The sequence below is a fragment of the Acomys russatus genome, chromosome 7 (genome assembly GCF_903995435.1).
Source record: "Acomys russatus chromosome 7, mAcoRus1.1, whole genome shotgun sequence".
Taxonomy (NCBI): domain Eukaryota; kingdom Metazoa; phylum Chordata; class Mammalia; order Rodentia; family Muridae; genus Acomys; species Acomys russatus.
Genome location: NC_067143.1, coordinates 56,156,842 through 56,228,930, shown reverse-complemented (window position 1 = coordinate 56,228,930; position 72,089 = coordinate 56,156,842). Strand labels below are relative to the sequence as shown.

The 72,089-nt window shown below is 37.6% G+C and overlaps 6 protein-coding genes across 6 annotated transcripts in view; 2 read left to right on the top strand and 4 right to left on the bottom strand.

The window, feature by feature from the left end:
* Window positions 1–966: 966 nt before the first annotated feature.
* LOC127192261 (olfactory receptor 52E4-like) lies at window positions 967–1,905 on the bottom strand. Its single transcript, XM_051149588.1, has one exon. The coding sequence runs from the start codon at window positions 1,903–1,905 to the stop codon at window positions 967–969; it is 939 nt and encodes a 312-aa protein (XP_051005545.1).
* Window positions 1,906–10,026: 8,121 nt separating this feature from the next.
* Window positions 10,027–10,998, bottom strand: LOC127192001 (olfactory receptor 52N5-like). Its single transcript, XM_051149352.1, has one exon. The coding sequence runs from the start codon at window positions 10,996–10,998 to the stop codon at window positions 10,027–10,029; it is 972 nt and encodes a 323-aa protein (XP_051005309.1).
* Window positions 10,999–28,807: 17,809 nt separating this feature from the next.
* On the top strand, window positions 28,808–29,759 carry LOC127192260 (olfactory receptor 52N2-like). The gene is given in 2 exon segments (XM_051149586.1): window positions 28,808–29,551; window positions 29,553–29,759. Coding segments are annotated over 2 exon segments (951 nt in total).
* Window positions 29,760–38,603: 8,844 nt separating this feature from the next.
* Window positions 38,604–39,560, top strand: LOC127192259 (olfactory receptor 52N2). The gene has a single exon (XM_051149585.1). The coding sequence runs from the start codon at window positions 38,604–38,606 to the stop codon at window positions 39,558–39,560; it is 957 nt and encodes a 318-aa protein (XP_051005542.1).
* Window positions 39,561–50,477: 10,917 nt separating this feature from the next.
* LOC127192258 (olfactory receptor 52N2-like) lies at window positions 50,478–51,428 on the bottom strand. Its single transcript, XM_051149584.1, has one exon. It carries the CDS (start codon window positions 51,426–51,428, stop codon window positions 50,478–50,480), a length of 951 nt encoding a protein of 316 aa, XP_051005541.1.
* A 19,558-nt stretch (window positions 51,429–70,986) lies between these two features.
* LOC127192000 (ubiquitin carboxyl-terminal hydrolase 17-like protein D) overlaps window positions 70,987–72,089 on the bottom strand; it is a 1,515-nt gene continuing 412 nt past the window's right edge. The window contains exon 1 of the mRNA XM_051149351.1: window positions 70,987–72,089. This exon is cut by the window's right edge and continues 412 nt beyond it. Coding sequence (XP_051005308.1) covers window positions 70,987–72,089 — 1,103 coding nt within the window.

The window sequence follows — 72,089 nt, the reverse complement described above, 5'->3', positions numbered from 1 at the left end:
ACTTAGCTTCCATTATGGGAAGTCATCAACTCCTGAGAACCTTAAGTTCTCTGTCATATTGATGTGTCTATGAAGTTATCAGTCTTCCTGACCCTTATTTTCTCTCCCTGACACCTCTCCTGTTCTCCTTTATCCTCATCATCTCTACCTCCCTCTGCCCTCTACATACCATATTTATGACTTTATTTATCAGTAATAAACACACACACACACACATGCATGTACATGCATATATATGCACTCTTCTACAAAGAGTGGATTTGTTTATTTTGAACAGTATTTCAAACTGGTGAAGAACTTATGATGGAATAGGCATGGAAAATGGAAAGAAAACCTCTAGAAATGTTAGACACTTTGTAGGTATTATATTTTCAGAATCAAGTTTGTGATAATAAAATATCAATAAAATTATCGATTAAAAACAAGAAATTAAGAAATACTGGAAGACTATTAAAACTACTAAAATCTCATAATAACATATATATGCATATATATATACATATGCAAATGTCAACAGAATTGACTACATACTGTGCACCAGCTCAGTTAGAGCCAAATTGGAAAGTAATGAAACTCTTTAAGTAAATTGTGTTAAGACTTGGGCATTCCACATGTTCTTTCTTAATTAATTAATTAATTAATTAATTAATTAGTTGTGAATCAGAAGACAGTTTGTAAGAGTTGATTCTCTGCTTTCATGAAGCAGGCTCTTGGCATTGAACTCAGGTTGTCAGGCTTAGTGGCAAGTATCTTTACTCATTGGCCCGTCCTCCTGGCCAGCACTTCATACATTTTCACAATGATTATTTATATATTCATATAGTATATGTTCTGTATTATGTATGTGGTGAAATAATAAATGTAATAATACTAATGTTGCAGATTTTTTCTGTTACAATATTATATAGCTGACAAATACAATCCTTTCTTCCCAGAGAAAGATGCATCTCTCTGAGATAGCTTATGTCAACTTTTCTTCCAAAAGATGCTTAAAACCTGTTCCCGAATCTGCTTAGTCCTAACTCCATAGATGACAGGATTCAGAGCAGGAGGAACAACAACATACAGATTAGCCAGGAGAATATGAATGTATGAAGGAACATTCCTGCCAAACCTGTGGGTCATGAAGGAGAAAAAGGCAGGAGTGAAGAAGACCAGGATGACACAGATATGGGAGCCACATGTGTTAAGTGCCTTGAGCCTGGCATCTCGGGATGGAAGGCAAAAGACAGCTCGTAGGATCAGCATGTAGGAGATGGCAATTAGAAACACATCGGCAAACACCATTGATATAAGAATCAACCCAAATATCATGTTTGCTTTTATATTGGCACAGGCCAGACGAGCAATCCCCATGTGTTCACAGTATGTATGAGGAATTATATGGTGTCCACAGAAAGGAAGCCTCAAAATGAGAAACACTAGAGGGATGACCAAAATGAAATTTACTCCAAACACCACCGCTAGGATAAGACTGATCATCCTGTTTGTGAGAATTAGGCTGTACCGCAGAGGATTGCAGATGGCAACATAGCGGTCAAAGGCCATGGCAACCAGCACTACAGTCTCCATTGCAGTGAACATGTGAATGAAGAACATCTGGGTCACACATCCTCCAAAACTAATCCCCTGTAAATTAAACCAGAAGATGCCCAGCATCTTGGGAATTGTAGACGTAGATAGGCCCAAATCAATGGAGCCCAACATTGCCAAGAAGTAAAACATGGGCTGATGAAGACTGTGCTCATTCTTGATCACAAACAAGATAATGATGTTCCCAACCAGGGCGATCAAATATACAAAGCCAAAAGGAAAACCGATCCACACATGCATCCTTTCAAGGCCTGGAACTCCCAGCAAGAGGAAGAAAGAGGGGTGGAATTCAGTGTCATTTGAACGAGACATTCCCTCTCTGTCTTTGAAATCTGAGTGGAAACAACAAAATTCAACCATTTAAAATGTATGTATCCATGTGTTAGCCATATATGTGAACACACACACACACACACACACACACACACACATCTATTATGATGAAGGCCTTTCTTTAAATGGTGATATTTAGGTAGACAAACAACGGGAAAGATTTAGCTTAAATTAATAATTAACATTGAATGTCTAAGTCATGAGATAGCAATGATTTGCATTCATGAAAAATATTTACACTGAGAATTAAACCTAGGTCTTACATATGCTAGACAAAGGTCTACCACTGAGCTACTGTCCCAGTCTATGTAAAGAATGTACTTTGCGCTGGGCATGGAGGCACATGCCTTTAATCCCAGCACTTGGGAGGCAGAGGCAGGGGGATCTCTGTAAATTTGAGGCCAGCCTGGTCTACAAAGCAAGTTCCAGGACAGCCAAGGCTACACAGAGAGACCATGTGCTTTGCGAACACTAGCTGTGCTGCAGCCAGTTGGAACCAGTGTCCTACTCCTCTCCAGAGATATGTGGCTGATGCAAGCTAGCAGCATCATGATCAGTAAGACCTCACAGTGATATCACCACCTCAAACAGTCAAGAAGTAGCTCAGAAATCTCCATAAGATTCCCCACACCCCTAGAAAAGTAATCAACACTGTCACCTCTAACCTCATTTTCATTATTTTAATTATTTTGTGGTGTTGGGGATCAAACCTAGAGTGTGATAGATACTAGGTAGCTATTTTAGCTTTAGATAAATGGAACAACATAGATGAAGAAAGACAGGAAGGGAAGGGAAAGAAAGAAGGAAGAAAGAAAGAGAACAATGGGGAAGGGACTTTTGTATACATATGAAACACAGAACGACAGCGATGCCAATCATTTTTAGAGATAAGGATTTAGGACACTCAATACCCTTCTAGTTGGGGGACTGGAAGGTGGATTGTGAGGAAGTGTAAAGGAGTTTTGTTTTTATTTTCCTTGTTGTGCAGGAAAGTTAAGAGAGGTTTTTCTTTTTTCCTCTTTTTCTCTCCCCTTCTCTCCCTTCTCTCTCTCTCTCTCTTTCTCTCTCTCCTTCTTTCTTTTTTGAGATAAGTAAAACTTAGATTCAAATATACAGAGGAGGTAAGTGTATATTAATAATATTAATTATTTTATTATTAAGTATATAATATACAAATACATTAACAATTAATGGTGTTGATAATAATAATATATTATACAAATAAATATATGTATATATCTCCAAGAAAAATTTTAAACTTTCTATTGAAATGTCTATAGATATTTAATTATTTAAAAAAATCTACTTTTACCTTTTTTTTTCCCAAAAGAAGACACAACGTTGGGTGAGTGGGTAATGATTGGTGTTCCTGAGAAGAGGGAGCTAGATGATCAAAATGCATTCTATGAAATTCTCAAAGAACTAATGGGTCGGGGGTGGTGGTGCACGCCTTTAATCCCCGCACTTGGGAGGCAGAGGCAGGTGGATCACTGTGAGTTCAAGGCCAGCCTGGTCTACAAAGCGAGTCTAGGACAGCCAGGGATACACAGAGAAACCCTGTCTCAAAAAAACCAAAAAAAAAAAAAAAAAAAAAAAAAAAAAAAAAAAAAAAAAAAAAAAGAACTAATGAAAAAACTTATATTGATATAAAATAATGCCCCTTATATTAAAACTTTGTTTAATTTAATCTATGCTTTTAGATAATCTGAAACATGAAAAATGAAGAAACGTAAAAGACATTACTACTTCTGCTCCAATGTTCAAGCATCTGCAATGTCTACGATACATATTCTGAAACATTCTTCTTTTCCACAGCTCAATAGCATCGTAGAAGTGCCATTTATCCCTGTTTGTTAGATTTCACCTCTTTTGTTTCAGGACCTTACTATAGAGCCTAGACCAGTGAGGAGGCAGCAGCCTTGGCCATGATCTGTGGCCTCCTAGGGCAGACGGTGAAGGACCCCCTTTCTGGAATCATTCTTGTGTTGTCCCTGAAAGGCAAACTGTATCCTTCTGTTGCAGCTTACTTTTCACTGCCAAACTATCACCCACAGGACCATAATTCCCTAAGGATTTAAACCTCCATCTTACTCAAAGAAAATAATTAATGTTCTGTGACTACATTTCTGAACCCTGGAATAGATGACAATCACCTTCCATTAATAGTCTGTACTCTGATGATCCCTAGAGAGTCTATCACTAAACTTTGTTTTCAAGGGGTAGGATTAAACCTTCAAAGATGATTTGGGTTTACAATCACAGAGCAGGATTATGTCATTTAAAATGAATAATATACTGTGGAAAGACAGAAAATATAGAACAGTGCTTAAGCTACAGAATGGAGCATGGATCTTAACATGAAGTGAGAAGGAAGGCTTCAATCTCTTCTGTAACTTCTGACTGAGGGTTGAGTAAGAAGAAATGGTCACACAGTACACATCTAGGACACAGGAGAGACTATACACAACATGGAAGTAGCAAACTTTCAGCTTCCCTCCTTCGTAAAGAATTTATGCAAATGAATCTAGCACCCCTCCCCTGGCATGCAAATACAGCATGATGCAAAATTAGAATCCTTATTCTGCTATGCCATAATTTAGAGAACAGCCATTCTTTATTGTGGTAGCAAAGATTCTTATCCTTTTAGTTTATAGCAACATAAATTAGGTCCCCAGCATCCAGTGATGACATAGACATTTTGGTGTAAACAGCATGTCAGAATGATTTCTGTGAAGAGTTTGGAAATTCTTTCACATATAAATGTCACAGATTAGAAAATGTCATATAATAAAGGGAAGAATGGGAGAGTAAGAGTGTTAAGACACCCACAGCATAACTCACTTCAGCATTTCCATTGTCTAAGAGGAGGTATTATGATTCCAGCCTATCTGGGCTATGGTTGATGTGGACCTTTTTGCCATCATCATGCCTAAAACTTTGGCCAACTTATAGTTTACTATCTAGTCATAATTTCTCCTGGGTGCTTTGCTCACGTGTATGACATACATTGCTCTATGGCTGTGGGGTCAAGAATGCTTGTCTACATGGCATTTGCTGAATTTTATATCTGTCAATAATTGCTGAATTGACTGTGACCAAATAACTTCAGTTGATTTTTCTGAAAGGTTTGATGACCATTCCAACATGTGTTTGCTACTCAAAGAAACTTCTGATTCCAGAGACTAGCTGAGTACAAACTTTGTTTTAGACTTTTAGTCACTATCAACCCTGTGAAGACAGACAGAGAAGAGATTCTACTATTCTAATCCTTATCTGGACATTTAGGTGAAGTAATATCAGTTTGAAGATTTTACCATTGACTTTGCTTCTCCTCCCTGGTGAAGTTGCTCTCAGTAGAAACTGTCCAAGATGCTAAGTGCCTATACTTCACACATCTTAGGTTTCTTCTACACAGCTGTCATTGCCACTCTTAACATAGGAATGACAATTCTTTCATCCAAGTTACATTCAATGTATCTCACAATGCCATTTTCCCTTTCAGCTTCATAGCACATAGATTCAAGAACAAGGTCCTCAGGCAGGGGCTATATATTGTCCTAAGAGTGAGGATCAGAGAAAACTGATACTGACTGATGTTCACTTTTGTTATTTATATCTTTATATCATTATATCATTTGTATTTTCCAGTACTACAGATGATGGAAGAACCAAGAAACAGGGATATAGTGGCAGCATTTCCTGTTGTATATAAATGTAAGAGTAATAACAACTCTTTTAGAAAATAAGATGAATTATATATACATATATACATATATAAACACACATATATAATACATTATGTTTGTTTCGATAAAATATTTGTATGAAGAGATACATTTAAAAAACAAAAATCAGAGCAAATATGATTTTATATATCCCAATGTATTTTTATACATGTTTCAAAATATAACAACTTCATTTTCATATCTATTTCTTCAAATGATTTTTGATATATGTTGTTTTGAAGAAAATTTGATAACATACAGATGAATAATTAGAAGAAGGAAGAATTGAATTTTATTTTTTCGGGTAATTGTGAATATTTTTCTTTGACATTACATGCACAACGAATAAAAATAGCATCTCAAAGATCAGTTGTAGAGTAAAATCTAAAGCTATATAGATGATCTTAAAACATTATTTGTTTATTAAAATATTATTTATTTATTCATTTATTTCTTTAATGTGCGGAGTTTTGTCTGCACATTTGTACATCTTATGCACATCTTGTGCCTGCAGAGGTCACAAGACGGCGTTAGATCCCTTAGAGCTCAAGTAACAGAAGGTTGTGAGCCACAATAATGCCTTGAGAATTGAACCTCTGGAAGAAAAGCTAATGCTCTTAATCACCGAGCCTTCTTTCTAGTCTCTATATCAGTGAATTTAGATATTCTGCTACATTAAAATCAATGGGTCTGTCTTGCACTTAAGCTCATTTTAACTATGCAATATTTCTAACATTAAGTCTTTGTCATTGGAAATGTTGATTCCAAGAGTTGTATAAATTTCCAGTTGTGAACCATTTATCATATAATATTACTTATCTCATGAGTAGCAGAAATGTTGGCTGTTAGTAAGAGAATAAAACTGTGAAAGCCAAATAATGCTTAATGTTATGACTTCCCTGAATTTCACAGAAAACAGGAGAACCACCCAAGTGAGTTCAGCCACCCACAGAATCATGACAGTGACCGAAACCATCCTGTTAACCAACTAACTTTTGGAATAACTTATTATGTAACAAGTTAATGAGAAAATATAGTTAATCTGAGGAAATGTTGTAATGACTACATTTATAGTGACTTATTTTGGATCTCAAAAAATTTAACCTTGATTTTGAAGTTGTACCCATAATATTTCATTATTGATTCTTAGGAAGTATAGAATCATTGTTGAGAAAGTTCTAACCAAAAATATCCCCATGTTATGATTTAAATATATAAATGGTAACTTGATAAAGAGTTTAGGTATGTGATAAACACAATATCACACCAATCTACAGCCCAGAGACTCATAATAGAACCAAAAATAACTGCCAAAAATGTCAATGAAATGATTTTTAACAATACTCTGCTATAGTCATAGACCAGAGCCTAGCATAATCTTCATCAGAGAGGCTTCATCCAGCAACATGATAGGGCCAGATACAGAGACCCACAGCCAAACATTAGGCAGAGCTTTGGAATTTCACAGAAAGGGGGAAGGAAGCAGAGTATAAGCCAGAGAGGTCAAGGACATGAGGAGAACATGGCCCACAGTGTCAACTGAATTAAGCTTACAGAGGCCCACAGAAGCAAACAGATAATCAGGGAACCTGTATGAATCTGCCCTAGGTTCTCTGCATAAATGTTACGCTTGTGTAGTCTGGTGTTCTTGTGGGAATCCTAAGAGTGGTATTAGGGTCTCTGAGTCTTTTGCCTGCTTTTGAGACCCTTTTACTCCTACTGGGTTTCCTGGTCCAGCCTTGATATGAAGTATTTGCCTAACCTTATTGTATCTTGTTATGCCATCTTCATTTCATATCTCTTGTAAGCCTGCTCTTTTTTTTTTTTTTGGATGGAAATGGAAAAGAAGTGGATCTGGAGAAAAGGTGAGGTGAGGGGTGGAGTTTGGAGGAGTGGTGGCAGGGGAAACTGCGGTCAGCATGTAATATATGAGAGAAGAAAAAATAAGGAAATTAATTTAAAAAGAAACATAATGTGATACAGTTATATAAAATAGAGCTACAGTGGTTTGATAAAAAGGCTTTACTGCATTTTTGTGAAAATATAGTCATTCTCTAATTAAATTTCCCAAGACAATACAGATTCCATTAGATTTTCAATTAGGGTCTTAATCAAAGTGTTGATTTATCTCTGACAGAATACTGTAAAGAGAAAATATATGGCATTTATATTTTGGAGATGTAACTTTTCTGTAAGAAAAAAATTACAGAAAGCAGACTTGATTTCTCAACTGTGGAATTGGTGTTTGAGACTAAACAGAAATAACAGTGAAAATGAATCATGACTTCATAGATATCCCATATTCTAAGTCCTTAGAAGTATTTATATAATTCCTCAATAAATATTGCACCAAATACTCTAAAACAGAGGAAACCAAAGTTGCAGATCACACATGGTCCTGGGATGAGAAATGACTGAACTATAAGATTACATTGGAGACAAAACATTTAAGATGCTGCCACACAGCTGTCAGTATTGGGTATTATTGACATAATGTGCCAGAAATATTCAGTAGAAAAAAAGTTCTACTGTAGAAAAGAGAGTATATATAACTATTTACAAAGAAATCAATATTCAGATCCCATTAAGTATAGTCTCCATTTCTTTCTTAAGTAAATCTGTTCTGCAAAGCTTTTGAACTATGTTTAGGAAATGCCATTTTAAAGATCAGTTAACTGATTATTTTTACTTGAACATTATTGACACAATTCTTTAATCATCACTATCCCTACTGTTCTATTTGTAGAGATATAAAAATTATTAAAGAATAGAGGGGCCCACAGAGACCGAAGCAGCCATCACAGAGCCTGCATTGGTCTCCACTGGGTCCTCTAGACAATGCTGTGGTTGTTTAGCTTGAGGACTCTTAACAGTGGGATAGGTTGTGTCTCTGAACCCTTTCCCTGCTTTTGGGATCCTTTTCCTCGTACTGAGTTGCCTCCACCCTTGATATGAGGGTTTGTGTCCAGTCTTATTCCATCTTGTTAAGTTGTGTTTGGTTGATATAATTGAGAGGCCTGTCCTTTCTGAAAGAAAATGGAGGAGGAGTGGATCTGGGGAAGAGGGCAGGTGGAGTAGCTGCTGTAGTTGGGATAGACTGTATGAGAGAATAAAACCAAAACAAAACCGCAAAACAGAAAACAAGAGGCACACAATTCACCAGTTAAGAAGGGTATTTATAAATGGAATGCACTTGACCTGAGGTAATTAGGCCATGAGATAAAGCATAGCCTTAAGAAAGAAATGAAATTCTCTATCTCACCAGTAAATTGATTTTTCTTTCTAAGTTACATTATGAGTCAAATGCCACAGCTCTGTGACCTTTTAATTCTCTTGGGGTAGATGATCACTTTTTGTGCTGCTTTCACATTTGTTAAAAAGCTATTGTATCCCTCATAGACTGTTGTCTAACTGTTCGCCTTCTGCTAAGATGTCCAAGTAAATATAATTGACCTCTGTTGTTTCTAGTTTCAATGGACTGTTTGTCTCCTCCATGACTGTTGTCAAAGCCAGTAGCTTAACTACATGACCCAAAATATTTTTTATTTATAATTGCCTCCACTGAAACTTTCTGATGGGAGTAATGGTAACCAGGAAGAGAATGAAAGGTTCCATTATAGGCTTTAGTCGAGCAGATAAAAATGCTTATTAATTTGGAAAGTCAAAAATAAGTATAAATAAATGAAAAAAAAATCCACCAGTCATTTCACCAGTTAATTGACTAAAACTTAGGGACCCACACCCTGTACCCCTGTACCAAGTTGCTCCATCAGTATAACTCATGAAACATTTTCTTTTAAGTAAGGACCATATGTCAACTCTATAAACTATAGTGAGACGGCAGGCATTTTGAACTTAATATAGAGAGAAATTACATATTTATTTAAATAATTCATATGCTAAATTTTATTTTCAGGATTTCCCAGGCTAGAAAATATTCAAAGAAACCATTTCAATTGTTAGCTATAGGAATAGTTACAAGCATGACCAAAACACTTAAGGAATCCTTCAAAAAGATACAAGATACCTTAAATGGGTCAGTTGGAGGGAAGTTGTAATCCCATACATGCATTGACTAAAGCGGAAGGTAAAAAGCATCATTCTACTGTCAATATATGTGAGATAAACTAGACTTAAGTATAACAAAATATATCTTTACTTTAAAATACAATATTGTATACTACGAGCACAATATTATCAGACAAGTAAAGATAAACTAATTTTATAAATTAGCAATAAAAAAAAAAAACCTGATGGGAAAAGCATTGATATATAAACCCAGACACAAATTTTCCTCAACATTCTTTAAGATGCACATTCTTGAATAAGTAACAGAAAAAACTTATGGTTTCCTCCTGTATTTACTTTCTAAAGGTCAAGAAAATTTTCTTGGGTCACCTTGAACCTTTTCATTATGAAAGAATTTTATGATGCTATCTCTGATCTGTTTGGTCTTCATTCCATAAACAATGGGATTTAGAGTTGGGGGAAGAAGAAGATAAAGATTAGCCACGATGATGTGCAGAGAAGGGGGGATGGTGTGGCCCCCAAAACGATGGGTGAAGAAAGTGAAGAAGGCTGGAACGTAAGTGATAATGATGGCAGATATATGGGCAGTGCAGGTGCTGAATGCCTTCTGCCGAGCATCTGCTGAGGACAGACTAACCACTGCCCGGAGGATCATGGTGTAGGACACAGATATACAACAAATGTCAAACACTCCAATCAAGAGCGCAACCATGAGACCGTAGATGACATTGATTTTGATGCTGGCGCAGGATAACTTTACCACAGACATGTGGTCACAATACGTATGGGAGATGACATTGCTTCGGCAGAAAGGCAAACGTTTAACCAAGAATGGAAAAGGAATCATCAACAATATACCTCTCAAGAAGGTGGCAAGGCCAGCTTTGGCAATGAGAGGGTTGGTAAGTATGGTAGCGTAGCGTAGTGGGTAGCAAATGGCCACATAGCGGTCCAGGGCCATGAGCATGAGCACACCAGACTCCACACCTGTGAACCCATGCACAAAGAACATCTGAACGAGGCAAGCATTGAAATTAATTTCCTTGAGTTTGAACCAGAAAATGAAGAGGGCATTGGGGAGAGTGGTTGTGCAGGTAAATAAGTCAATGAGAGAAAGCATGGCCAGAAAGAAATACATTGGGCGATGTAAGGATTCCTCATAGTAAATGAGGTACACAAGGCCCAGGTTGCCTACTAGGGAGATGACGTACATTGTACAGAGTGGCAGGGAGATCCATACGTGAAATGCTTCCAGCCCGGGAATACCATTAAGAATGAAAGACTGTGGGGACGAATATGAGCTGTTAGAAACCAGCATGGTTAATTCAGTGGCCACACACTATTGTTCCAGAAATCTCTATCCTGAGGAAAAAGAGTTAAAACAAAAAAAATTGATTAATAGCTTTCCAGATGAAAATTTACAAGTATAATAAAATTACATTTATAAGTAGTATCAGCTATTTTGAGTACTAGTGACATTTAAAGGGTACAGTTGTTGAATAGTATTAATATTCTAGGCAATAATGAAATAGTTTAAAAACTATCTAAATGTAATTTTAAAGCCTAAGCCTTACAGTTGTAATATTTTTATAATTAAATAAAAATAAAAGCAAAACCCGGGTAACTGATATGTTTAATAGGGGTTATTCTTTTTCTATCTCTGTCTCTCTGTCTATTTCTGTCTCTCTTCCCCTTTCTCTTTTACACACACAAACACACACACACACACACACACACACACACACACACACACACACACTCAGAATCAGCCTCACTGGCAAGATGACATACTCATGTAAATAATTATTTACTCTATTTTTAAAAGACATGAGTAGATGAGAAAGCCAAGAGGATAAGTAGACATTGGAGGGACACAAAGGAGGATAATGGGAGAATACACTTAAAATACAATATGTACATATAAGATAATAGTACAATAAAATATATGGTGTATAATTTATATATGGTAATAACACTACTCATGTAAGGTACCAAGACTCATTAGTCTCTCTAATGTGTAACTTGCCTTGAAAGAAGACAGGAGTAAGTTATTGCATGTGAAGAGTACTTGTAATCTTTTCATATTAAATTAATTTTGTGTGTCATCATGTAATGGGAAGATTATGTATATTTCTATTACATAGCTTTTATTTGCACTTCAGTTCATTCTAGATCAATATTGTGATTTACTGTGCACAATCTAAAAAGAATTTATTATAACAAACATAGCATATTAGCAAATAAAAAACCAGTAAGGAGATCAAATCAGTAACAAATTAAATCCTAGGACCTGGTATGTTCACTCTTTGGTTTTATCAGTAATTTAAAGGTTGAAAAATATGAAGAGAAGACACTACTTCTATGCTTATTTTACAAAATTTTCATAATCTTGAGACAAAAGGCAGATATTATTTAAAAAGGGGAGTGGAGGAAAAAGAAATAAAAAAGAAGGACATTAAAGGAAAGAGAAAGAACAAGAAAGAAGAAGGAAAAGGGGAGAAAAGAAAGGAGGAAACTGGTTGATATCTTTGATGAGCCTAAGTGTAAACATCCTCAACAAAATACTGGGAACTTCAGAAGCACAATGAAAATATCATTCATTATGCTCAAGTACAGTTGACTAAGAGGAGAAAGGCTAGCTCAGCGTACAAAAAAAAAAAAAAAAAAAAGACTTAAAAAAGTCAATAAATGCACTATAGTAACTTCAACAATATCATATTGTCATAAAAACAGATGCTTGAACCAATGGAACAGAATAGGGATCCCAGAAATATATCCACAAACTAGTGACTAATATTTTAAGGACTATATAATTACATTACTTTTCCTCTCCCCAATCCCTCCAATATATCCACTCTCAAACCTCTACCATGTCCCACATTAACAAGTTTATAACACCTAATCTTTTAATATTATATATATATACACATTTGTACATGTGTGTACAAATTATATATGTATATATGCATATATGTATATATAAATTCAATCTGCTAAGTCTACTTTTGTTGTTGATATGTATGTGGTTTCAAGGCTGACCACTCTCCCTTGAACAACCAATAAAGAGGATCATCCCTAAGAGAGGCTAATTCTCTTTCTCCCAGCACTTAATAGTTACCTGTGGTCCTTTGCTTAGGAGTCGGACATCCAAAATTTATTTTTAAGAAGGATGGTAACAGCACATAATTAAGAAAGTAAATTCCTTTTAATAAATAGTAGTGAAACAGATTTCTGTTTGCATGCAAAAGATTGAAATCATATCCACATCTACTACCATATGCCAGATTAAATACATGTGTATTGGAGATATACATGTTATCCTCTTATGTTAATAAATCTTGGAGTGTGGATAGTGTGCCACTCTGTAAAAGGGAACTAGCTGCTTCCAATACTATGGATGGATTAGTGTCATTAGACACAGAATATTTAATTTATATGCTAGTAGTAATTAATTTGGGCAATATATTGTGATTATTTTTCTCTCAATTAGACAAGTTATCAATTCCACTAGTGAAAATTACTAAGTCAATGCCAGACTTGTGGGCTAACAGCCTTGGTTGAGTCACTCTCTCATTTGTTTAATTTAGTGTTAAATGAAACAGCACAGCACATCCACAGTCTGCACAGCACTCGGAATGTCTGCTCCCCTTTGGTGATGATAAGTGCATTACCTGATCCAGGTAGCTGACCTGCAGGATCTCCTGAGAAGCACAGAGCGATTCTATGACTATTGCTTTTGCTGGGTCCTCATCCCGCACCAGGCAGCCATTCGGTGCTAGCCTTTGCTGGACCCATGCTTGCCTCAGCCTGATAAAACAGAAAACCAGCTCTTTTGTATTATCACTTAGTCCCAGAGTTCAAGGCAAGAGAGGAAAGGAGACTAGCCTTTTCTCTTTGTTTTCACTTTCATACTATAGGCATCGCCAATAACGGTGTAGGCCAGAAACAGTTTATCTTAGGAATTCAGAAATAAGATCACAACATATAATCTTATGATCTGACTACTCCTTTCCTCAATCTATTGGAAAAGAACATCTGGAAGAAGCAGTTCCGGGAAGAGAGTGTTTAGACTCTCTGATAGAGTTTCTGCTTAGCTGCGATTGTCATTTCAAAATGTCAGTTCCAAAGTGAAAAGGATGTGCCACCCTTGAGGTTAAATGTCGTAAGTGTGCGAAATCTGCCATTACATGGCAACAGCATTTGTACTGGCTCTTGCCTGGCTATGTAAGTCTGTCCTCAGCTATTTTTAAATTCCTTTTCCTCATAACTAGCACATTTAGTTCTAATATTGGTCAATAAGCCCAAGAAAAAAGTAGCAGTTCTTTTTGGTTATGTACAGTCATCCATTTACTATTTCTTAATTATAATCTAAATTAATTTTTACCTTGATCACAGTCTTATAATGAGTCTACCAGTCTAATATTATCACAGCTGTTTTATCTAACCAAGAGATTATGTCCAACAGCTTTCCTAAGGACATGAAATTTTGTGATTTCTAGTTAAGTGCCAGTGAAGAACCAAAAACATACTCATAATCTCCTCTTTCTCTCTGCTACCTTTACACCTTCATTTCAATAATGGTGTTAATCTAGACATCTCTACTACGACAATTTATATTTACCTTATCCCTACAATGATCTGTGAGATGTCTTTGTGTATTGGCTGAATCTGTTATTAGTTTTATCATGGAGTGAGGAAAGTACTTACGTTCAAAAATACTCAGGTCAGTTGGAGTTGTGTTGATTGACTGCAAGTTGTGTGACTGAATTGAAAAAAGGGAATGAGACAGTAAAGACATCTAGTGGCTAGAGAGTCATGCTGATCCATGTATCCATAGGTTTAAGAAGTCTAGAGAGTCATGCTGATCCATGTATCCATAGGTTTAAGGAGTCTAGAGAGTCATGCTGACCCATGCATCCATAGGTTTAAGGAGTCTAGAGAGTCATGCTGATTCATGTATCCATAGGTTTAAGGAGTCTGAGAGAGTTTACTGTGTAATTCTACATATCTATCTCTGGTAACTAATCATTGGAACAAGTGAGTAAATAAATGGAGGTTTTGACAGATTCTAAAAGAGATGCTGAGAGCATCTCACCTTGAGATGAGACTACTCATCTCACATAATACTGTATCTACATTGAATGGCAAGAGCATACTCTTCTTAATATTTTCATGCTAACACAAATCTCAGACAGTATCCTCAACATGTCAGTTTCTGACCCCTTTGTTTCTTGAGATCATACAGGTAGAATGAAATGACATTCAGCTTTGTTGCATGGTAAGCCAAAGATGGTATTGCCTGGAGAGAAGATTTCAGTCTTTACCTCAAATAAAGCTGCAGAGAAGGAGCCTGAAGCTTGCTCATGTCAGGAATAGGATTTGGGATTATATGATGGCAGCAGCTGGCTTCACCTTATAGATTGAAGATCAGAAGTGTGTTGTCCAGCTAAGAATCCACTGGAACCATACATAATCTTGTACCTGCTGAAGTGCCAAGTCTTTATGCAAAACAGGGACTATCAGCCCCCAGAGATCACACAGCTTTATGGAAAATACAAGGCTGTGCATATATAGGGGGATAAACCTCCTTAATCACAACTAAACCCCCAAAGGAGAGATATTCAGGAAGTAACTCCCATCTAACAGTGTAGTTAGAAGTTCTCAATTATCATAATTAGAAACAAAATGAACTACATGGTGTGGGGGTGTGTGTGTATGCTTGTGTGTGTGTCTTTGTTTCATTTGGGCACTCTCAGTCTTATTGTTTATTTTAATTTTATTAATTTTATATTTGTTCTTTGATGCTTGTTTGGTTTTTATTTTAAGGGGATGAGTAGGGAGTGGAGAAGTTAAGGAAGGAGTTGGGGGAAATATGGTGAAAATATTTTGTATGATTTCTTAAAATAAAAAATAAAGTTATCAATGTCTGTGATTTTATAAATGATTACTTATTACTGTGAGTTAAAAAATAGTACATGATCATTGGCTAAAAGAGAAAAAACAATAAAAGCATTCTAAAATAGCATCTATTTCTAATAGAAATTTATCAAAGAAATACATGCTTTTGAGATTTTGTATATCTTTATATCTACGAAAAGTTAATTTTTCCAAGTATAGTTCTTGGGTTTCTTTTTTATTATGGAGGAGTATCTCAGTGCCCAAAATAGACAGAAGTCTCTGTCACTCTGTGTCTCTGTGTCTCTGTATCTCTGTATCTCTGTGTCTCTCTGTGTCTCTCTGTCTCTGTGTCTGTCTCTCCTCTGTCCTTTCTCTCTCTCTCTCTCTCTCTCTCTCTCTCTCTCTCTCTCTCTCTCTGTCTCTCCCTCTCCCTCTCTCTCCCTCTCACCTTTCTATCTTTCTCCCTTCTAGTGAAGGTCAGCATATAACACTAATTACTGTGCAATACAGTAAAGCTACATAAGGGGATTTGTGGATTTTTGTTAAGATGGCTGGTTGGGGGGGGGGTTGAGAGATGCAGTTTTATCATGTGATGTAAGTTGTGATTAATTCCTTAAATTTAAATTTTCCATTTATATTGATGTATATGGGTGTGTCTGTGTGATTGCTGGCAATGGTGGCAGCAACAAGAGGTTGTAGGATCCCCTGGAGCTATGGTTATGGACAGTTGTGAAGTGCCCAACATGGATTCTGGGAATCAAACTCTTGTCTTCAGTGAGATGAGCAAACCCTATTAACTCCTGAACTACCCATAGGCCCTCGTTAACGCTTGATTTTCCATGTTTTCTGTCTTTGACAACTGTGATGCATCCAACCTTAGCAAACTGACATCTAAATCAAGGTGAGTCTCTTAGTAGAAGTGTGTAGTATGCAGAAACTCATGCAATTCGGTGGAATATGACCCAGTGGCCGTACGAAAGAACTTAGAGGACAGCAGATTTGAAGAGGTGCTAAGATAATTGACACTATTTAAACAGAGTGCATAATTTTTAGATTGAAGGGGGAAAAGCAAACACTAATAGCTAGTTTGGGACTATGAGGTGGCATATATCAATAGTGTTTGTAATACAGAGCCAAGCCAGGTGAGGACCAAGACACTATGTTTACTAACAGTCTTTTGATTTAGTCTTTGGTGGTAGAGGGGATGTAGTGCAACAAAATAACCTAGGATATGTTTTAAAAATTCTTCTATATTCATTATTTATATTGGGCAAAATACTTCTGTCTTGTCTCTGAAAGAAAAAAGACACCTTCCCCCCCCACAGAAAATCAGCTGCTTCCTATAGAACAGCAGACATTGGGTCAACTGCTATAGCCTGACGACAGCACACTTCATCCTCAGTGAGATTGCTGTGTGGGAAACATTGATAATAACACCTCACATTCTGAACTATCGCTGTCTTGTCTACTTACCTCACTGTACAGCAGTGGTCCACAGTCTCTTAATCTCATCTAAGTGCATCTTAATACTGACTGACCAACCTTGCCCAATTTTCAATGCACTTTCTCCAGAGTCTGGTGACCACTCTCAACTACTTTGAGAGAAATAAAAGGATGTTTTTTTCTCTGTTCTTTTTATGTTTTACAAATAAATCAGATCATGAGGCACTAACATGATGTGCTCTACGGTTTCTAGTTTTATTTATGTTGTAAATAACAAGATTTCATTTTTTTCTGAATGAATCCAGTTCTCTTGTGTAGATGAACCTTCTTTTCTCTATTGATTTATCATTTATTTGTTTCTGTTTCTTGGGTTTATGAAGTGCTGCAATGTGTAGAAGATTTAAGAAGCCTTCTTTTGTTTTGTTTGTTTGAGACAGGATATTTTTTTCTGGGTAGCCTTGACTGTCCTGGACTCACTTCGTAGACCAGACTGCTGTATATTTCCTGTAAAGAATTGTGTTGTAATTTTGATGTGAATTGCACTGAACCTGTAGATTGCTTTTGGTAAGATGGCCATTGTTACTATGTTAATCCTACCAATGCATGAGCATGGTAGATCTTTCCATCTTCTGATATCTTCTTCAATTTCTTTCTTCAGAGAACTGACTGTCTTGACATACATGTCTTTGACTTCCTTGGTTAGAGTTACACCAAGATACTTTATATCATTTATGGCTATTGTGAAGGGTGTTGTTTTTCCAACCCATTTATCACTTATATAAAGGAGGGATCCTGATTTATTGAGTTAATTTTATATCACTCCTGATTTATTGAGTTAATTTTATATCAAGCCACTTTGCTGAAGGTTATTGTCAGCCATAGGAATTCTCTAGTTCAATTTTTCACTTGTGTATACTATCATATGATTTGTGAAAAGTGATGCTTTGACTCTTTATTTCCCAATTTATACTCCCTTGATCTCCATTAGTTGTCTTACTGCTATAGCTAGAACTTCAGATACTATATTGAATAGATATGGAGAAGGTGGCTAGCCTTGTTCTTGTCCTTGATTTTAATAGAATTGCTTTAAGTTTCTCTCCATTGGCTTGCTGTATATTTCCTTTTTTGTGTTTATGTATGTCCTGTGTATCTCTGATCTCTTTAAGACTTAACATGAAAGGGTGCTGGATTTTGTCAAAGGCTTTTCAGTGTCTAATGAGATGATCATGTGTTTTTTTCCTTCAGTTTGTTTATATGGTGGGTTACACTGGGTAATTTTCATATGTTGAACCATCCCTGCATTCCTAGGATGATGCCTACTTGATCTTGGTAGCTGACTTTTTTTTTTTAATGTGTTCTTAGATTCAGTTCGAGAATATTTTATTGAGTATTTTTGCATCAATGTTCTTATAAGATTGGTCTAAAATTCTCTTTCTTTGTTGAGTCTGTGTGGTTTAGGTATCAGGGCAACTGTGGCTTCATAGAATGAGTTTGGCAATGCTTCTTCTGTTTCTATTTTGTGGAATAGTTTGAGGAGTGTTGGTATTAATTCTTCTTTGAAAGTCAAGTAGAATTCTGCACTAAGACCATCTTGCCCTGGACATTCTTTGGTTGGAAGATTTTTAATGACTGCTTTTATTTCCTTCAGTATTATAAATCTATTTTAAATTTTTTCCTGATCTTGATTTTATGTTGCTAAGTAGTATCTATAAAGAAAATTATCAATTTCATTTAGATTTTCCAATTTTGTGGAGTATAGGTTTTTGAAATAAGATCTATCTAATGACTCTTTGAATTTCCTCAGTGTCTGTTGTTACGTCCTCCTTTTTATTTCTTTTTTTTTCCTTTTTTTTCTTTTTTTTATTAATTTATTCTTGTTACATCTCAATGTTTATCCCATCCCTTGTATCCTCCCATTCCTCCCCCCGCCATTTTCCCATTATTCCCCTCCCCTATGACTGTTCCTGAGGGGGATTACCTCCCCTGTATATTCTCATAGGGTATCAAGTCTCTTCTTGGCTACCTGCTGTCCTTGCTCTGAGTGCCACCAGGTCTCCCCCTCCAGGGGACAGGGTCAAATGTGAGGCACCAGAGTACATGAGAAAGTCATATCACACTCTCCACTCAACTGTGGAGAATATTCTGACCATTGGCTAGATCTGGGAAGGGGTTTAAAGTTTACCTCCTGTATTGTCCTTGGCTGGTGCCTTAGTTTGAGCGGGACCCCTGGGCCCCTCCTTTTTATTTCTAATTTTGTTAACCTGGATACTGTCTCTCTACCTTTTGGTCAGTTCAGCTAAAGGTTTGTCTATCTTGTTGATTTTCTCAAAGAAGAAGCTTTTTTTTAGTTGACCCTGTATTGTTCTCTTTGTTTCTAATTTATTGATTTTAGCCCAGAGTTTGATTACTTCCTGCTATCTACTCCTCTTTGGTGTGTTTGCTTCTTTTTTTCTAGAGCTTTCAGGTGTGATGTTAAGTTGCTAGTATGAAAACTCTCCAATTTCTTTATGAAGGCACTTAGTGCTATGTGCTTTTCTCTTAGCACTGCTTTCATTGTGTCCCATAAGTTTGGGTATGTTGTGTCTTCAGTTTAATTTTATTTTAGGAATACATTAATTTCTTTATGTCTTTCCTCACCCAATATTAACTGAGTAGAGAGTTGTTCAGTTTCCATGAGTTTATAGGCTTTTTGTTGTTTTTGAAGTTCAGCTTTAATCCATGGTGGTAGGTTAAAATACAAGGTGTTATGTCAATGTGTTTATATCTGTTTAGGCTTGCATAATGACTGATTATGTGGTAAATTTTGCAGAAGGTTCTGTAATGTGCTGAGAGAAAGGTACATTCTTTTGTGTTTGGATGGAATGTTCTGTAGATATCTGTTAGGTCCATTTGATCTATAACCTCAGTTAGTTTCATTATTTCCCTTGTTTAGTTTCTGTCTTGATGAGCTGTTCATTGGTGAGGGAGGGGATGATGAAGTCTACTACTATTAATGTATTGACTTTAGTGTGTGATTTAAGCTTTAGTAATGTTTCTTTTACAAATGTGGGTGTCCTTGCATTTGGGGCATAGATGTTCAAAACTGAGATGTCATGTTGGTGGATTTTCCCCTTTAAAAAATATGAAATGTCCTTCCCCATCTCTTTTTATCAATTTTGGTTGAAAGTCTATTTTATTAAATGTTAGAATGAATACTCAAGTTTGCTTCTTGTGTCCATTTGCTTGAAAAAACTTTTTCTAGTCCTTTGTTCTATGGTAATATCTATCTTTGTTACTGAGGTGTGTTTCGTATGTAGCATAATGATGGATCCTACTTTCTTATACATTATGGTAGCCTATGTCTTTTCATTGGTGAATTGAGTCCATTGATGCTGAGAGATATTAATAACCAATGATTATTAATTCTTGTTAGTTTTGATATCGGTGGTATTAGTGTGTGCTTCTCCTTCCTCTTCTTCTTCTTCTTCTTCTTCTTCTTCTTCTTCTTCTTCTTCTTCTTCTTCTTCTTCCTTGGAATTATTTATTTTCTGTATTTTCTTAGGTGTAGTTAACCTCCTTGACTTTGAGTTTTCCTTCTAGTATTTTCTGTAGAGTTGTATTTGTGGACAGATATTGTCTAAATTTGGTATTGTCTTGGAATACAGATGTGTTTTCTGCATCTATGATTGAAAGTTTTACAGGGTGTAGTAGTTTAGGTTGGCATCCATGGTCTCATAGAGGCTGCAAGACATCTGTTCAAGCCTGTCTAGATTTTGTAGTCTCTCTTGTAAAGTCAGGTGTAATTCTGATAAGTCTGCCTTTGTAAGTTACTTGGCCCTTTTCCCTTGCAGATTTTAATATGCTTTCTTTGTCCTGTGTATTTAGCATTTTGATTATTATGTGGCAGGAAGATTTTCTTTCCTGGTCCAATCTAACTGGTTTTCTCTATGTTTCTTGTATGTTTATAGACAATTCTTCCTTTAGGATTTGGAAATTTTCTTCCATGATTTTGTTGAGAATATTTTCTGGTTGTTGGAGCTGAGACTCTTCACTTTCTTGTATTCCTATTATTTTTAGATTAGGTCTTATCATATGATCCTATATTTTCTGGCTTCTTTGTGCCAGGGAAATTTTAGATTTATCAATTTTTTTGACTAATGTGTCAATTTCTTCTTTTATATCATCTAAGCCTGAGACAATATTTTTAATTCAGTTGGTGATGCTTACATCTGTTGTCCTTATGCTTTTCTCTATGTTTTTCATGTCCAGGACTCCCTCAATTTGTGTATTATTTATTGATTCTACTTCATTTTCAGTACTTTAACAGTTTTATTCATTTCCTTCACCTGTTTAATTGTGTTTCCCTGTATTTCTTTAAGGGATTAATTTGTTTCCTCTTTAAAGGCTTTTGCTTGGCTGGAGAGATGGCTCAGGGGTTAAGAGCACTGGCTGCTCTTCCAAAGGTCCTGAGTTCAATTCCCAGCAACCACATGGTGGCTCACAACCATCTATACTGAAATTTGGTGCCCTCTTCTGGTGTCCAGGCAGGTGTACATACAGGCAGAGCACTCTATACATAATAAATAAATAAAGGCCTTTGCCTATTTGATTGTATTTTCCTGTATTTATTGATTTACTGTTTCTGTTTTGTTTTTTGAGACAGGGTTTTTCTGTGTAGCCTAAGCTGTGCTGTGCTCACTTTGTAACCGAGGCTGGTCTTAAACAATCAGTCTTCCTGCCTTTGCTTACAATTTTGCTGGGATTAAAGGCATGTACCACCATGCCCAACTTTCCTGTATTTCTTTAAGAGATTTATTATTTTCCCCTTTAAAGGCTTTTATTATTTTTATATGGTTGGATTTAAGGTCATCTTCTGCTTTGTCTGTGTTAGGATATCCAAGGCTTGTTGTATTCAGAAAGCTGGGTGCTGGTCGTTTCATATTGACCTGGCTGTTGTTGATTATCACACTGGCCTGTAGCTATCTTGCTGTCCTTGGTGTTGGCTAAATGTTCCCAACACAGGACTCCTTTGAAAGGCAAGCAAAGCCTTATGCCTGACAATGGGCTTCAGGGAACAACCTGCTCTTCACCTTTGGTAGCTGTTCCTCAGGTGGACCTAAATTCTCCTGGGATCCCACAGGCCTCTGTTGGCTATGTCCCATGTGTACCAGCAGGTAGGGAATAGAGAGAGAGGTCTATAAGCTGGATGTTTGTGGAGTCCCCACAGGCTTCCTCAGGATGGTAGAAGATGGTAAGCATGCAGCTCCCTGTTTTTACTTTTAATCTGATGATAGTAAGCCTGAAAAAATATGATAGAGTGTGAAATCCAATGAGGCAAAAATGTAGAGAGGATAAATTGGCTGGGAATACTACACATTTGTGGTCTGTTTATCAGTTCTTGGCTGGGTTTGTGAACAGTCATATTCACATTTTTGGACAAGTGTTTTCACTGGTCTTCAGTAAAATTTGAAAATAATGTTGTCTGATTACCGAGATGGTGATGGAGAGTTTAATGAGGGATGAGTACTACTTTGGCCAGTGACTTTCCCAGTCTCCACTTGATGTGGTAGTTGCACAGTTGCAAATGCCTGGGACTTACAGGCTTCAATAAACACTGAATTATAATCTCCTCTGATGATGCTCCTCCACTTCACTCTCTCTATCTTCCTCTTCTGCCTGTTCTCCTCTTCTTTCTTCTTCCTTCTCCTTCTTCCTTGGATATTTTAAGATAGGGTCTCCTGTAACAGAGAATGAAAGACGAATTCAAGCATTTGCCCTGAGTTTGTCAGAAATCTTTACATATTTGCTATCTGTAATGATGAAATCACTTAAATTTGTTTTCCAAATCCATTTAGAATTAATCTCTGCACATGGAAATGCTTAATAGAAAAATCTAACCAATAAAACACATGGAAGAATATATGACACTGATTGTCAAGTCTCCCATGACTTGTTTGTTTATGCAAATATGTGTGAATTTATGTATTCATTAAATAATTGATAAACTCAGAATAAATATGAGCTAGACAGAACACATTTCTGTCTAACTTCTTACAATATATATGCCTATGTGTCTTCCTTCTGTCTCTTTCACTTTTTCAAAAACTTTAGAAAATATGAGTACATATATATGTCTGTGTATGTTAATGTGTATACATATGCATATGTGCATGGTAGGTGATAAAATGTAGTAAGATTAACCCATGATAACATAAATAAAATGAAAAATAAATTTTATAACTATCAGAGTTATTGATCAGAAGCTATACATAGAAAAACACATTTCTTGGTTGTGGTGGCACACACCTTTAATCCTATCACTTGGGAGGCCAAGGCAGATGGATTTCTGTCCATCAAAAGCCAGTTAGTTCTAGGACAGCCATGGCTATGCAGAGAAACCCTGTCTTGAAAAAAATCGATGAACCAAACAAACAAAATACACAATACAAATAAACAAACAAAAAACAAAACAAAAAAATCTACATATAACTTTAATATTAGTATTTTAGTTTTTTCATAGTATATATTTTATTCACTTGGTTTTCTTCCAGAAACTTATCACATGTCCTCCCCCACACACCCTCCCCAAACAACAAACAAAAAGAGAAAAATAAAAAACCAAAAGTTTAATAAGGGGAAAAAACCCACAAACAATACAGCCAAAAACCATGTAATCTGTTTTATGTTTACTGTCAAATACTCATGGGGCCTGCCTGCCCTGGAGTGTGGTTGATAATTCTTGTAACACTCTGTGGCAGAAAATTGATTTTCCCTTTTCCAGTAGGTAGCAGTTGCAAATAACATCTTGGCTAAGGATAGGCTTTTGTGTCCACTTCTTCTTCTTGGTGGTGGGGTTTGATTTGGTTTGAGACTGTTGAGATCTTGTGTTTTCTGTCCCTGAAACCCTTTTTGAAAAATTATGATATTGTTTTTCTGTAGTTTTACCAGCATTTAAAGAAATTATCATAAGATTCCCAAAGGATCTATCCTTCTCTTTGGGTCTCCCGAGAGAACAAACTGAAAAGAGCCAATCAGACACACAAACTCAAGGTTATGCATTCCTCAAAACGTCCAGCCATGCTGGCTGCAGGCAGAACCTGATTGTCATAGAAATCCTCATGCTCAGTCATGCACACTAGTCTGGCCTTTGTTTACTCTAAGGTGAGTTGGGATGACTTCCAGAGACTCTTACTTTTCAAAGTTAAAATAAATGTGGTGATTCAGATGTGCTTTTTGATGAAGACAATAATACAAGAGTATTCATTTGGGGAATAAAAAGAAAATATGACCTTCCTAAACTGTGAAATAAAATTTAATCTACCTGTAATTCTACAGAGACAGCAAAATTTGATGAATTTTAGGTTACTAGAGGAGAAAAATATTTTTGCTTTAACTAATAGACAATTATGCACAGGATTGATTCTAGTGGAATGGTAACGGTGGGAAAATGGGAATTTACCCAAGATTAAAAGACCAGAGAGTAGAAGGTGTTGGGACAACTGGCTAGGAAAAGACATTCTCCAGAAGTCCTCCAATGCAGCCTTCAATGTGGCCGGGAGCCACATAGCATCTGTGAGCAGACATGAAAACCCAGCCATCTTACAGACAGTCTCTCTGTGGTGGGCTTCCTCAGTGAAGAGCTGATTCACTTTAATTTCTCCTATTTGTTCTGTCTCTCTTCCCTAAGATGCAATAAAAAAAATTAGATATTTTCCTGTCTTGCACCTGAGCATCAGATTCTTTGTGTCCCGTGAGCTCATGCAGCTGTTTCTGACGATTAGAGTGTGCCCACCACGGTGGCAGAGATGGATGAACTTTCAACTGGAAACACATACTTTGCCACTACTTTGCTTTTGTGAGCTAAGGTAGTCTTGAGTCACCCTCCACCTTCATTTCCTTTCTTATACAATTATGAAATGAAGATGATATTATCTATATTGTCTAGAGTTGAATAAAACAATCAGCCTGCGCTGGTAGACTAGCACATGGAGCATAAGGGAGTCATCTACTTGGTTGATTAATGTATCCTGAGAAACTCGAGTGCTTTAAAGAATGCTGAAGACAATAAAAGTGTTAAAGGGTGAAACATTTCCTTTTAACTTGTTGTTGGTTTTTATAACAGGTAATTTGCATTGATGACTGTATCCCAGAAACTTATTGGAGGAGCACTTCTCATCCAGCCATTCTAATATGTCTATGATACATAGCAGAACTTTTAGAACATTCCCCATTCATGATCCCCTTTCTCCTCAAAAGTTTTTATGTAACCTAAATACATAGGGATGTAAAATAGAAATACAAGCTAAACACTGAAAAATAAACCAGAAAGAAATTTATTTTTAAAACAGATATTTCAAATGCATATTATTTTATTAGGGACAAAAGAAAATTTATATTAATGAGATATAGGTGCTTATTTACTTTTAAGCAAACTAAAGCCTGGCTGAATATTCTGTACTGTAGAACACAGAGCACCTCCAGCATTTTTCAGAGTCCTTGGATATTTTGTTTTATAATGGTCACTTCTGAGAAGGCTACTGCACATAACTATTGGCACAAAACAGAAATAAGTTGTTTGTGGCGATTTTAGAAATTCAGTCTAAATCATTTAATGGTTTTCTTAATGAAACTCATAAATAACTTAAATAACAATATTTAAACTTAATCATAATAATTCAATGCAATTCAAATAGATACCAATTTGATAATTACATTCTATATAATAGAGGCAGAAAAACATGAAAAATCCTTCATTTTGTAATAAAAATCATTATTTTTCTATAAAAGCCAAAGGACCTCGCATGAACAATGAAGCACAATATAATCCATAACAAACAATATTTTTGAATCCGAGTCAAGGTGACTCAGGCAAGGTTACACATTCACGGAGTGATGGCTTCTACAGTGCGTGTTGTGTGTTCAGAACCAAGGATGCAGTGAAATGGCCCAGTGCAGCACAAGCATGTACTGTCACAAGTACCTCAGACTCATTACATGTGACTGTCAATATATAATTATAAGTTATATGTTAAAAATTTTAAAGTTTCATTTTTCATTTTGGCAAGATTTCCTGTGATTCCCACATTCAGATATGGTCCTGACCCACGTAAGAAGCCAAGCTATTGTTATACTTTGAGTATTCTGATTGTTCAAGGAAATTTTTTGTGATTTTTCTCAAATCTATCCAGATAACCAATTTAAAGCTAAGTTTTATTCCAGACTCTTAGTGCCCACATTCTTGTACCAAGCATTCAATATAAATAAGACTGTTATTGTGTTTTCAGAGATGGACACTTAGCAATTTATTTTCCCTTCTTTGGCATGTATTGTAGAACTACGAATATTACAACTTACAGGAAGTCATTGCAGCTCATTGAAACTTGAAGCAGGAAGCTCTACATAAACATTTTTTTTTTTTAACTGAACTGGCCATCTCTTCTACCATGTCTTTAAGACCTGAAATTCTCTCGTTTGTGATTTTTCATCTATTGGTGAAGCTTCCCTCCAAGGTCTTGGCTTGACATCCTGAAGTTTTCATTTGTATCTTTACTTAAGCTTGTGTTTTCTTTAGTGATTATATTTTTTCTACTTCTAAGTTTTCATTATTTCAGTCAATTGGTTGTATTTTTATTATCTTTATTAAGCACTTATTAATATCTACTTGAAGGGTCTTAAACATTTTTTTGTAATGCTATTTTGAAGTCCTTGCTTTATGCTTCAGTGAAATTGCTTGTCTTAGCGTTCATTACTGTAGGTTTTCTGGCTTCCGGAGGGAGGCATATTGTCTTGATTGTTCATGTTATTGTTTTTGCGCTGGGATCTAGAATCTGGATTTATGATGTTTTAAGTGTTTCTTGGTGTAGACATGCTTCATCTTTGTTAGGTAGGTGTTCTGTTCTTCACTTGCTGTTGTCCACTTTTGATCCTAGCCAAGAGTGGCAGTGGTGGGGTCTACGAATCCCAGCCAAGTGTTATGGCTGTGGGGGTCCCCGGTAGAGAGCACTTCTGGGTCCTAGCCAATGTGACGGGTGAGGAGTCCTTAGCAGAAAGCTGATCTGGGAACTGGTAGAGAATCACAAAGGGATGGAGATGAGTTAGAAGGAAAAGCTGAGGGGGCCGTGAGGAAGAACCAGGGGGCCCTGGAGACCTGAACTAAGAGGCGGTGTCCCAAGGGGATTGAGTTTGTGAACAGGAGATCATGTAGGCAGACTGCAGCGGGATTAAAGGCAAGCATGGAGAGAGCTGAATGGAGAACAGGGAGGAGGATAAAAGTCACCTACCTGGGTCTTGCCGCGTGTGTCTACTGTAGGTCCCTGGAAGAGAGCAGTTCTGCAGGTCTGAAAGAATTACACTGGAATAGGGGTGAGCTGGAAGGAAAGTCTGATGGACTGATGATGTGGAAGGAATAGCTGATTTATTTGTCTGTCAGTTATTGTATAATTTGTCATTTTTAAAATATTACTGATTCTTGGGACACAGTGATGGTTCCTGAGGTAGCTTATTAGTTTACATTTATAAGGCAGCAATGTAGACCCAACAGCTCACGCTTCTCCATGAATCCTGGCCTCATCCTCCTGACATTGAGGCTGGCATGCCCTCTGGATGTATTAGAAGAAGCAGAGGCATCCGAGGCAGCATGCCATAAAGAACAATTCTCCTTTGCAAATTCCAGAGGCTACTTGCCTGGTCATTTCATTGTAGCAGGGGCCTTGAAAGGCTCTAAAAGTGAAATGGCCCATCATTTTCATTTTAGATTACAGTGTTTTTCCTAGGTAAGCAGCAATAAATATTTACTCTTGAAGGCCTTAGTTAACTAGCATTTCTTTCAAAAGTTGAAACTTCAATTCCTTGTTATGATGGATGTTTCAGAATCTTACACTATTGTTTCCCTCAAGAACCCACAATGAGTCTAGAGTTTAGTATATCAGCCAAGAGAGTCCTGCTCTGATAGGATCCTCTAAAACAAGATAGAATCTAATGATAATGGCAGTAACAGCAATGGTTTTTAATGTTGATATTTATTCAGCATTCACTGTACATAATGTTAGCACTCTATTTTTTGCCCACACAAATATCAAATTTATAAAACTTTCTCACAAATACATGCTCATACAAATAATAATCTAGTATAAGAAAATAATTAGAAAATTAATCATTACAAAGTTTAATTCATATGTTGTGTTATAAATTTTTTGTTCCCAGATATGTTTATATTTTGCTATACCTTTTATTTTTCAAATAATATATAAATATATATTACTTGTATTGCACATCAATTGTGTTAGAAATTTTGATCTGCATCCTAGTCATTATTTTGCTGTTTATAACTTTTGATTATTCACCAAATTTGGGAATTCCTAAGATATGCCACTTGTTACCAATAAATCAAATTAAATATTTTAGCTATGTTTCAAACTGATGAAGATATTAGCACAATTGATTGTTACAAAATATTATCACAATATTTTACATAGTTCTGTTGGATAGTACTACCAACACTGTGAACATGGTACAATTAGTATCTCAGTGCAAACAGATAATTCTGGGGCATAAATGACTGAGTAACTTGCCAGTGTCTTGTGTTTGTGAAGTTAAAAATACAGTTAGGGCATGAAAATTGAGAGAATGATTACAAGGAAGTCTAATCACTTCTAGTTTCAGAGATCAAATAGAACTCAACTTCTTAGTGATTCTTTTTGTGTGTGTGCATTTACTTCCATAATCTTTATTTTACCTTTGATTTATATTCTGTCCCAGGGCACTGACACCGTTAAAGAATGTAAAATGCTTTTATGCTGTCAGCCAATATGTCTGGAGCCAACAGCTCCAGCCTGACCCCAGAATTCTTTATCCTGAATGGTATTTCTGGACTTGAAGCCGCACATGTCTGGATCTCTCTGCCATTCTGTTTCATGTACATGATTGCTGCCGTGGGGAACTGTGGGCTTATCTACCTCATTGGCCATGAGGAAGCTCTGCACCGACCCATGTACTACTTTCTAACCCTGCTCTCCTTCACTGATATAACTTTATGTACCACCACTGTGCCCAATATGCTGTGTATATTCTGGTTCAACCTCAAGAAGATTGGATTTAAGGCTTGCCTGGCCCAGATGTTCTTTGTGCACTCCTTGACAGCTACAGAGTCTGGCATGCTAATGCTCATGGCCCTGGATCGCTATGTGGCCATTCTGACCAACCCTGTGATTGCCAAAGCTAGTCTTGCTACTTTCTTGAGGAGTGTGGCATTCATCCTCCCTTTCACTTTCCTTACCAAGCGCCTGCCCTATTGCCGAGGCAACCTCATCCCCCATGCCTATTGTGACCACATGTCTGTGGCCAAGGTATCCTGTGGCAATGTCAAGGTCAATGCAGTCTACGGTCTATTAGTTGCGCTTGTGGTTTGTGCATTTGACATATTCTGTATCACTGGGTCATACACAATGATACTGAGAGCAGTAATGAACCTGTCCTCTGCTGATGCTCGTCACAGAGCCTTCAGCACCTGTACATCTCACATCTGTGCTATTGTGATCACTTATGTACCTGCTTTTTTTTAACTTCTTCACTCATCGTTTTGGAGGACACACTATTCCCCACCACATCCACATCATAGTGGCCAACCTCTACCTGCTACTGCCTGCTACCATGAACCCAATTGTTTATGGAGTCAAGACCAAGCAGAATAGGGAAAGTGTAATTAAGTTTTTTACTGGAGACAAGAGTGGCATTACTGAAATAAAAGGATTAAAAAACTAGTAAATTTCTTGGGCTGTGAAAAATAGTGAATAATTTCAAAAAATTTGCAGGTGAATGGTATCAGTTCAACTATTTGTGTCCATTTCATTAGACTGGAGTAATAGAAAACAAGCAGAAGAAATTCATAACAAATGTGAATAAGATGGTTTTAAGTCAATCTTATTTGTAAAATTTCTGAAAATTTTACAATTGTAGAATATGATCTTTTCATTGAGAGAAAAAATATTACAAAAGCATAATTCAGCAGTTACTGTATTTATACATTGCAAGCATTGTTTTTCATATTTATAGACTTATGTTTGCATTGTGTTTGAAGAGAAAGCTGTCATAGTGGGGTACAGTTTACATCATGTCCACTAATGGCAACTTATTATTGCTATGATAACAACTGGGCCTTGTCATAAATATTTTCAAATTTATATTTTTGGTACAGTAAAAATCTCCCATTCGAACTGATAATTTTATTAAATGTAGGCTACATTTCACACACAAAAAAATCAGTAAGTTCTTTTTTCCCATGTTATTACTCTAGAACCTGTATTTAAAATAGGTCTAAAACATATTTTTGTTATTTTATAGGCTAAGCAAACAAAAAAGTTATTAGTAAATTTGTAAGTTTGTTAATTGTTCATTGATTCTCTTTTGAGAAATAAATTCTGTAGCATAAGGAAGCACTGTCAGGGCATGGGAGAGACACTAACAAAGCCCTCTTACTCAGGACCTTGCTGTAGGGACACAAAGAGTATTTTCTAAAGGCTTCTGCTGCTCTAGTGGTTTGACGACTTCAGACACTGAATGGACTTCACTCTTGGGAAAACTCAGAGCATGTGCCATAGATCTACACATCAAAACCTGGCATCCGAACACCTGTAGTATACAGAGAAGACACCGGGAATGAGAGCCACCTAGTATCCATCTTGTTGGAAGCTACAGGCTGCAGTAGAATACACACATGCAGGTTGTAAGAACATGCCAGAGACTGGGTGGGACTGTCCTGGAGTGGGATGAGCATTCTCGGCCCAGTGTAAAGAACCAACTGATGGAATAGAACCTGTCATACAACCTTCCAAAGTACTTCTGGAGGTGGGGGTGACTGGCATCTGGGACCCAAGAAGGAACACCAAGAGTCAAGGCAAAAGCCAGCAAGCAGGAGAGAGTCTGCACTACAACCTACTATTTCTCCTTCACTTTTATGCCACCTGTATTTAAGACCCTGTTCCAGTTTAGCAGACCAACTCTGTCCTTCTCTCTCTCTCTCTCTTTCTCTCTCTCTCTCTCCCTCCCTCCCTCCCTTTCCCTCTTCCTGTCACTCTCCTTCTCTTTCCCTTTTAAAACTCACTCTCCTTTTTTTCTCCATCATGAATAGAAATGAAAAAAGCAAAACAAATCCAGTAGTTACTGTTGATGCAATAGAGGAAAGTAGAGGAGGAAGAATAATTGGGGCAAAGAAGGTAAATGAGAAATCTGTGCCTCAAGGTAGAATGAAAGAGAGGAGTAAATAATAAAATAACTGTGGATTCCAAGAGGTTGAGACACAGAGACAACAATAGGCAGCCTGTGTTCCTTGGGAATTCCTAATGAAAAATTTTAAAATGGAAAGATGAAAAAAGGCTGGTGGGAAGACAAAAGGATCAAAGAGGCATTCAATCTAGGATGTGAAAGCAGATTTTAATAACAAGGTATTAGTACTTAAAAAATAACAACCTGAACCTGTGAAATTTCAATAAGTCAAATAAAAAGGTCTGCACACATCAGTAAATGGACAAATTATCAGTGATTGAAGGCAAGACAGATGACCCTGAATGACAATGACAAAGATAAACAAGGAAAATAAAAATAGAACACAGGACATCTATGGGGGCACTATAAAAGGACCACATATATGAATCAGGAAAATAGAAGAAGAATTTTATGAAAAAAACTCAGAAAATATTTTCAGTAAATTTATAGAAAATATCCCAAGTCTAGGGAAAGTGATTCCATTCATGTATAGGAAATTTACAGTACCAAACAGACAAGCCCAGGGGAAAAACATGCCACATTATAGTTAAAACACTAAAATACAGGAAAAACATGTGCTAAAAATCTTAAAGAGAAAAAAACAAATGACATGTAAATGCAGGCCCATCAGAACAAGATATTTATTTACAAAGACACTGAAAGCTAAGAGGGCTTGGAATGGTATATTCATGCTCCAAAAGTCAGTAATTGCTAAACAAGTTTACTTTCATTATTATTAAGCCAGTTCTACAGAATATACCAGAAAGGAGTTCTTCAGACTGAAGAGAAAGATAAATATACCCATGAGGGTACAAGAAATTATAAAACATGTTCTCAGTATTTAAGCAAATGAGAAACAGGAAAACACACAACACTGGAAAATCAATAAATGTCAGTGATTAATAAATACCTTTCAATAACAATTGTGATTAGTAGTCTCAATTACCCAATCAAATGAGAGTGGAATAAGTGACAGTATTCAAGTATGGTTGCCACCAACAAATGCACTTTAGCTTAAAGAAAACAAAGAATGCAAAAAGGTAGTATAAGAAATTGGATTTAATAGAAGGATCCAGAGGGTCCTAGAAACCTACAAGAAGAACATTATGATGGGCAGATCTGGGCCCAGGCATCCTGCTCAAACTATGGCACCAGCCAAGGACAATACATTCAGTAAACTTCAAACCCCTACCGAGATCTAGCGAATGGACAGGACATTCTCCACAATTGAGTGGAGAGTGGGGTCTGACTTTCACACGTACTCTGGTGCCCCATATTTGACCATGTCCCCTGGATGGGGAGGCCTGGTGGCACTCAGAGGAAGGATAGCAGGCTACCAAGAAGAGACTTGCTACCCTATGAGCATATACAGGGGGAGGAGGTCCCCCTCAGTCACAGTCATAGGGGAGGGGAGTGAGGGGAAAATGAGAGGGAGGGAGGAATGGTAGGGTACAAGGGATGGGATAACAATTTAGATGTAATATGAATAAATTAATAAAATATATTTAAAAAGAAATTGGATTTAAGAAAAATATATATTGCTTTATGGGGCAATTTTTTAGCCTTCCAATCTTTTGCATATAAAATATGTCTTAATTGAAATAAAATTCCATCACTTTCCTGCCTCCTATTCCTCCCTCCATCCCCTTGAAGTTTCTCCACCTAGAACTCCTCTCATATCCATACTCTAATCTCCATTTTATAGCCTCTTTTACTTTATTATTAATATACATATATGTGTGCATATGTATGCGTGTGTGTGTAAGAACACACAACGTGGTGAGTGCATTTTTGTTGTTTGTGTGCATGTGGTTTCAGAGCTGATCACTTTATATTGTATACACAATTAATGGGCTCATTCCTGGAAGAAGCTAGTTCTCATTCTCCCAGCAATTATTAGTTGCCTGTCGTTCTTTGTCTAGGTGTGAGACCTTGTGAGATTTCTCCTTTCCAAATTAACATGCTTGTTGATATTGTCACTGTTCTGTTCTTATGTAGCCATATCTAGGTGAAAGTGCTCACAAGAGTATTCCTGGCATTCTAGACCTTACAAAATTGTTCACTATTGTTGCTTGAACCCAGGCCTGGGACAGCAACAAGCTTGTTCCTGCTGAACAGCAGGGCTTGTTCCTCCTACACTCCTTCACCTCTGATTGGTCAATTAAGGGCTGAACAGCCTATAGTGGGGCAGGAGAGTTAGGGCAGGACTTCAGATCCCCAGGAGAGGGTCATAGGTGCAGGAGAGAGAGAGAAGAGAGAGGGGAGGGAGGGAGAGAGAGAGAGAGAGAGAGAGAGAGAGAGAGAGAGAGAGAGAGAGAGAGAGAGAGAGAGAGAGAGAAAAGAAGAAGAAGAAGAAGAAGAAGAAGAAGAAGAAGAAGAAGAAGAGGAGGAGGAGGAGGAGGAGGAGGAGGAGGAGGAGGAGGAGGAGGAGGAGGAGGAGGAGGAAGTTGGTTAAGGAAGCTATCATGACAACACAGATGGGGCAGGACTAACCAGAGTGAGATTAAGATGTTAGGTATTAGGACATTTTGCTGAGAAGTAGTCCAGATAAGTGTAGATCAATTACACTAGCTCAATATCTGCTCAGCTGTTATTAATAAATATAAAAGTCTCTGTACCATTATTTGGGAGCAAGGATGGGTATCAGAAAAGCACATACTTTTATACAGAACTAATGAAATTTCTCAGTTGTGCCATTTTAAGCCTTTTCTGTTGGTTGTTAGGGTTATATTTGCAGGCACTGGTACTGATACACTTTCAACAAAATTTGAAAGATAACTTTCTGCATTGGCTTGTTAGTCTTGGGAATCTTGACCTGAACAAAATTAAGCAAGACAACCTGCATGGATGGGAAGATGAAGATCACAAGATGAAGAGGATCTACTGACAACTGATGGCAGGTGGTAGAGGAAGAGTTGAGTGGTGGGATTTTTTCAAGAATGCTGCTTCTGACAGGCTACCTATGCTCTAGAACATATTGGTACCACTTAGTGGATTAAATGATTTTTTTTAAAGCACATGAGATTAGAGGGAATTGGTATGGGGAAACATACGGAAGAACTATATAGGAGGAAATGGGGAGGGGTTTGATCAAAATACATTATGTGCACTTAAAAACTTCTCAAACAAAAAGTGAGTTAAAAATAATTCTTCATGGGGACTGACTTTCACACCAACTCTGGTGCCCCATATTTGACCATGTGCCCTGGATGGGGAGGCCTGATGGCACTCAGAGGAAGGATAGCAGGCTACCAAGAAGAGAATTGATATCCTATGAGCATATACAGGGGGAGCAGGCCCCCTCAGTCACAGTCAGAGGGGAGGGGAGTAAGGGAAAAATGGGAGAGAGGGAAGAATGGTAGGGTACAAGGGATGGGATAACAATTTAGTTGTAATATGAATAAATTAATAAAATATATATTAAAAAATAATAATTCTTCAAACACCATGATACAAAACATTTTCATTCATTTTAAAATTATTAGTACCTTTTTTCTTCACAATGAAATAGTAAGAAGGAAATTCAACCACTAAAACATTTAGGTATATGAGATACAAATACTAGCAAAACAAGTGTTTGAGTGTTTATTCATGTAATGTAAGCTCATGCATTTATTAATTTTCAATAATGTTTATTGATTATTTTTTAATCTCACATCATATATCCCAATCCCATTCATTTCCATCTCCTTCCATATCCATCATCCACCCTAAAATAAAATGAAAAATAAAAATTAAATTAAAAACAAACAAAATAAAAATCTCTCCATGGAAGTATCAATGTGTCATGGTGTTCCACACAGTACACCCTTTTGTATAAACAGCTTTACTTGCAAATGACTGTTGCAATTAGTGATTAGTCTAGTTCAAAGTCTTGGCTATATCATCAACACTTGATCCTCATCTAGACTTCTCTTGGATAACATGCTGTTGCCCGGAGGCATCTTGCTGTTGCTCAGAGCTTCTGAGATCCTGAAGCATTGGTTCTGAAAGACCAGCTCCTTCACATGCTCCAAAGCTCATAGATGGGGCAGACATTGGGGTGGACCAGCTCAAAGCCTTGGTTCTGGGGCTGGATGGTAGCTGAGTTGATCAGCCCACTGAGTCTCCTACACTTATACCAGCAGGGCCAACTTTCCTATATTGCCCAGGGAAGGGATGGGACTGGCTCTCTAGAAGCCAGTGGCCAGTGATGGTAGGGGCCATCTCTATCAAGCCTATGTTACCACTGAAGCTACTGTGTAGTGGCCAGTGAGAGGCAGGGCCTATTTAGCTAGGTCCTCAAAATTCAACAAGGCCTCAGTTGGTAGCCCAGACCATGGACATCTACATGACCTTTGATGATAATATCAGCCACAGACATCAAAACAGACCCATGTTGCTGCAAGGTCACAGACCCAGACATGGCCAGAAGCAGCAGCAGGGGTCTAGACATCACCATGACCTCAGGTGGCAGCTGAGGCCTCTCATGTCAGGCTGTTCCTCAGCACCCTCTCATCTCCAGGTCTCCCTGTCTTCATAGTAGACAAGCCACTTGGCTCCTCTTTCTCTTTCATCTCTCCACCACATATTTGCTCATCATAGCAGTGCTGATCACAACCTGTGTCTCATGGTAGTGGGTCAGGTCTGTCATATCCATTAATTTAATCAATAAACATAAAATATAAACTATAGAAGATTTTCTACATAACTTATATGTTATATCTTATTATGTCTTTATTGTGCCTCTGTTTTTCAAAACTATAAAATATATGTGAATATACGTGTATGTATAAGTTGCAATGTTCACACATACACATATACACACACGTAGCGGGTGTTGAGATGTCATGAGATTGAAATGTGAACAAGGTGAATAAAATAAAAGACAAATATTCCTGTCTATCAGAATCTTTTCATAATCCACACCTAGGAGAGTATGTATAGCTTTGGTATAACTTTCCCCTAGTTCCACCTGTGGTTGAAGATTAAGTAAATGCTGGAATTATCTCAAGTCCCAAAGGATCTCATCTTTTCAACCACTGTCTTCTGAGACACCGAACAACAAGGATCCAATCAAGTGCATACTCTGCAGGCTGGAGAACACTCAAAATAATGCAGCAATGCTGGGTGGGCATAGAACACTTTACGCTCAGGCTCTGGGGCATGTACTTGGCTCTGGTCTTTCCTAAAACTGAGGTAAGTTTGAAAGACTTCTAATGACACTTATTTCCAGAAAATGAAAAGTTTAAGTCCAAGAAACCCAAAGATGCAGATGGCAGAAATCCCACTGACTCCTACAATACATTTTCATTCATCTGGTAGAAAAGAGAAGAAAGGTTTCCACAATTGTAAAGCAAGAGTAAAATGACGTCATGATTAATGGGAGACAATGAAGTTCATGCAGTCATGGGTTGCAACAAGAAGGACATATGTTTTCTTACCTTTATTAGTGGATAGCTGTGTTCAGATTTCCTCCACCTGAACTGTTCTTTGTGGGAGGGGATAGAAAGTAATACAAAACAAGACTTGAATACTAAAAGATATTGAGAGCACATGCTGAAGGGGGCTCTTCTGAAAAACAAACAAACAAACAAACAACTGAAGCCACACAGCATCTTAGCAAAGGAGTCCCAGATGAGACTGTAGCTATCTCACAGACATGTGCTGTGTGGAGAGCTCCCTCAGTGAGAGACTGTCACTGATTTGTCACACCTGTTGTGTCTCTACCCTAAGATACAAGTAATGGAAAAGTTTCTCTGCCTTGCCTTTGAAAACCATGTTCTTATGTCATCACGATTGTTAAAATTGTTACACCTGGCTTATGAAATTGCCCATCAATATCAGGATTGGTCACAGTCAGCAACACTGAATGTATGGTTGAAAGTTAACACTTTCATTTGATTCTTTCCTTGGCACTTTAAAGTTTGTCCCCCTGCATCTGTGTTTTCTTATCTGCACAATGAAGATGTAACATGTATCTGTTAATTCAGGTTTGAATACAGGAATCAACCTGTTCTAAAATATTTGTAACCTAAATGTATGAGATTTTGCCTAGTTGCTTAATTAATATATTTCCCAAATTATAATGGTGTCAGGAATGTCTAAGACAATAAAATTATCAAAACACTAAATAGTATATGTCTTATCACATATACTACAATTAATGTAAGAGCTAATATACATCAATTATTAAATTCTAGACACTTTGTAAATCCTCATTTTGCTGTGTGAACACATATGTAGTTTGCAGTGGTAGAGATTTTGTCCCTTTAAGGGTTCTAAATAATGTACAAAGAATCATTTGCTCCTTCAAATTATGGTCTATCTTCCTATTTTGTTTTGCAAAGGTTTAATTCATAGTCAGGTTTCCTACATCTCTATTGTAAGTTATAAAAAGCTCTTATATGTTAAAAGAACAGACTTTTAGCAAACTATTTTTTCTTCTTTGGAACATATTTTCATGTCCTGAAGAGTGTTAAAAATAACTGTAGATCACTGGGTAGCCCAAAAGCCTGACATGGGAAATTTGAGTCAAAAGTCCCTGTATTGAGGAAGGCAAATAAAGAGCTATATTTGATTTATCTGTCTGTGATAGAATGGGCATTGTGGGAAGATTTTTGTTACTATACTTGAGAGACAGTGAGCTTTTCTGTGCTTCTTGATTAGTTTTAGATTGTGAGCAGAATGCAGACCCAACAGTTCAGATCTCTCCAAATATCCTGACCTTTTTGAATATGCAGCTTTGGTATCTTGGTATCCTGTGCCTATGGTAGGAGTGAGACATTTAAGTAACATTACAAACACCCAGACAAATGCTCTTACAGAAATTCTGGTGTCCACTAGCTTATTAACCTTTAATAACAGCAGCTTTTCAGGAAATCTGATAAGGTTTCCCTGAATTTTATTCCAGATTTAAGGATGTTTTTACTTTTTCTATCTAAAATACAGGAAAAATGGAATTGCTGTAGGACATACAAACTAGCATTTATTTTGTAATAGGGTACATAGTAATAATAGTGATTATTGCTTATATTAATGTAATATTCATTATTCATAGTGTTAGCACATTGTATAAAATGATCTCTATAATCTTGTCAACATTCTGAGCTTGATGCACATATTATATCATTGTAGAGAGTGAAACTGAACCATAAATTGGTTAATCAGCTGGATGGTATCATTTACCATGTCAAGTGAAAATTGGCAGTATACTATGAAGTTATATATAATCCTGAAAAACTTTTATTTCTCATTGTAATGGTATTATGCATTTTCTAAACCTCTACTTACCTTTTATTTATATTATTTCCAGGACACTGACATTATTATTCAGTATAAAATGGTCTCATTTTACCAGCCAATATGTCTAGAGCCAACAGCTCCAGTTTGACCCCAGAATTCTTTATCCTGAACGGTGTTCCTGGGCTGGAAGCTGCACATGTCTGGATCTCTCTGCCTTTCTGTTTCATGTACCTGATTGCTGTCGTGGGCAACTGTGGGCTTATCTACCTCATTGGCCATGAGGAAGCTCTGCACCGGCCTATGTACTACTTCCTGGCCTTACTCTCCTTCACTGATGTCACCTTGTGCACCACCACTGTGCCCAATATGCTGTGCATATTCTGGTTCAACCTCAAGGAGATTAGATTTAATTCCTGCCTTGTCCAGATGTTCTTTGTGCACATGTTGACTGGAATGGAGTCTGGTGTGCTCATGCTCATGGCCCTGGACCGCTATGTAGCCATCTGCTATCCTCTACGGTACACCACCATCCTCACCAACCCTGTCATTGCCAAGGCTGGTCTTGCTACTTTCTTGAGGAGTGTGATGCTCATCTTCCCATTCACTCTGCTCACCAAGCGCTTGCCCTATTGCCGAGGAGCCCTAATCCCCCACACTTACTGTGATCACATGTCTGTGGCCAAGGTATCCTGTGGCAATGCCAAGGTCAATGCAATCTATGGTCTCATGGTGGCTCTATTGATTGGTGTGTTTGACATTTGCTGTATCTCTGTGTCTTACACTATGATACTGCGTGCAGTGGTGAGTCTGTCCTCTGCTGATGCTCGTCACAAAGCCTTCAGCACCTGTACATCTCACATCTGTGCTATTGTGATCACTTATGTGCCTGCCTTTTTCACTTTCTTCACTCATCGTTTTGGAGGACACACTATTCCCCACCACATCCACATCATAGTGGCCAACCTCTACCTGCTACTGCCCCCAACCATGAACCCAATTGTTTATGGAGTCAAGACCAAGCAGATTAGGGAAAGTGTAATCAAATTTTTACTTGGAGAAAAAATGAGCATTACCTAAAACAAATGCATGTTAAGACCAGTTACACTGTAATGGGGAAAATAGTTGTGAAAACAGTCATAAAAGATGAGTGAAATAGTATTAAGTCATTTAACATGTAAATGTCCTGAAGTTTTTCCAAATGTAGATTATGAAATGTTCTTTATAAGGAAAATTCTGCCAAAGTATAGAATGTAGAAATTAGTATCCTGTCTTGTCCAGATCTAATCCAGAAATTAGTAACCATTTTTATATCATTTTTGTGTTTACAAAATTCTCTATAAATGGAAAAGAAATGAGATAATGGGTGTAAGCTAAATGTCAATCTGATGTTCCATTTAAAAGACAAACTGGCAGTAAATTGGGACAGTCTAGTCCTCTCCATTAAGGACAAACTCTACTTAGATCAAATATGTTGCAGATGTAGACAACATGGGTTCAGTGCTACAGTATATGTAAGACAAGCTATATTTTGACATTTTTGGACTATCAAAACTGTATTTGTTAGATTTGCAAATGCTCTCTATTTTTCTTAAATGTCCAAAAGTCCTATTCTTCCCTACATATTCAATTTTTAAGTTTCATGAAAAATAGATCGATGAGATTTAATTGTGTTATTAAGGAGGTAAAGTAATCAGGTTAGTATCTTATTTGACATTATTTCACTCATTCTTGAGACACTAAATATGATTGAATAGTGCTATTAGTTATAATCTGGATCTAATTAGAAGGAGGCAGAGCTGATTGTCAAATAATCTCATGTTGCTTGGCACTGAGAATAGAAACACACTGGTGAGGGAAACCTGCAATGATACATATACGAGAAGAAGGAGCTAAATCAAAGTCGATGCAATCTGGAAGAGGACATTTTGGTACACAAGTATTAGAATCTTTTATTGGTTTTGGATTCAGTTAGTATGAAGATTATACTTTTTGAATTCTAAGGATTAGACATTGTTGTGTTAATGAGTTTTGGTACGTGTATAAATGTCAACTTTTATACTTTTCCAAATATGACAAAGCTTACCAATAAATGCATCATGATAGTTAAATAGCCCAGTTCTTAGAGAAATAACATAACATGGTATCTAGTATAGTCTAATCATTTAATAAATTATGGTATTATTTACAAGTTGTTAGTTTCAACTCAGATACATTCTGAACATCAGTGTCTGATGAGGAATCTTCTTTAGCAGAGGCCTGGTTTTCTATGTCCGAGCTTTCATTGCTATCATAAGCATGCTAGTACAGGCCAAACAGGTTTATGTCTTTTTATTTAAGTATTTTCAGACAATATATTTTTATCATATTCTCCCATCCTACCAGACTTTTTTCACTCCTTTCCACTTAACTGCATAATTCTCTCTCTCTCTCTCTCTCTCTCTCTCTCTCTCTCTCTCTCTCTCTCTCTCTCTCAAAAAAAAAAAAAAAAAAAAAAACCCAAAACAAAACAGAAAACAAAAATCAAACCCAACAAACTATTGACAACAATAACAGCAAAAAGAAAACCAACTAGAAAAACATACCAAACAAAAGATGCACAAAAATATGAAGTCATTTTTGTTGGCCAACTCTTCCTGAGTATGGGCTTGCCTTGGAGTGTGGTTGACATACCCAGGGACTGTCCATTGAAAAAAATAGATTCCTTATTCCCAGCAGGTATAAAATGCATCTAGACTTTTGGTTAAGGTTGGAACAGTGTGTGTACTTCTTCTTAGTATTTGGATTTTTGTATGGACTGAACCTGTGCAAGTCTTGTATGTGCTCTTACAGTCTTTTTGAGTTCATATGTGCATCACTCCTGTTGTGTCTAGAATATGTTATTTTTTTTATTCATCCACCTCCTCTGGCTTTTATGATCTTCCCACCTCCTCTTCTACATAGATTTCTGAGTCTTCAGGAAAGACGTTTCCTGCTTAAAGACTTTCCATTTAGGACTGAGTGCTCCAAACTCACTCACTCTCTGTGCATTGCCCAATTATGGGTCTCTGTCTTAAGTCCCTTCTACTGCAAGAGGAAGATTCCCTGATGAGCAACCATTTTTTAATGTTTTCTATGTGCCTGGCTCTACACCCTTTCCTGACAGGCAAATGATTACACAAACTGTACTGAGTTCTTCTAGTAGAGACAGACAGAGACGTCTTGGGAAGACTATAATTAAAACGGAGTAAATGATCATTGTTACTTATGACAGACGGCGTGTGAAGAATTTACAGGGGATGTGGGCTGTAAGATAAGTCTTGAGTGTGTGTAAGTTCTTCTGGAGTAGAAAATAAGCAGTATGTGTTCAATGTTAAGGGTGGGGAAACATTGTCAGTTATAGATGTTTCAGAATGTGAAAGAACAAAGCCGTGGTGACGAAGATGGCCTGCCAGGGAGAGCCTGGAGTGTGGTTTTTCACACGACGCCAGACACAGCCAGCCCTGCCCTTCACATTCGAGTTTAAAAGTTTTCAGAGTAACATTTAACCCTAATCTTCCACCCAGTAGACAGTGTCTTTGATGGCTCAGATCTCTGCCACGGCCTCTGCCTCTTGGGTCCGCACTTCATCTTCCCGAGTCTCCTCAGCTTTCTATTAAAAAAAAAAAAATCCAGTTATGCAGTTTCTGCTCCCTACTCCAGTGCTCTGATTGTACCTGACAAGTTCTTTTTGGGTGCAGGGCATCCTTGGGGCAGTGCATGCTTTCCTGTGGACCGAAATTATTGCTTTCAAAAGTACAAAGACTCTCAATGTTACAACAGCCACAATAACACCAAGACATATGTTATCTACATAATATACTTAAAAATACATGTTCCTTTGGTCCTAAAACCAGATTTTAGTGTTATAATAATTTGCACACATTTTATAGTTAGGTAAACTGAGGCACCAAGATACTGAGAGGTTAATAGATTAATGAAAATAGCAAACAAGGCAATTGGCAGAGCTGGTATTTTTACAGAGGCTGTGTGCTCCAGCATCTTGCTTTTTAATAACTATAATATGCTAGACTGTTTACCCTCATGTGAAAATGTAAAAGGTTGCCAGCATAATGTTTCTGGCATTAATGCTGAAAACTCCTTGGTGTTCACCCTGATCTGGGTGAAGTGATCATTGTTCTGAGACTAAAACAGAAGGTCCAGCTGGTGGAACACTTTCTGTGTGCCTGACAAACTGAATTTAATCCATAGAACTTACAGTGGCAGGAGAGAACAGACTCCTGAAAGTTGTCCTCTGACTTTCATACTTGTGTCATGACGTGTGTACACTAGTACATACCACACAAACAGTAATAAATAAAAGAAAAATAAGTGAATATATGAAATACTTTAAAATACAAGATGCTGCCATCAGATTCTTTTTTTCTAATTTTTTATTTATTCACTTTATATCCTTATCACAGGCCCCTCCTTCCTCTCCTTCCAGTCTTCTCAGAAAAGGGGACTCCCCTCACCAATACACCCCAGCACATCAGTTCCATCAGGACTAAGTACCTCCTCTTCCACTGAGAGAAGACAGCCCAGCTAGGGACAAGTGATCCAAGCAGGCAACAGAATCAGCCCCCACTCTAATTGCTAGGGAACCTTCATGAAGACCAAGCTACTCATCAGCTACATATGTGTAGGGAACTTTGGTCCAGTCAATGGATGCTCTTTGGTTGGTGGTTCAATCTCTATGAGCTACCATAATCCTTTGTTATTTGACTCTGTTGATTTTCTTGTGTAGTTTTTGTTCCTTTTCCCCAACCCTTCCACAGGACTCCAAGACTTCTGCCTAATGTTTGGAAGTCTGTCTCTGTATCTGTTTTTTTTTTTATCTGCAGTTGCATGGAGCTTCTCAGAGGACAGTTATGCTAGGCTCCTGTCTGCAAGCATAGCAAAGTATCACTAATAGTGTCAGGGGTTGGCTCTCTCCCTTGGGGTGGGTGTCAAGTTGTGCTAGGCATAGGTTGGACATTCCCTCAATGTCTGCTCCATCTTTATCCCTGCACACTTTGTTGGCAGGATACATTTGGAGTTTAAGGTTTTGGGGGTGGGTTGTTATTCAGCTCCCTCCTCTGGAAACCCACATATTAAATCTCCATTTCCTCTGCTGCCTAAAGTCTCAGCTAGAATCACAATCCCACCCATATCCTCCCAGGAATATACTCTATCATACGTCTCCAGCTTATTCCAGCTATTATCCTCCCACATATCACTGATTTTATTTCTTTCTTAAGCCCTCTCACCTCCCTTCCCTGATCTCTCCTCACATTTGTTCCTCTACCCCCAGCCAGTTCTCGGTCTTCATCAACTTCAGTTGTCTATTTTATTCCCCCTTCTGAAAAGAGATTCAAGCATCCTCTTTTTGGCTCACTTTGTTACTTAGCTTCTTTGGATCAGTAGATTGTAGAATGGTTATTCTGTACTATATAGCTAATATCCACTTCTAAGTAAGCATACACCATGTGTACCTTTCTGGGTCTGAGTGACCTCACTCAGGATGTTTTCTAGTTTGAACCATTTGCCTGCAAATTTGAAGATTTTCTTGAATTTAATAACTGAGTAGCATTCCACTGTGTAAATGTACCACAGTTTTTTTTTTTTTATCTATTCTTTTGTTGAGGGACATCTAGGTCATTTTGAGTTTCTGGCTATTATGAATGCAGCTGCTATGAACATAGTTTAGCAGGTATCACTGTGATATGGTGGAGTGTCTTTTGTATAAATGCCTGGGAGTGGTATAGCTGGCTCTTGAGGTAGAATTATTCCCCATTTTCTAAGCAACCCCAATATTGACATCCAAAGTCTTTGTACGAGTTTGCACTCCCACCAGCAATGGAGGAGTATTCTTCTTCCTCCAGATCCTCACTAGAATATGCTGTCACTTGAGTTTTTGATCTTAGCCATTCTGATAGTTGTAATCTCAGAGGAAGGATCCAAGATGGAGGTACCAAACACACACGTTGTTTGATCAGCAGGACAGCAGTGACTATTCAGCAACCAAACGACTGATCTGAGAACCACAAAACACCAACACTAGTGACCCACAGGTAAGAGGGGTCCAAATTGTGTGGAACACAGTTGGGTTCAGCCTCTGGTCACCCAGCAAAGCCACAAAGTTCCCAGTCCCCACAGAAACAGGCAGGCACTAGGTATACACTCTAGCCAGAGGCATCACAATGGGAAGAGGTCAGTGTAAGAACACAAGCAGCAATTCCCAGGGCCACTTATTACCACCAGAAACCAGCAGTCCCACCACCACAATAAGCCCTAGAGATGTTATTACAGCCTACACACAAGAAAAGGATTTCACATCTGAAGTTATGAAAATGATATAGGCCTTAAAGGAGGAAAATAAATCCCTCAAATTAGAACAGGAATACACAAAGAAAAAGATGAAAGAATTGAGCAAATCACTTGAAGAAACTACAATCAAACAGGAGAAGGAAATTAATAAAAAGTTTTAAGACCTAAAAATGAAGATAGAATCTATGAAGAAAATACAATCTGAGATAATCCTGGAAACTGAACCCTGAGAGAAGAGGACAGGATCTACAAACACAACAAGCATTACCAACAGAATTCAAGAAATGGAGCAAAGAACATCAGAGATAGAAGATATTACTGAGGTAATGGATACAGCAGTCAAAGAAAATGTAAAATCTAAAAAGATCTAAGAATCCAAGAAATCTGGGCCACTGTGAAAAGATCAAACCTAAGAATCATAGAGATGGAAGAAAAAGAAGACTCCCAACTGCAAGGCCTAGAAAATATTTTCAACAAAATCATGGAAGAAAAATTCCCTAACCTAATGAAAGAAATGCCCATAAATATACAAGGAGCCTACAGAACTCCAAGTAGGTTGGACCAGAAAAAGAAAATCCTCCTACCACATAATAATAAAAACACTAAATGTACAGAACAAAGAAAGGCTAGTAAAAGGGGCATGAGAAAAAGGCCAAGTCACTTATAAAGGCAAATCTATCAGAATTGTACCTGACTTCTAAATGGAGACTATGAAAGCCAGAAGGGTTTGGGTGGAAATCATAAAGACACTAAGAGATCTTGGATGCCAACCCCGACTGCTATACCCAGCAAAGCTTTCAATCACCATAGATGGAGAAAAAAAAGATATTCCATGACACAACCAAGTTCAAACAGTACTTAACCACAAATCTGTCTCTACAAAAGCTACTATAAGAAAAATTCCAACCCCAGGAGGATAATTTTACACAGGAAAACAAAGGAAATCAATAAACCCACATTCACAAAAACAAAAGGAAGGAAGCTCTCTCTGTGTCTCTGACTTTCTGTCTGTCTCCCTGTCTATCTGTCTCTGTCTCTCTGTCTCTCTGTCTCTCTCTGTCTCTGTCTCTCGCTCACACACACACACACACACTACCACTATCCACATCAAAATAATAGGAACCATTAGCCACTGGTCATTAATATCACTCAACATCAATGGCCTCAACTCTCCAGTGAAGAGAAAAAGGCTAACAGAATGGATGAGAAAACAGGACCCATCAATCTGCTGCAAACAAGAAACACACCTCAGCAATAAAGATAAACATTGCCTTAGAGTAAAGGGCTGGAAAATGATATTCCAGGAAAGTGGATCCAAGAAACAATCTAGAGTAACCATTCTAGTATCTTATAAAGTAGACTTTCAACCAAATCTAATCAAAAGCGATGTGGAAGGACACTTCATACTAATCAAAGAAAAAATATACCAAGATGATATCTCAATGCTGAATATCTATGCCCCAAATACAGAAGCACCCACATTCATAAAAGAAACATTACTAAAGCTTAAATCGAACATTGAACCCCACACTTTAATAGTGGGCAACTTCAACACCCCACTCTCACTAATAGATAGATAATCGTGTGGGAACTAAATGAGAAACAATGAAACTAATAGGCGTCATGAATCAAATGGACCTAAGTAATACAGACAGAACTTTTCATCCAAACATGAAAGAACTCACCTACTTCTCAGCACTGATTGGAACCTTCTCCAAATTTGGCCATATACTTGGTCATAAAGCAAACCTTAATAGATACAAAAAGAAGGGAGCTACAATCAGGATGTTAAGGAACAAATAAAAAATATAATATATAAATAAAATTTCAAAAAGATAAAACATAAAAAAGGTAAAACATATAAAACATGATTATAATAGATTTTAAAATAGAAAAACTAATAGAAATAAAGAAAAAAATTATGGCAATATTCTTATTAACTCTTTTAAAATAAAATTACTTAAATCTAGAAAAAATACAAGTGGCTTATATCAGATTCTTAAAGTCCCATATCGTGCAAAATCACACTACAAACCACTTCTAATAATTTTCAACTTATCCCCAAAAGTGACTCCCTCAAACAGCTGTCAGAAAATTTCAGTGATTCTATTGTTTATAAAATATTCTTACCCCTGGATTTGTTCACATTGACAAAGGGGACATAGTGTTTATGTTCTTTGACCAAGTTAAGAAATAGCTATATGAACTAACATACCTACAAAGGACTTCCAAATCCCCAATATTGATTATTCATGTAGCCCTCATGTGGTTACACATAACTTTCTTTCCAATGTGTAATAAACTTTACATAGACTACCAGCTCCAAATACGGTTATAGGTCCTATTTTAGTATATAATCTACTATATATTCTTTTGAATGTTCCTCAAAAAGTAAAAGTAATACTATCAAATGATATAATAACCCATGGTTCTTTTTCTTATTTCTTTTGCAGCACTATTAACAAAACTGAGGAAATCCAAGAGTATCAATTAAGGAGCACTTAAGGAATTGTGGTATGTTTATATAATGGAATAGTATTTGCTTATAAAAAGACAGTGGAATTGTGTTGGTGGATAAAGACATAAATGTGACTTAAAGTTATTATGTTAAGTGAGGGAAAGTATCCTCTCGTGATTATTCATTTACGGGCTATGAAGCAGAGAAGATGAGAAGGGACTGGTGATCATCAGAGGCTAAGGAAAGTCAGGATTAGATGAAAAATATTAATCAATGGATTTTAAATTTAGTATACAGACAAAAGTTCAGGTGCTAGAGAGATGTGTCAAGGGTTAGGAGCAGTGGCTGCTTATCCAATGGTCCTGAGTTCAATTCACACCAACCACAAGATGGCTCACAACCATCTATACTGAGATCTGGTGTCCTCTTCTGACATGCAGGTGTTACATGCAGGCAAACTATGTATCCATAACAAATCTAAAAAAAATAAATCTAAAGTTTTGTTATACAATTGCACAGCAGAGTGACTATAAATATCAATAATCTACTGTGAATTTGTAGAGAAAGAGATCTTGAAAGTTTTACTACAAATTATATTTGAAAAGATATATATGTTTAGATTGCTTGAAAATTATGTATGTATTGAAACAGAACCTGTTTATACACACACACACACACACACACACACACACACATATATATATATATATATAATTTTTGTCTTGTTATCAGTTATTTTAAGATAAGTTTAGGGCTTGGAAAATACCTCAATTATTAACATTCTGCTCTTCCAAGGATTAAAACCTGGCTTTCATACCAGAACCACCCAGACAACAAGCTAAGCATGCTGGCAACCACTTATTTGTACTCTCAGTACCAGGGAGTTAAACAGAAGAAGATTCCTGGGACTTGTGGGACAGCCAGGCTAGCCAACTTGCCAAGTTCTGGTGCAGTGAAGTTGGAAAGTACCTGAGGACACTTCTAAAGGCTGTCCCCTAGACTACAGATTTACCTGCAGAGGGATGTCGTGTAGAGGGAGGAGAATGGAGTTTGAAGGTGAAAGTTGGAAATCATGGATGAAACAGGAAGTCAAGTTATGTGAAATAAAGCAGTTCTAAAGTGTTTCCTAATATTCACTTCTAGATATAAAATGGTATGGAACCTCATCACCACATAAAAACAAGCTAAGCCAATGGAGGAAAAAGGAACCTATTTGGTTGAAGATGGTGGTGAGAGTCTTTGCTTTTGGAAAATAAGTTACGTCACACAGGAAAGGCTGTGCATATTATAAACTCATAACATACACAGCTGTGTATGCTCAATTTTGAAGTCTCTAGAGAAATTGTTTTGAGACAGAGTTTTACTTTATATCCAAGTGAGGCTGAAACTCCTTCTGTGCTCAGGTCTGCTTCAAATTCAGAAGCCTCCTGCCTCAGCCTATCAAGTTCTAGAGTTATAGCTGTTTACAGCCACACCCAGCACTAGAATCTGCAGATATTACTTCCTCCAAAGGGGCAGCAAGCCTCTTTTATATTGTCTTAAATGGTCTAAGCTCTAAACAGCACAAGGGACAATTAAGCCTTCTAGTTTAGTCAGCTTTCCTACAAAAATTAAATGGGCCCAAGGTGTTTTTAAAAATGACTTTCATGTGAGATAATTTTTAATTCAGTGGGGTATAAACTCATCATTCAGTGACAGTGAGAAATGGAACTGATGCAAATACTGAGGCAAGTTTGTTGTCCTGCAAAACACAATCATTAGTAGAGATTTGTGGGTGGCAGCAACTATGAAGCTACTGGCTGTACGATGTATATATATCCTTTGCACTGTCTCATTCTCTTTATCTCTGTATATTCACACACTCCACATCTACAGAAGTGAGGAACTGTCAGCAAGAGGCTGCTGGGAGAGAGAGGGCAGTTTATTCCAGATGTGGCCCCTAGCGCTCTGGTCTCCTGTGGGCGACCTTCACCCATGCTCATATTGGCAGCACTAAGTGGACTCAATGGCTCTTAAAAGGTATACATGAAGTTGGAAGGGAAAGGGGGAAGGCACAGAAGGAGTTGGAGGGGAGAGAAGAGGATTGAGTTTCTTCAAAACATTATATTCATGTACATGATTCTCAATAAGTAAACTGAAGAAATTATTGAGATAATGAACAAAACTAATCAAAAGTAGCAGATTAGGAAAAGTCATTTTATATTTAGTTTGATCATGTTTACATATGGCTAATGTGAGAGCAATTTGATCAAATTCAAAGGAGTCAATTTTAAACACACCAACTTTACTGATCATGATTTTATGGGTTATATTACAGAAAAATGCCCAAAGCTGGATAGAGTTCTTTAAAACCCTGAGGTTCTGCTTCCAAATGTGAAAATTATAGTGAAAACTTTGCATGCTGTGATTAATATATATGCCAAGAGCTGGGCATAATGTCATATGATATCAAAATATATTCTTTATGTTAACGGATATAATTCATATTTCTACCTATTTATATGGTTTTTATGTAAGCATCCTGATGACTTTGATCATCTTCTGACATGACTTATGCTTTCTCACTTTGCTGTACATACTATTTCTGGAAATACCTTCATCATTTTACTTCCATAGACTTTTTCTCAGTTATTTCCAGAAGTTTCATGTGGTCCTTTTTTCCACTGTCACTATCACTCTGCTGTTTCTTCATCTACATTTCAGCCATCTAAGGAAACCCAGCCCAGACTTCCTTAATTAGCAGACCATGTAAATGTTCTCCAAGCACCTTTCCCTCCACTTACAAACTCTCTCCTCTAGCCAATGTCACATAGTGACATTGCATCTTTCAGAGTATCTCCTGACATTAATGTTGAGAAGAACTCAGACTGTGCCAACCTTCAATACCTATACCATTCAAGCGTCACTCACATACACTCTGGCACTGATATCCAATTCAGGTCAGACATATGAGGTCCTCTGCTCTATACATGTTCCGTGAGCGCTAAGGCAAATATGTTAAAAGATACTTATTTCCCTATCTTCTTTCTTTCTATAAAATGAAGGATTTTGCATTCAACGTTTTGTTATTGTTTTGTACACTTTATGACACAATATTTACCTGTATTTTCTATGGAGCTCATGGTTTGAATTTTTCATGCCAAGATCCTTCAGTAATCTTCTAAATTTTTTATGCTAACCACAAACTTTATTAGCATAGATTTATCTCTTCCTCAAATATCTTTTTGTCTAACAAATAGTTTGATCACTCCTTCACGTATCTGCTTGGTCTTTACTCCATACACAATTGGATTCAATGTGGGAGGCAGCAACAGATACAGGTTTGCTATAATAATGTGGACGTGATGGGGTATAGAAGTTCCCCCAAAACGATGAGTGAAAAAGTTGAAGAAGGCTGGGACATAGGTGATAACAATAGCACATATGTGTGATGTGCAGGTACTGAAGGCTTTGTGGCGAGCATCTGCAGAAGACAGCTTCACCACAGCATGGATTATCATGGCATAAGACAAGGAGATACAAAACATATCAAAGCCCCCAATAAATACAGCAGCTATAAGACCATAGATAGCATTAATCTTAATATTGCCACAGGATAGTTTGGCCACAGCCATGTGGTCACAATAGGTATGGTGTATGAGGTTTCCTCTACAGTACGGAAGACGCTTGATCAGGAAAGTAAATGGGATCATGAGCAGCACACTTCGAATGAGTGTTGCCAGTCCAACCTTGGTGATCACAGTGTTGGTGAGGATGGTGGAATAGCGTAGTGGGTAGCATATAGCCACATATCGGTCAAGAGCCATAAGCATGAGCACACCAGACTCCATGCCTGTCAGCATGTGGATGAAAAACATCTGTGCAAGGCAGGCATTGAAGTCAATCTCCTTGAGACTGAACCAAAGGATGCATAACATACTAGGGACAATGGTATTACAACCAGAAATATCTGTAGCAGACAACATGGCTAGGAAGTAGTACATTGGCCGATGCAGGGCCTCCTCATGGCAGATGAGGTAGAGAAGTCCAGAGTTACCTGTGACTGAAATAAGGTACATAAAACAAAATGGCAGGGAGATCCAGATGTGTGCAGCTTCCAACCCAGGAATCCCATTGAGGATAAAGTATCTTGGTGTCAGGCTGGAGGTGTTGACCCCATGCATGGTGGTCAGTAGAGAGCAAGTCACACTCTGTTCTGGTAGTAGTGTCCTTGCTAAAGACAACAGTGGCAAGATATTTTTCTAGACACAAAAGATAAAAGTATTTTTTCACAACATAAATAGCAAAGAAGAAATGTATATTTTGTGTCCAGACTACATTCCTCTACCCTCCTGTATACTCCTATGCTTGTTACTAAATTAAGAGTGCAAACTGGGTTCCAAGCCCTGTTCCGGCTTGGCTTTGTAACTGCCAACTCTAGTGACATGTTAGCTCATATTTCCAGGTCAGTCACTGTGCTTGATTTTATCCCTTCAATCATTTTCCAAAGTATGCACTTTGTTTAAATAACACTGAATTTGTGAAATCTTCACATCATTTCCTTTATCCAAAAAATCTTTTCAGGGTGTCTTCTGGGTTACATCCATTAAATAATGCAAGCACTGTAAACTATGCAAATCTGTCATGAGGTTGACATGGTTAAATGTCATGTAACTTGGTAAATTGGGGCTTTCCAAATATGAGGAAATCAAAGCAAGAGATATGAACATGTTTTTGTACATGAGAAGGCAAAAATATATACAAAGTTAAAACTCACTGAGCATTGTCATGTCATATTGTCCATTATATTCTCTTTTTTCTTGTTCTAAAAAACTTTTGAAATATCTATATTTAACCAATGATTTGCTTTTATTTTTAATGAAATCTTTCCATTATATATTTTTAAATCTCTGTGGATTAATATCATATACTTATATCATTTATAGTGATCATTTATAAATAATCTTAAATGAATATCATGTTGTCTATCAAACCATAAACTATGTTCATTCTTCTTTTGTTTACTTGCCATCATCTTCACAATAACATTAGATTTTTTTACTCAGAAAGCTGCATTCCTTATTAAGATTTAACCCATGTTTAAGGAGGATTTGATTCTCACATTTCTTTAATACTTTGTGAACAGGGATTTATAGAAAACATTCCCGATGAATAGAGACTCTAGTATCTTTCTGGGGTTTAAAAAATGCATTTTTAAAACTTCAATTAGAACTCTTTGGTTATTGCTTTGCTTGCCTTGTCAAATTGAAGTGTCAATTTTCCTTAGCTCTGTATTATGCTGTTTATATCATCTGCAGTATTTAATCTGCAAACACCACTTCCATGATTTGCATTGCTTCTCTCTTTTTCATTCTGGTGTAACTAGTTGTTTCTCTATTTTTCAGCTTAAATGTTATTCATAGAGAAATTCAGAAGATTTCAAAAGCATTTGCATCAAAAACATAAAATGCTTTTAATATTAAATAAGTTATGAAAATGTGAACACAACCCAGAATACCAAAACAAATTATCCCAATAGTTATTAATAGCTTTATGATGTTTTCAATACGAGAAAGATAAATAAAATTGTATGTAACCATCCTTTACTACTTTTCCTATATTTCCCACTTAATTCTGGGCAAAATACAGCTTCTTTATGTTTTTCTAGAAAATACTATGCAATCAGAATGATTTTCTATCTCTGAATGTGCCCACTGCTGCCCTTTATGAGACTGCCTCCATCCATCCATACCTGCTACAGCCTTCTCAACTTCAACAAATCTACACTTCTGGACAGCTCCTTCTGTCATTTAAAAAGCTCATCCTCTTCTTGTGCAATGTGCCTTCAACAGTTCCAGGTATCTACCAGAGTTAGCACAAAGCCCTCCTACTTTGCAACTTAACATTGTAATTCTGAAATTTTCTATCCTGTTTACAACCTTGGCATCACACAGCCTTTTCTAGCTTTTCCATCTCAGTAGCAGTTGGTGTTATGTGTTGTTACTCTCTGGAAAGAAAATTACTATTTATTTATTTTTTTTTTTACTACTGCATGTAGCACATGGAAAAAGATATGATGAAATAATGAGTCAGCAAGTTACCAAACCTTCTTTTGAACGGTGTTACTACTTGAAAATAAACACCTTAACAAATGGTTGTTAAAGCAAACACTGAAAAATAAGAATTCATCTCTAAAAACATCAAACCTGATTTCAGTATGTCACCAATCACCTTAAAGACATTAGATAACATCATATCTATTGAGAATTGGAAGTATATATAGTAGATCCATATAATTATTTTTATACTATTTTATAAATTGTAAGAATATATATATAAGAGAGAGGGAGGTAGGAATGGGAGGACACATGCAAGGGAATAAAAATTTATATGTAATCAGAATAAATAATAAAAAATATATATGTACACATACATATATATAATATATATGAATAAAATGTATAAATATATGTAAGTATGGGTTCAAATAATGTTGTACATCCCAGCAGACAAAATATCTTAGGGAGACTGTGAAGTCACTGAAATCAGATGTATTCCATTGAAGAGAAAGCTGCCAGTGTCAGGTGTCAGAATGTCCTTGTTGCTAACTTGGACAGGAATTCTTTACTCTCTCTGCACTAATGCGTTTTGGTTGATAATAATTCTTACCACTTCCTAAGGAGCAATCCACCACCTGTGGAAGGAAGAGAAGTTTCTCTTTAATTACATAGAAATAAATGTGTTTATAATCTTTAGTCCTTGTCACATAAGTATGTCAGACTCTCTAGCTCCCAGTACCCAAACAGCACTGGAACTTTACCTTTTCCTGTATACCTTGAAAGCAATTTAGAAATATGTCTACCTCTTAAGACAATTCTCTGTATTCCCTGCTCAACCATCTAGGACTCAAGTCCTTGAGTAATAGTAGTATTTGTATGTCCTATGCAGTTACTTTTTCTGGGGCACACAAACTCACCCGAATGCTACATGGCTTTAAATGCCCATTCATGACTGCTACTGCTAAGAAAGAACTGTGTTATGTTTAAATAAGACTATGTATAACAATCTTAATATTGTCTCTTGAGACATTTCAAGCAATGGACAAAATATGATATGTTTGGGGCATCGCAGGTAGATGTCCCACAGGTCTCTGAAGGAGAGGTTGTAGACTCAGCACTGTGAAAACAAGATCTATATTTAGAACACATTTGAGTAGGGTATGGGCAGTTATCAAATTGTCCAAAGTTTTCCCTGCTGAATCCTGGGAAGTTAGACATACTTTCTGTCTCTTGATGAGTTGTCAACATAGAACTGTATCTTCTCCCCAGGGCGGATCAAGTTCAGCATTGTAACCCTACTACATGTCATGTGTGTATCACAAAGTTTACTAAAATTGTGGAGGAAATAGTTTCTGAACTTTCTGCCTTTAAATCTATATTAAAATTGATATTAAAATATAATTCATTAAAATTATTTTTCTGTAATTGCATCCATTTATAGCTCCATAGGAGTACTGCACAGTTAAAATGCAATGGTTTTTTTACCCTTGACCTACTCTTCCTTGGGACAAATGTACCACTTTAAAAATTATTAATTCCATACAATATCCCATGATCATATTTAAGGTACACTGGAAGTTGAGCTTAAATTTTACCAGAAGTAAACACATTTCTGATCTGGAATCATGGAAACAGCACAAGCACAGCTTCATTATTTATCTGAAATAGTAACCTTCATAATGACCTTAAGGACTTTAAATAAAATCACAGTTACTGAGAATTGGAAAGTATATGTAATAGATTCATATCATTACTCTCATATAATTTTAATATTTAACATTTATTTACGTTATTTTATATTATTTCATATATAATTATTCATATTAACCTTTGGGTGAGGAGAAGTGTTTTGTGTACATAAAGTGAATTCAGTGAACAGAAACCCATTGCTGTAGGGCAACTTTCTTTTAGATGAGCTAACAGTGCCAGAAGCTCAAAGAATCTAGTTTTTTTCCTAAAAGAGAACAAATCATAGTAGGGGTTAGGGAAGCAGTTCAGTTGGTAGCTTTTTCCTTAAAGGTACAAAATCCTGAATTTGATTGCCAGTGTCACATAAACCATAATTAGTAGTTCTTGTCTGTCACCTCAACACTCAGAATATGGAGACAGAAAATTAGAAGTTCAAAGTCACCCTCAGCAACACAGTGAGACGAAGGCCAGCCTCGGATACATGAGATCCTTTCTCCAAAGGATCAAAAGCAAAACAAAACATGAAGTACAAGCATAAAACCAGACGTCATGGATCTCACCCCACAGTGTGTACAATATAGCTTCATTATGTAGCAGACTGTGGTAATATATGACAAACTAGGAGTAAGTGCACCTCTAAAAAAATACCTTTGTATAATGTTAGTAGCATTTACTAAACTAATATGTCAACAAATAATGACATAGGGAATCGCAATGCCTCAGTTCTAGGAATTTCTACAAACCCAAGCCAGACACTATACACAGCATCTTCATTTGGTAGAATCCACTTCTAGTTTTGCTTTATTTTCCAGTGGAAAACTGTATAAATTAACTATGTTCACCTGTTAATTGTATAAGAACTGTGAAAATTTAAATGGACATACATGAACATGAACATATAATATGTTTCTACTTATATACATGTACTTAAAATGATTGACAATGTCAAGTATTATTGAGGAGGTGGGGCATGTGGGACATGCAGGCAAATCAATGGAGGTGTGAAAGGTAAAATCATGTATTTTGGTTCAAATGGTATGTTATGCTGAGGTTTGAAATAGGGGCCTTGTTCATACTAACCAAGGTCCCAGAATGGACTCTGGCCATGCAAAATAACTTTGGAAAGCATGTGACTAGGTTTTTTATTAAAGATACCCAAACTATATAATTATCCATTCTGCCCCTATTCAACTAAATAAACCAAATGTGTATGTCTATACAAAGGGTTGATTGTGAATGTTTGGTGTAAGCTCATATATATCAGTGCTAAATGGGATAGAAATGAATATCTATTGATATTGGTGATTGAATAAGTTGTGGTTTCTCATGCAGTGGTAAATAAAGTCACAAGTTCCTGATCACCGCCAAGAAACCGCTGACATTTGATGACTGCTGGAGGAAGGAAAGTCAATTTTCATCATGAATGGGCCTTGAGAAGCTACACATTAACAACACTAAACAAACTAAGTGGGTTTAAAAAGAGAGAGATTATTTGATGCTCATCATCTTCTTTGAGGTAGCCTAGGTTTTGCCAGGAGTTAACCTGTCTTGTGAAAGAATCATTAGAATAATAAAACCAACTTTAAATGCCATATTCTCTAGGTCTCTGAGGGTTTTGAAGACCTTATCTAAATATTTTACCTTATATATCAATAGAATTATATCTATTTGTTAATCCTAGGATATATATTCTTGTGATAAAATATACTAGTAATTGACCTGACCATGATTTGATCAACTAACAATTAGCTTGTATTACTTAATTATCCTAAACAGCCTGCAATACCACTTTCAAGGTATTGGAAGTAAACCTTATATTATAATTGAGTTGGATGAGTATAATACCTCATATTAGAGTAGAAATACATATAATGTGTGTGAAGACTAATCTTAAATTTGAATTCTATACCAATGTATGAAAATTAAAATTATTTTGCATCACTATACAAAATTCCATACCTATGAATTAAAAATAACCTCATTTGTGGCCTTTACTAAGGCCTTAAGTTGAGAAGTAGATTCAATAATCTACTTTTTGTTCTATCATCCCTATATATTTCTATATTCCCCTTTCTTTCTTTTTTAGCTCCTATCTCCTTGCCTATGAAAGAAAGATAAAGGAAAAGAGAGACATCCCTGAGTCCAACATAGTTTTCTATCTATTAGACTAATAATAACTTATAAACAATTCCCAATCAAAATAAGCATCTGTAGACCTACTCAACCACCCCTCCCCTTAGGGGAAATGTGGCATCGTTCTCCTGAGGTTTCTTCAGGCTGATTTGGGGTGAATAATACCTTTGAAGGGGCCCATAAAAATTGGGGGAAATGGTTAAACAAACCAGGGGTAGCATTTGTGGTCCAATTTCTTTATATATATATATATATATATATATATATATATATATATATATATATATATATATATATATATATATATATATTTTTTTTTTTTTTTTTTTTTTTTTTTTCGAGACAGGGTTTCTCTGTGTAGTCTTGGCTGCCCTAGACTTGCTTTGTAGACCAGGCTGGCATTGAACTCACAGCAATCCACCTGCCTCTGCCTCCCAAGTGCTGGGATTAAAGGCGTACGCCACCACTGCCCGGCTCCAGTTTCTAAATGTTGATAAAATCCAGGTTTAATAGGAGTCCTGTGTGGGACAGTCAGAAATTCTGGACCAATTGGCATCCGAAGCTTTCTATGATGCTGTCCTGTTCTGATGGGTAACAGTAACTGAAGTGCCTGGGGCTGGAACATGAGGGATGCAAGATGTCAGCATCCAGCATGCTGAGAAAAATGAATCTTGTTAGGTCTGATCCAGTGTCAGTGTCCAATTATTTTGTTCTGAAAACTTGTGATTTCTCACAAGCCTTATACAGTTCTAAAATTATAATTGTATGAGGCATGCAGGATGCACAGAACAATTAAGGCTGGTTCTCTGCTATTTGTATGAGCAGAAGTAAGACATCTGTGAATCTTCATTCATGCCACACGATTTCCAGCCCAATAACTCCAATTAGAAAGTGGTTGGTTATACCCAGAATATTTGTGTCACTATTGCACCACTAGGCATGTCTTGCCAGGCTAGTCATTTTTAAAAATAATAAAATTTGTAGAAAGAGTACCTAATGATACACTAATTTGTGTAAGTATTAAAATATCTTTAGCGGTTACACTGTATTTTCATTTATAGATGATTATCTGGGTGAAACAATTATAATCTATAGTTTTACCAGCAACATCAGCATTACTTATATATTTTGGATTGACTATAAGTGGAAATGGTCAAATTTCTGGATATTGTGACTATATCTATGTCATAATGGAATAGCAATGTGTGTGTGTGTGCCTGCAACACTTCATATATAGAATATCTCAATGTCTATCTTTCCATGGTTTGAATTACAAATAAATACAATTGTCATTTTACCTGCTTTTTTTCATTTTACTTATTTACTTTACATCCTGGTCATAGCCCCATCCCTCCTCACCTCCCAGTACTACCCTCCCTCCCTCTCCCTCATCCCCCTCCCCTATTCCTCAGAAAAGGGGACCCCCACTTCCAACCCACCCCAACTCATCAAATTGCAACAGAACTGAGCACATCTTTTCCCCTGTGGCCTGGTAAGGCAGTCCTGCCAGGAGGAACTGATCAAAAAAGGTTGTAACTGGGCGCATGTCAGAGAAAGCCCCGCCTCTCCTTACTAGAGGACTGATGTGAAGCCGGAGTTGTCCATTGGCTGCATCTTTGTAAGGGGTTTAGTTCCAGTTCATGCATGGTCCTTGGGAGATGCTTCGGCCTCATCAAGCCCCTCTGGGCCCTGGTTAGTTGGCTCTATTGGTCCTCCAGGTCCTATTCTCCTTCCCCCAACTGTTCCACAGGACCCTGTGTGCATTGCCCAGTGGTTTAGCTGAGAGTCTCATTGTCTGTTTTGAGAAGCAGCTGGGTAGAGCCCCTCAGAGGACAACTCTGCTAGGCTCCTGTCTTCAAGCATAGTAGAGTATCCTTAACAGTGTCAGGGTTTGGCTCTCTCCCATGGAGTGGTGTCTTGGGTTGGGTCAGGCATTGGTTGGGCATTCCCTCAATTTATGCTCTATCTGCTCTATCTTTATCCCTGCACATCTTATAGGCAGTGTGAGTTTTGAGTAGAAGCTTTTGTGGGTGAGTTGGTGTCTCCCTCCCTTAAGTAGGAGACTTGTCTGAGGGTTTCTATGGCCCCTGCTACCGAAGTCTCTGATACAGTTCCCCTAATATTCTCTCAGGAGCCTACCCTGACTTAGGTCTCCAGATTGTCACAGAGAAGCTTCTGCCCACAGTTTCTCATTTCCCTATAGGTCTTCTGTCCTCCCACCACCACTTCCCCCATGTCTGATCTCCACCCTCATGTCTGTCTGCTCTCCTTTTCCTACCTGGTTGCCCCTCTTCAACCATTACCTCTGTCTATTCTTCAACCATTACCTCTGTCTATTCTACTTCTTTTTCTGAGTGAGATTTAAGTTTCCTCCCTTGGATCCTCCTTTTTTTTTTTTTTTAAACTTATCTCCTTTGGGTCTGTGCATTGTATTACGTTTATTCTGAACTATATGGTTAAAGTACACTTATAAGTGAGTACATACCATGTGTGTCTTTCTGGGTCTGGGTTACTTCACTCAGGATGATCTTTTTTAGTTCTATCCATTTGCCTGCAAATTTCATGATTTTGTTGTTTTTAGCAGCTGAGTACTATTCCATTATGTAGTTGTACCACTGTTTCTTTATCCATTTTTTGGTTGAGGGACATCTAGGTTGTTAACAGATTCTTGCTATTATGAATAAACTGCTATGAGCATAGTTGAGCAGGTGTCTTTATTGTATGGTGGAACGTCTTTTGGATATATACCTAGGAGTGTTATGGCTGGGTTATGAGGTAGAGCAGTTTCCAATTTTCTGAGAAAGCACCAGATTGATTTCCAAAGTGGGTGTCCAAGTTTGCATTACCATCAGCAATGGAGGAGTGTTTCCCTTGCTCCACATTCTTGCCAGCATGTGTTGTCACTTGAGATTCTGATCTTAGCCATTCTGACCAGTGTAAAAGGGAATCTCGGAGTCATTTTGATTTGCATTTCCCTGATGACTAAGGACTTTGAGCATTTCTTTTTCTAAATTTTAAAATATATTTTATTCTTTTACATGTACATTTATATTATAACACATATATAAAATAAACTACATATAGCAAGAAGAACCACAAAACAATCAGGAATTACATTAATGTCACATTCATAAAGTTTTGGCTGTTTACATTTGGCAACCTTGAAGGAAACATTTTCCTGTCTTGGTGAGTCTAAAACTCTGAGTGTAAATAAGTGCTTCTCGGCCATTTGAAACCTCTCTTTTAAGAATTCCCTGTTTAGTTCTCTGCTTCACTTTTTTTTATTGAGTTATTTTGTTTGTTGGTGTTTAATTTCTTGAGTTCTTTATATATTTATGATATTGATCATTTTCTCGATGTAGGATTAGTGAAGATTTTTTTTTTTCCCAGTCGGCGGACTGTTGTTTTGTTCTACTGACAGTGGCCTTTGCCTTATGGAAGCCTTTCTGTTTTAAGAGGTCCCATCTATTAAGTGTTGATCTGAGGGCTTGCACTGTTGGTATTTTGTTCAGGAAGTTGTCTCCTGTGCCAAAAATTCTAGCTCTTCCCCATTTTCTCTTTAATAGATTTAGTGTATCTGGTATTATGTTGACATCTTTGATCCATTTGGACATACGTATTGTGCAGGGTGATAAATATGGATCTATTTATGTTTTTCTATATGTAGGCATCCAGTTAGAGCAGCACCATTTGTTGAAAATGCTGTCATTTTCCCATATGAAGTTTAGAATTCTTCTTTCAAGGTCTGTAAAGAACTGTGCTGCTATTTTGATGGGAATTGCACTGAATCTGTAGATTGCTCTTTGTAAGGTAGCCATTTTTACTATGTTAATCCTACAGATCCATGATCATGTGACATTTTCAACCTTCTGATGTTTTCTTCAATTTCTTTCTTCAGAGATTTCAAGTTCTTGTCATATAGGTCTTTGACTTGCTTATACTATTTGTGACTATTGTAAAGGTTGCAGTTTCCCTAAGTTCTTTCTCAGCCTTTTTGTCATTTGTATCCAGGAGGGTTACTGATTTTTTCAATTCATCTTGTATCCAGGCGGTTTGCTGAAGGTGTTCTACAGCTGTAGCAGTTCCCTGGTGGGATATTTGGGGTCATTTATGTATACTGTCATATCATCTGCAAATAGGGATATGTTGACTTCCTCCTTTCCAATTTGCATCCCCTTGATCTCCTCTAGTTTTCTTATTGCTCTAGGTAGAAATTCAAGTGCTATATTGAAGAGATATGGAGAGAGTAGGCAGCCTTGTCTTGTCCCTGATTATAGTGGAGTTGCTTTAAGTTTCTCTCCATTTAATTTGATGCTGTCTATCAGCTTGCTTTATACTCCCTTTATTTTATTTAGGTATTGGCCTTCTATCTCTAATCTCTCCAAGACTTTCATCATGAAAGAGTGTTGGATTTTGTCAAAGTCTTTTTCAGCATCTAATAAGATAACCATGTAATATCTTTTCTTTCAGTTTGTTTATATGGAGGATTACAATGAAGGATATTTTTTTTTATTTTGAACCATCCATGCATCCTTGGGATGTAGCCCATTTGATCATGTTGGATGATGCAATTGATGTGTTCTTAAATTTTGTTTGTGAGCAGTTTATTGAATAATTTTGAATTAATGATCATGAGTGATATTGGTCTGATATTCTCTTTCTTTATTGAGTCTTTGTGTGGTTTAAGTATCATGGTTATTATAATTTTATAGAATGAGTTTTGACAGTGTTTTTTCCATTTCTGTTTTGTGGAATAGCTTGAGAAGTATTGGTACTAGCTCTTCATTGAAAGTGTGGTATATTTCTGTGCTGAAAGCATTTCCTTAGGAGTTATTGGACATTTAAAACTGTTCCCCTGATATTGATTTAACATTGGTAAGTGAAATCTGTCAAGAAGATTGTCCATTTTTTAAAAATTTCTTAATTTTGTGGAACACAGGATTTTGAAGTAAGGCCTAATGATTCTTTGCATTTCATCAGTTTCTGTTGTTATGTCCCAATACTACTCAAATTTATCAATACCAATACTTCTTAAACTATTCCACAAAATAGAAACAGAAGGAACATTTCCAAACTTATTTTATGAAGCCTCAGTCACCCTGAAATCTAAACCACACTAAGACTCAACAAAGAAAGAAAAATTCAGGTCAATTTCCCTCATAAGCATGGATGTTGAAGTTACTTTTATAAAACTGTGTTGGTTTCTTTTAGTTTCTTTCTTAACCGGGATATCATATAAATAATAGAGACTGTTGTGTATTTGTTTATAAGGCTTTACAACCAGTTTTCAGCAGTTTAATTCTATTCTTAATCTCTATGTTACTTTGTCTTACTCACAGCAAATATCCCAGTAACACTTGCACTTTGTAGCTTTCCTTAGCTCCAGCTTCTTCCTCCTGATCTTTCTTGAATCTCTACCCATGCTGAATCCCCTGTTTCTCTCCTAACTCCTCCTCCCCTGGATGGCAGAACATCCAGACCTATTCTCACTCCTGCTTAGTGATTTGCTATAAGCTGCTTTAATGACTTATCAGAGGGGAAATTAGGAAGCACAGTTTATACAACATTTAGAAGAGAAATTCTGAGATCAAGGCTTGTAACCAGATATGGAGGATATAGAAGTCAACATTTGAATTATACACTAAACTTATGCCAACATATTGATATAAAAATACTCAATAAAATACTTGCAAACCGAATGTAGAAACACAGCAAACCATCATCCAACATGATCAAGCTGGCTTCATGCCATGGATGAAAGGATGATTCAAGATATGAAAATCCATCAATGTAATCCACCATATAAACATACTGAAAAAAATCACACAATCTTCTCATTAGATGCTAAAAAAGCATTTAATAAAATCCAACACTCTTTCATGTTGAAAGTCTTGGAGAGGTCAAGAATACAAGGCCAATACCTAAACATAACATAGGAAATATACAGCAACCTGATAGCCACAATCAAATTAAATGGAGAGAAAATTTAAAGCAATTCCACTATAATCAGGGACAAGACAAGGCTGCCTACTCTCTCCATATCTCTTCAATATAGCACTTGAAGTTCTACCTAGAGCAATAAGAAAACTAGCGGAGATCAAGGGGATGCAAATTGGAAAGGAGGAAGTCAACATATCCCTATTTGCAGATGATGTGATTGTGGGCACAATTTTGTTATCAAATATATTTTATTACAAACTTATTAACTGAGCATACATCACCTATAACCTGACTAACATAAACAATAGGAAAAGAGGATTAAAGAATACAATAACAAAACTGTAAGGATATCAGTTTTGAGGAATGATTCTCCTGGCATAATCAGCAGAATTTCTTCTGCTGGAACCTGGAGTAACCAGAACCCGGAACCTCAGCAGGAGCCTGAAGCCCTGAAGCCTTCCCTTGAGCAGTTCTCTCTAGGAGCGTCTCTAAGTAAAGCGATAAACAGCCAAAACTATCACAAGTCTCCAAAAGCCCTGCCTCTTGTTTCTGACTTACTTTTATATCTCCTCCCAGAGTCTGTTCACGGATCTTTTCAGCTGGCAACAATCAAGCTCCCACAGGATGTGGTTTGCCTTCTAGTGGATTAACATCACCTGTTCTCTCACAAGACCATTCCCCATCTCACACTTGGGATCATAACAGAAACAGATTTACCTCTCCTTCATATGATAGTGTACATAAGTGATCCCCAAAATTCTACCAGAAATCTCCGACAGCTAATAAATACCTTCAGCAATGTGGCTTGATACAAAGTAGCTTTAAAAGTAGCCAGTATCCCTTCTTTATACAAATGATAAATGTACTGATAAAAGAATTATAAAAATAACACTTTCATAATAGCCATAAACAAAATAAAATATCTTGGTGTAACTCTAACCAAACAAGTGAAAGACCTGTATGACAAGAACCTCAAGCCTCTGAGGAAAGAAATTGAAGAAGAAATCAGAAGTTGGAAATATGTCCTATGCTCATGGATCTGTAGGATTAACATAGTAAAAATGTCCATCTTACCAAAAAATAAAATGTCCATCTTACCAAAAAACAATCTACAGATTCAGTGCAATTCACATCAAAATTCCAGCACAAGTCTTTATAGAACTTGAAAGACCAGTCTTCAAGTTCATATGGAAAAACAAAAAACCCAGGATATGGAAACAACCCTGTATAATACAAGAACTTCTGGAGGTATCAGCATCTCTGATTTCAAACTGTACTACAGAGAAATAGTAATAAAAACTGCATGGTATTGGCATAAAAACACACATCAATAGAATGTAATTGAAGACTTAAAAATAAATGCACACACCTGTGGATACTTGATTTTTGATAAAGAAGACAAAACCATACAGTGGAAAAAAGAAAGCATCTTTAACAAATGGTGTTGGTTTAACTGGATGTCAGCATGTAGAAGAATGCAAATAGATCCATATTTATCAACCTACACTAAACGTAAATCTAAGTGGATCAAAGACCAACATAAATCAGGATATACTAAATCTAATAGAAGAAATATTGGGAACTAGGCTTGAACTCATTGGCACAGGAGACAGCTTTCTGAACTGGATACCAATAGCTCAGATACTACGAGCAAAAATTAACAAGTGGGACCTCAGGATTGGAGAGATGGCTCAGAGGTTAAGAGCCCTGGCTGCTCTTCCAAAGGTCCTGAGTTCAATTCCTAGCAACACATGGTAGCTCACAACCATCCATGACATACAGTACCCTCTTCTGGTGTTCAGGTGTACATGCAGGCAGAGCACCATATTAACAATAAATTAGTGAATCTTTTAAAAACTAAATAAATGGGACCTTATGAAACTAGAAAGTGTCTGTAAGGCAAAGGACACTATCAATAGAACAAAATGGTGGCCTATAGATTGGAAAAATATCTTCACCAATCCTCCATTGGATAAGAGACTAATACCCAAAGCATATAAACAACTCGAGAAATTAAGATCTAACAAACCAAATAATCCAATTTAAAAATGAGGTACAGGGCTAAACAGAGTTCTCAGCAGAAGAATCTCTAATGGCCAAGAAACACTGAAATGCCCAATTTCCTTCCTCATCAGTGAAATGCAAATTATAACAACTCTGTGATTCCATCTTATACCTGTCTGGATGGCTAAGATGAAAAACTCAAAAGACAGTACATACTGGTGAAGATGTGGAGCAAAGGGAACACTGCTCCATTGCTGGTGGGAGTGCAATCTTGTACAAGCACTTTGGAAATCAATCTGGCACTTTCTCAGATAACTAGGAATAGTTCTACCTGAAGACCCACCTATACCACTCCTGGGCTTAAACCCAAAACATGCTTCACCAAACCAGAAGGATATTTGCACAACTATGTTCATAGCAGCTTTCTTCATAACAAGAAGAAACTGGAAACAACCAGTTATGTTCCTCACTGAAGAATGGATAAAGAAACTATGGTACTTTTACACAATGGATTAAGACTCAGTTACTAAAAACAAGGACATCATGGAAATTTCAGGCAAATGGATGGACCTAGAAAATATCATACTGAGTGAGGTAACTCAGATCCAGAGAGACACACATGGTATTGGATCACAAAGAAGTTGTAATAGCAATACAGTACATGATAAACAAGCTACAACCCACAGACCCAAAGAAGCTAAATAACAAGAAGGTTCAAGAGAGGATGCTTGAATAACACTAAGAAATAGAAATAAGATAGAGATCGGAAGTGAAGAGAAAGATGGAACTGGGTGAGCTGGTGGGGTGGAGAGGGCAACATGGTTGGGGAATCAATCAAGTGTGGGTAGAGCAGACATGTAGGTGAGTGGGCTAGGAGAGAGAAGGGAAATTGGTGTTGGAGTATCTCTGGGCCAAGATGGAAACCCTGGATGGGGGAGGCTCCTGGGAAGATATTGGGGCAACCCTATCTGAGACTCCTAGCAGTGGGGGTGGGAGGTGGGGAATACTGAGACTGAAGTGGCACATCCTATATTTGGGCTGGACTTCCAGAATAGGGAGGGGCACACAAAACCCTGGACCTGAAATTTGTCATGTCTACAAGATGTGCAGGAATAAGAGATGGAGCAGAAGTTGAGAATACTGGCCCTACTTGAGACCTACCCTATGGGAGAGACTCAACCCCTGACACTATTAACAATACTTTGCTTTCCTTGAAGACAGGAACGTATCATAACTGTCATCTGAGAGGCTTTATACAGCAGATAATGGAAACAGACGCAGAGACCCACACTCAGGAGGCTTGTGGAAGAGTTAGTGGAAGCATCAAAGGAGCTAGAGGGTTCGTGGAGACCACAGAAGACCTACTTAGCTGATAACTTGTGCCTGTAGAGGCGCATAGATACTAAATTACCAACCAAAGAACACGCATGCACTGGTCTTAGGCCCCCTACACGTATAAAGCCGATGGAATGCTTGGTCCTCAAATGGGAACCCTAACAATCGGAGAGGGGGTTGTGTCTAACTTAAGACTCTGTTACTTCCCTGTGATCCTATCTCCCTAGTGGGGTTGCCTTGTCTTGCCTCAGTGAAAGAAAAGGCACTTAGTTCTTATGAGACTTGTTGTGCCAGGGTGAATTGGTACTGAAGTGGGGGATTGTGGGGTACCGGAGAGTGACTGGGTGTGGAAGCAGAATTTGTGTAGAGTTGTGATTGGGATGTAAAATGAAAAAATAAATTAATTAATGAGAAAAGAAAACATTATGCTAAGTAAAATAAAGTATTACTAATTTTGTCAAACACTCTAAAAGGAAATATTAGTTAAGAGAAAATAAGAGTTTCTAGAAAATTATTAGTCATTGTCTTAGTCACTGTTCTTTTGTGTGTGTGTGTGTGTGTGTGTGTGTGTGTGTGTGTGTGTGTGTGTGTGAGGAGATAATATCACCACAGCAAGTCTTATAAAGGAAAGCATTTAATTGGGGCAGGCTCACAGTTTCAGAGGTTTAGTTTTTATTGTCATTATGACAGAGTGCATGGTGACACAGAAACAGACAGGCATGGTGTTTGAGAAGTAGCTGAGAGCTCTACATCTAGATCCTCAGGGAGGAGGAGGAGTGCAACACTGGGCCTAGCTTGGGCTATTGAAACCCTAAAACCCAACCCCAGTGATACACTATCTCTAACAAGGCCACCCCTTTTAGTTCTTCTTAAGAAGTGCCTCTCCCTGATGACTAAGCATTCAAATAACTGAGCCTGTGGGTACCATTCTTACTCAAACCAGCACAGCCATGAATTGGACAATATGAAGAGAGCAACAGGGGAGTTGGAAGTCTTGAAGGAAGGATTGAAATTTGTACAAATCTAATGCTCATGCTTTAAATTATCAAAAAACCTTTAAACAATAGAGAATCCTGAAATGATTTTTGAAATTTATAAAGTAGACTCTTCCCTGTATTGAGAATGTCCTAACTGGAAAAAAAATGATCTTGTAAAAAAAACTTTTGCTGGGCAGTGGGGGATGGCAAGGGGTGGGGTGGGGGGTTGGCAGGGTGGGGTGAGGGTGGGGTGGGGGGAAATGCACCTTTCCAGCCCTTGAGAGACAGAGGCAGGCAGACTTCTGTGATTTGGGGCCAGCCTGGTCTACAAAGTGAGTCCTAAAGAGTCAAGGCTACACAGAGAAACCCTATTTCAAAAAACCAACCAAACAAACAAACAAACAAATACAAAAACAAGAAACAACAAACAAAACAAAACAAAACAAAAACCAAACAACCAAACAAATGACCTTTTATTGACTGCTTCAATTACTGTCTGGGAGGCTTATGGCTTTTGTCTGCCAACCTTGGCCTGGGAGCTTCAAGTCTCCACACAATCTAACCTAGGCCTAGAATATTTTGAGCCTCTGAGAATTACTGCTTAATAAGCTCACCCTTGTTCTCTCTGAGCTCATAGCTGGCTGGTTCAACTTAGCTGTTTGTCTTATTTAACCTGGCTTCTCTCTAGGCCCCTGAATTGCTCTGCTTGGCTCCAAACTAACTCCAGCAAAGTCTTCTAATCTTGTGGTGTCAGGATTCAAGAATAGCTGCATACTGACCACTCAAACACCAGAGTCAGATTGATGGAAGTGTATTTGAACTTTGAACAAGAACTGACCAGTCAGGGCAGGAGCCTATAAATTCAGACTATGTCTTTGGTAACAAGAACTGACCAGTCAGGGCCATGGTCAGAACTCAGGAATCAGACTGACGTTGGTCTGCTTCTAAGGCAGGCTTTTTAGTTGGAAAAACTGTAACCAGGTAACAACCAGGTAAGCAGGTAGGCAGCAAGAGGAGGGCAGCATTACATCATTTGATTAGCTAAACACAAGGAGAATCGATTTTGTTCAGAACAAAATGTAACCGGGTGGGTAGACACAGCATTTTAAGCTGATTGGCTGGGATTTGGGGTAGGAGAACTCTTGTGGGCTTTTTAGTTCTCTGAGAGTAAAGAACATAGCAGAATGCTGTGGGATTAACTTTAATGGAACATACATTTATTTTTAACCCAAGCAGAAGATGCATTTATCACCTATTCTTCTAAGTAGCAAGCATTGAGCCTTCCTGGCTTCAGTCACATAGGGCCTGAGAACTTGAACTGAATCTTATAAGAAAAATGGAGACTTGGATGCTAAGAGCTGGTGTTAACAGAAGAGTTACAGTTATGCTAGGAACTAAAGTAGGCCTCCATGAGGGCGCTAAAGACTTTAAGCAGGCTAAGCAGGTTTCAACACTGGCTCCTCCTCACTCTCTGGCTTGTTCTGTCTTCACCTGTGTCTAACTTCTTCTCCCATTCATTCCCTCTCTGTAAAAACTCTCCTCCTTCCCTCTGCATTGCCCCTTACGTAGCTTCCTTTCCTCTTTCTTCTTGTAAGATTTGGACTTATCCTATTCTGTCAAATCTTCTCTGATTTGTCACTTTTTCTGCCACTCCATTAGACATCATTATCCAAAATGGGTACTTTTTTCTACAAACTACGTTTGCCTTCATTGTTTGGGATTAAATGCATGTACCACCGAGGCTGGACCTAAGCTTTTTTTTTTTTTTTTAAGCCTGAAATTTGTTCTATTAACAGGGTTGCCTTGTACACAGATCTGCTGGCCTCTGTCTCCTGAATTAAAGGCATGTTTGATTAGAGATCTTTTTGCATTTGTTGTTGGAGGAATGTAAAGAAGAAGTTAATAAAGCTTAATGACAGGCTTAAAGCATATGTGGCAACAAAGCTTGAGCTAAATATTCTGTAAAGAAAAAACTTGACCTATTTCCAGTCCCAGACCAAAGGTATGGTATCCAAGCCTAGGCTAACTGTCGAGAGGTCTTATATTGTAAAATATCTGTAAAGCATGATGTTCCAAGTCCACCTTTTTTTGTTCTCAAAGCAGAGTCTAAGGAAATGTTTCTACAGGTTACAGTATCTAGCCAGGTACTGATACGGCCAGGTCTTAACTTTTTCAGACGCAGTTTCTGCTTTGGTGCTCATAGTCAGAGCAATAAATTCTGTCATTATTTCAAGCCTTTAGCCAGATGCCCTCTTTCAACATTCTCTGTGGGAAAATTTTTCCCTGTATGATTTTCTTAGGGCTGAGAAATAAAAAGCAAACACAGTTTTAGGAGAAATATCAGATATCTAAACGTTACTCCTGAACCGTACGGAAGAATTAAAAGCAAGGTGTGGTGACCCACGCCTTAAATCCCAGATTGCTGTGAGTTCAAGGCCAGCCTGGTCAACAAAGTGAGTCTAGGACAGCCAAGGCTACACAGAGAAATCCTGTGTCCCCAAAACAAAACAAAACAAAATGAAAAAACAAAACAAAACAAAAACCAACAAGATTTAGGGTCAGTGGTGATAAGCTGGGCATCTTTGGAATTTTGTGAAGCAAAGCCTCTAAGATTTATCCTCATGCCTCTGAAAAATCTGCATTCATGCCATAAAAAATAAAAGACCAACAAAGAGTATGAAGTAACAGAATTTGGTTTTGGTTAAAACAAAAAAAACCCGACTGCTCAAATACAAGGAATGAAAAAACGCCCTACAGCCAGGCGTGGTGGCACACACCTTTCACCCCAGCACTCAGGAGGCAGAGGCAGGCAAATGACTGAGTTTGAGGCCAGATTGGTCTTTAGGTGACTCCAGGACAACCAAAGCTAAGACAGAGAGACCCTGTCTTGAAAAACAAAAACAAAAACCAAACCAACAAGTTATCCCTACAATGTATTCTATAGGGAAATGTCAAAGAAACACTTTACAGAAAGCAGTTATAAAAGGTGCTTTGGCCAGCACTTTATTTTTCCTTTTTTAATTAATTCATTCATATTATATCTCAATAGTTATCCCATCCCTTGTATCCTCCCATTCCTCCCTCCCTCCCATTTTCCCCCCTACCCCCTCCCCTATGACCATGACTGAAGGGGACCTCCTCCCCCTGTATATGCTCATAGGGTATCAAGCCTCTTCTTGGTAGCCTGCTATCCTTCCTCTGAGTGCCACCAGGCCTCCTCATCAAGGGGACTTGGCCAAATATGGGGCAACAGAGTTGATGTGAAAGTCAGACCCCACTCTCCACTCCACTGTGGAGAACGTCCTGTCCATTGGCTAGATCTGGGTCGATGTTAACTGCACATATAGTCCTTGGCTGGTGCCAAGGAATCCAGACGCTTTCAGGTATTTAACTTCTTCTAGGGCCCTGTGCAGTTTCTTCCTCATCCAAACTACCAGAGACTTAGGGTCTCACCAAGGGCAGACAAAGACACAAAGACAGCGTAGATCCCACCTGACGGGTGAGCCATTCTGTCCTGCCTTGGGTGCAAATCCAAATCTCTCACTCCAAGGGCCTCATGTTGGATGTGCGTCCACAAGACTCGGGATCCAGGAGTGGAGTGAGCTTTAGTAAGCAACCAGAAGCCTCCACCCTTGCTTCTTGTTCTTCTTCTTCTTAGACCTTTGCCTCCCTCCGTGACTGCAGCGTTGCCCAGTGTTCATAGAGCCCTGAGCATTCAGGAGCTTGGCAGAACTGGGACATGGCAAATTATCCTTGTCAAGAGCATTCCTGCCCACGTCCGCTCCCTGTCTGGACTGATGAATTATAACTGCATTGGCTGGAAGAGTAGGATGAGGTCTCCCGAGGATCGGCACAGGATTGGGATGGTTGTGTTCCTGAAGCGCTTCCTGTTGGTCTAAGCAGGGTTCTTTGGTCGCTGAATTCTCTGTGAGGCCCCGTTCCTCTCCCGCAGCTGCTTCTACGGCAGGGCCCATGTTGAGTTTTCTCTGGCAAGCTTTCCTAACCTTGGATTTGGGGCAGAGAGGCTGGTTGACTCTGCTTCCGGGTTCCTTGACATTGTCCCTTTTGAGATCAGTTCTCTGGACATAGAAGAGCAGGTAGGCAGGCTCACTCAGGACAGAAGCCACATCGCACATGGTGACGCTAGAATCATCCATCTTATACCACTTCCCGTTGCCAGCTTTGACACAACAGAAGTAATGTCCACCGAGGCAAGTCACACCATCATGGACCAGCACGGCATAGAGGGTGTACACCAATGGTCCCCTCTTAGGTTGAGACATGTATGGCCGCAGGTCAAGGGACTCGGGGTAGCTCACTTTCCTGTCTACTTTGTGACCCATGAAGCCTGAGAAGCGATTTAACACAAGCAGAAGAACCTTTGGGGCTGCTTGAACTGTCAGGACCTTCGAAGCTGGCATTTTCTCCCGACAACTACCACAAGAGTAGGCATTTTCTCCACAGAGCTCTTCTGCTTTCACTAACTCCTCCAAGGCTTGGGTGACACTCTGAGCTGTGCAGATGTCCAGGGGGATATCCAGGAAAGGCTCCAAGGAGTCTGAGGTGGCCTGGCAGTGGAGACACTTGATCTGAGATCTCCACGAACCTCCAAATATCTCCTGAATTGGGGTGCTGACCTGAGAGTGGGACTCCGAGTGCCTGCTCCCTCGAAGGCAGGATTCATCCATGGCATTCAGGGTGAACATGA

Excerpts from the sequence above, each read along its gene's own strand:
- LOC127192258 (XM_051149584.1), bottom strand. The coding sequence starts at position 51,428 with ATGCATGGGGTCAACACCTCCAGCCTGACACCAAGATACTTTATCCTC.
- LOC127192261 (XM_051149588.1), bottom strand. The coding sequence starts at position 1,905 with ATGTCTCGTTCAAATGACACTGAATTCCACCCCTCTTTCTTCCTCTTG.
- LOC127192001 (XM_051149352.1), bottom strand. The coding sequence starts at position 10,998 with ATGCTGGTTTCTAACAGCTCATATTCGTCCCCACAGTCTTTCATTCTT.
- LOC127192259 (XM_051149585.1), top strand. The coding sequence starts at position 38,604 with ATGTCTAGAGCCAACAGCTCCAGTTTGACCCCAGAATTCTTTATCCTG.